The sequence below is a fragment of the Mercenaria mercenaria genome, chromosome 12 (assembly GCF_021730395.1).
Source record: "Mercenaria mercenaria strain notata chromosome 12, MADL_Memer_1, whole genome shotgun sequence".
In the NCBI taxonomy this organism is placed as follows: Eukaryota; Metazoa; Mollusca; class Bivalvia; order Venerida; family Veneridae; genus Mercenaria; species Mercenaria mercenaria.
In genome coordinates, this window is record NC_069372.1 from 20608179 (window position 1) to 20680267 (window position 72089).

The following is a 72089-nucleotide window of genomic DNA, read 5'->3' on the forward strand; positions in this document are numbered from 1 at the left end:
AGATACGCTATGTTACCTTACGGGTAGATAAGGGGAGAAACTCGCAAAACTAATTTGTCTTATCAACGGTAAATACAGGGTATTGTCCCTTGATGAAAGAAGACTTTAGTTTGACATGCGACTTTTCGACCAGACAGATACGCGACAACTTGAAAATTTAAGCATCTTATTTCAACTTGTGCTATAAATTTACCGCGGAAGGTCGAAATCTTGAAGTTTTTAACCTAAGAGTTTTCGTGCGAACATCAACTTGTCGGCCTATATCACTTGAAGCGCGAAAAGTAGAAATTAGAAGAGCTAATTTCAACTTCTTGCTCAGAGATGTCCCGCGAAAAGTTGAAAAGTAGAAGCTTTTAACGCGACAATTGTCGTGCAAACTTTAACTTGTCGACCCATAATCTAGCGCGAGAAGTTGAAATTAAGCGGACTACCTTCGACTTTCCGACCAAGACTTTGGTCGATATTACCGCTTAAATTTCGCTCTGTCGTTCCAGGCCGATTTTTACCGAGGTTCCAAATCTCTACAGTAACACCGGTAATCGGTGTTTTCGTTAAATTGTATATTATGGCCGTTTTTATTTTCGAAATGTCTTTAGACGATGATATTCGTTACACTTATAGCTTTTAGATTTTCATTTTCTTTCGGTGAGGTAATAAGATACACCCCGGATAAACGGTGCTGCTGAGATTTTATCCTACAGCGACAACTTGAAGTTAAGAGTTCTAATATCGCTTTTGTCGCGAAAACAAGAACTGACACGAAAAGTAGAAGTTAAGACATAAATTTCTACTTTTCGCCCTACAAATTCAAGTTGACGTTTGCATGTCAATTGTCACGTTACAAACTTCGACTTTTCAACTTTTCGAAGAAATGTCTTAGCGCGAGAAATTGAAATTAGCTCCCCTGATTTCTATTTTTCGTGGTAAATTTTTGGCCCAGAAGAAGAAAGTTTGAGACAATTGTAATTAAACTTCAAGAAATGACTTTTCGCAGAAACTTTATAGCGCGACAAGTTGAAATTAAATGCTTGATTTTAAGTTGTCGCTTATCTATCTGGTCGAAAAATTGAAGTCGGAAACAGGATTTCGTAGAAAATCGATTCAAGAATTACTCGTCGTAATCCTTAGTTTTATAAACATCATAAATAACCAGATGAATATAAATTCCTTTGAAATACAGTCATATATCTTTAAAAAAAACGTCCCCGGGCCAAAATACGAACGTATACAGGGCTTTCAGTGTCAGATTCAAAACATAGGTAAGCCAAGTAACGGTCAAAATATATAAGAGAAATGCTTAAATAAGATACAATGGATTATCTAGTCATACTAGATAGTCGAAGTCAAGACAGATCGGTCAGAATATGTAAGAGAATTGATTAAAAATTAAAGAAAAGAAAAAGATTATCGCCTCGGTAGCCAGACTACCTTCAATAACAAACAGTAACAGCACTGGGAAACTTGAACGTCAATAATCAGTATTTGAACAAGAAAGGTACAGGAGAACGAAACACAAAAGTACAAGTTTAAACTTCTTTTTTGCACACGTTTCAAATCATTAACCAATACACCATCCAAATGATTGTTAACAACAGTGGCTGATACAAAATGAAAAAAAATGAAACAGTGGTTTATATACCAAAAAATAAAATAGAAACAGTTTTAGCATAGTGGTTTATGTGATTAAAGGTTGTTGTGTGAATTCATACATAAAATGTTAGTCCATTAAGACTTTTGCAAATCTTAACACAAAACCCAACTCAAGAGCCAAAACTCCAGTCCGGCTACGCAAAATCCCAAACAAAACCCAAAACGCACAAATTTCATGCTGAATAACAAGCCTATAATGTTTCATGAAAAAGATGTCAAAAACCTTTTGAGATATCGGCGACACAAACCGTACGTAAGGCCTTTTCTACATAACTGAGCCGCGACATGAGAAAATCAACATAGTGGCTTTGCGACCATCATGGATCCAGACCAGCCTGCGCATCCGCGCAGTCTGGTCAGGATCCATGCTGTTCGCTTTCAAAGCTTATAGTAATTAGAGAAACTGTTAGCGAACAGCATGGATCCTGACCAGACTGCGCGGATGCGCAGGCTGGTCTGGATCCATGCTGGTCGCAAAGCCATTATGTTGGTTTTCTCATGGCACGGCTCATATTTTTTTTTAACTGCGAAGGGATTTAACTCTGGTCTCACTAATAATCCCAAACAAAAAACCAGCTGTATAGCTTCACATGCTGTGTAACAATCCTTTGATGTCTCATGAGTCGGACGAACGTGAGATATATGGACAAGGGCTAATATCTCTCTGCCCCTCCCAACAAAAATAAATAAGAAGTTAAAATGGGAGGCGTGGGCATAAAAAGGTACACGAATAAACTAATCATGCGGTAACGGTACAGACTGCAGCATGTGTCTTGACATTGCTATGCAAAATTTGTGCTATGAAACAGAAAACTTTTATGTAACAAAAACAAGTATTTTAGAAGTAAATAAGTGCTCAGATGAAGTGAAAAAGTAGTTCTTCTGGAAGATTAGGCACAATTCCATACATACCTGTACGTAAAAACCGTGTTATCTTGCAACAAAACTGCACTGTAACCAACACCTGGCGGTGCTAATGGGCATGTGAACGTTGGTACCACTGAAAATATATAAGACTGAAATCATTTTAGTCTCAAACATAGCTTATAAAGAAATTTCTTAAGTTTGACAATATATCGATTAATTGTAACAAAAAAAAAGAAAGAAAAAACAACAACAACAAAATGTTGCATTTTAATATTCATTATATTGTTTCTAGAAAACGTAGTTTATAAGCAGCTTATGGTATAGACTGTTTTGACTTGCGCAAATAGGGAACTTTCTCAGATTCATGTCTATCTAAATGGCAAGTCCAAAATTTACACTATCTCGAAATGTAGGTATACTAGTATGCGTACCCACTTTCAAGCTTTTGCTAAATTGGGACAACATACTGTGGAGGAGTTTTAACCTTGTTCGACATGGGTAATACTTTGTGTCTTCATAATGCACCACGTAGATTAATTACGTGCACGTTATCTACGAAATCCATGGTTAGATTAAGACCTGGAAGTTCACATTGAAGGTGGTTTAGATCTTTTCTCAATACAATAAACAATAAAACTATGCCAAATATAAAACTACCACATTCTTATATATTCCTCATAGTACCATCTTTCATCAACAATTTTGAATTATATTTTACATCACACTTAACACTGAGTATAGTCACAAATCTTCAATCACTTCGGCCTTTATGCTGGCGTATTATACGGAAGATACGGAAATACCCGATGTTTCACGATTTCCTCTTTTTCTCTTAAGTCGATGCTAGGGTTTTTTATAAGTCTTCTGCATTCAACTACCTCTTATTACCAGACTCTGCTATTATTTGCTTCGTTTCTTGTATGCTCCGTGAGGACCTTATAAATTTTATCAAACTTTTGTAAACTTACCTGCGTTCATTTTATAATGGTACGTTTGACTGACGTAAGTTAGATTTGGTCCAATGTCCTCGAACACAATATCGTGAAGCTGGCACAATTTGTCTTGCTTGTTGTAGAAGAATGACTCGCAACCGGTCATCAAGCTGCATTTTCTTGCGCAGGCAGTTACGCCCATTGCGCTAAATTCGCTAAGCGCACCGGAAGTGCTTCTATAGTTGGTGATTCCCGTCATCAATGTTGCGAAACCCGACAAAATCTGGGCTACCGCGATCTTATCTGAAGTTAGAAAACAGATTAAAGATGGAAAATTTCACTGATTTTCAGTATAATAATGAAAGTAAACTTGTTCAAATATAATTCTAGTTTGCTAATTTTGTACAGTCCAGATAATGACTTACATAAAACTGATAGGTTACATACCTTTTGTTAATAACCCGAGTGTTCAAGATACCGTATGTCCGATTCCCGGAAATATCACTAAACACAAACTCAACTTCAAAGTTTGATTTCAAAGTTTCTTCATCTTTATTCCATTATTAAAGATGGCACAATCAGTCAGAGAGAATTTGATCTCCCGTCCGCTCACCTTGCCACGTTTGTAATGTATATATTCCGGTAATATTTCCAAAAGTGGGACAGAGTGACAAAACTGTTCAGCTAAGATCGAAATTAACAACTTACTGTCTCAGTTTCAGCTATTATTCTCATGTAATTTAAAATTAATGCATAACAAATTTTCACAAGCCCTTATCTGACTTTTATACAACCTCATCTAATATTTTTATCATGGTCTTTCAAAATTAGACTCTTTTAAAGACCCTGTTTCTTTCTTGAGAATTATTAAATCGAAGAAATACAATTCTTACCTTTCATTAATACCGTCAACAATATCGTTATTAAGAGAAAAGCAAAGCTTATTGTTAGAAAGTGCTTCGCCATTATTATATATCTGTGTCAAATATATATCTGTCTGCGTGTTCTTAAAAGAAACAAGTTATAGCAAAGTTTCCAATATAGTGGACACTTGACCTTTGTATTATAATACGTAATGAGGCAAAACCTACTACTGAAAAGGCGTGTGCGTAAAACGCTTTTACGGTGACGCTTCTTATATAAACAGTATTTTCGAGCAAATTTTGAGCTGTACGAGAAAATACATAAAAGAACAAAAATCTGTACGCGTATTGGAAAGTTTTAACTGATCCAATGTAAGTACATACTTTAACACACTAATTAGATATACGTCTACACCCCTTATTTCTACAATGAAAAAGTCGATATGAATAATCAGCCAAAAGGCCAACCATCGCGGTCAAGTTGCGACTACTATACAACCCCTCGAAGCTTGCCGGTCAATATTTTGTCACAGTATGACTTCTTTTTATTTCGTTTTATCTATGTTTCCTATTCAAGACATAGAGGATATTACATGAGTGTCTTTTCGTATTGAATTTATTAAACGAGTTGAATAAAATGATAAAATGCGAGGCTCTGCCGAGCATTTTATCAATTTTATTCAACGAGTTTAATAAATTCAATATGGAAAGTCACAAATGTAATACTCATTTTATCACATGTTGATCTTTCCTGTCGAAACATCAAAAATTCTACTTTCTTTTACTATATAAATAAGTCAATTTTACCAACGTTTCCAATACTATAAACGACGTCGACGTCAAACATGTGATAACGGAGTTTACGTATACCGGTTATTTTCTGTCATTGTTCTCTGTCAGTGAAGACCCATTATGTTTTATTTTCTATAATACGGCTCAGACACATTTGTTTTGTTAGGAACACAAAAATATCAATTTCGTGCTAAATACAATTTTCGATGATTGTTTTCTCTAATATGTATCAAAAGTCTGAGTATTGGTTAACACAGCAGAAACTTTTATTGAATCAGTTGATTTATTACCTCCCTTTATGACTGTGTTAACTGTATAAGTTCATGTGCAGTGCTGGAAGAAGTGTTTTTTAATCAAGTAACTGTCTATAAAGTCTAACTCGACAACAGTTTCATATGTTTTAACACGAGATTTAAATCCTTGTGGAACTTTAAGCAAGTTTCATTAAAGTCCCTTTTAAGTAGTTTTAAGGCAAGTATAAAGAACAAACTTAAAATAATTGTTCAAGATAAATTTATGTTCTTGCACTCTGTAGTTATACAGATTGAAAATTAACTTGAGTTATACTAAAATTATGATCTTAACCTTGATATCAACAGAGCCATTATGACCTTGACCTTGATTCGAGGTTGCCTAAATGTCCCATTACGTAAGTAAATTGTATTAGATTAACCCTTACCCTGACATGTTTCTATAATGAACTTGTCCATCTTGCAACTTGGACAGTACTATTAACTGTTAAAATAGTGCTTACCGAAAATATACTGGCTGAATGGCAAATAGTGCAGATCAAAGTCAGACTGCACGGATGTGAAAGCTGATCATGACCTACACTGGTCGCAAAGGCAGAACCAATCGTGTCTAGCATGGTAAGGATAAACATGTTGATCAAACATAAAATACTACAGACAGGCAGACAGACGGACAAACATACATGCGGGCAGTCAAACATACGAATGAACAATATTTCCTTTTCTACCTTCAGGTATTTTTATGTCGTACTTTTACATGTGTCCTTACCGCAAAGCCCAAAAGTCGGTTTTAATAAAATTAAGCAAAGAAAGACATATTTACTCTGTAAACAAGCAGTCCTTAACTGGATAATAAACAGTGACTTTATCATGGCGGGGTGGTCAATGACGTCATTTGCTTTGAAAATTGTAAAATAGACCACAGGCAAAAACTATGGTACAGAAAAAATTAAACAAAAAAGTTTAAGTTATAAATTAAGAGCTTGAAAAAGTTAAATAAACACTTCTTTAAAGATATTATTCTTTATTTAATTAAGGGCAAAGAAATCGATAGAATTTGGTGAACAAATATGTCGAAGTTCTAAATAAATAGAAAGCTACCACACTATTAATCTTTTTCTATTATATCACTAACTTCTTAAAAATTAATATCAGTGTAACAGGATAAGACATGCGAGAAAAAATAGTATATCACACCAATCTGGTTAACATTATTTTTTTACTTCTGATAAGCCTTATGTTGCCCTAAAATATGTTTTTATATAGTGAAGATCAATATCTCTAGCCACTTAAGGTACTTTCTTATTTTTCTAAAAATAATTCGATAACCACCCAAATCGCCCCAGGCAGTCTTGGATTATGGCCCTTGAATTACTTGAAAAACTGCCAATTTTGCCTTGTCCGCTCTCTTAGTTGAACAGTTTTCATCCGATCTTCACCAAACTTGCTAACAATGTTTATAGGCATAATATCTCAGCAAAGTTCGATAACCACCCAAAATGCCCCAGGCACTCTTGGATTATGGCCCTAAGGCCTTTAATTACTCGAAATCTGCGAAATTAGCCTTGTCCATTCAGTTTTGATCTGATTGTCAATTTCATCCGACATAGAACCTCACAAATACCATGATTCCTTTTTACTCTTTTTTGGGGGTTAACAAGGCATACAACCTCAAAAGTATTGCCGTTATGATACTTAACTGAATATATAGACAAGCGTATTTTGTGACAGTCTGGCACTCTTGTTTACTAAATGCCATGCAGTACTGTGACTGCATTTTGCAAATGTATCTGTCCCTTCAAGCTTTTACTTACTTTAGAGAAAAATATAATAACTGAAATACAAAAAAAAATCATACACCTTTGACCAAGGGGTACTAGAATGTGGGCATTTTAAAGTTTCAGCGTGCCCGACATGGTCTGAAGTAAATTTATATTAATATTCTTAAATATAATTTCAACTGCAAATGAATGAAAGAAAATCAAGCCAAGTTTAAATGTAAAATTTTGTTTTAAACTGGGTATTTGTGTGGGTTTAATAATGAGTGAAAATTGTAAAAGTATAGAACAGGCATATTGTGAAGTTAATTGTATTAATATCAAATTGAATATGTAAGAATTAGCAAAATGTTCTGCATGTTACAATATATCTATTTTGGGAATATGTATATTTTTAGACCACAGATGGTGAGAGCAGCATAGGGACAATGATCAGTTTGCCGATGAACTCCGAGTTGACAAAAGGCAGCAAAAATACTCAGACGTCACTTGTCTCACAGGTCCTTAATGCTGCTAAAGTTTTTGGAGAAAGTGTTGAAAATGACACACAGAACGATGAAAACCAATAGATTCAGACTGGTTGTTAAAATATTGAGGAAAGTAGTAAACAGTCTGTTCCTGATCGTGTAGATGCTCTTTCAGGTAAACAAATAGTGGTAGACGGTCCAGGGGCTCTGAGTAGAAAGAAGCTTGGTTTTTCAGGAAATAGTGCTTTTGCGCCAGTAAAATCCTCTAAATCGTTACAAAGTCAATAAGTAGAAAACTGTCTAGCCAGTTGTAATTCGGGAGAAAAGAAAAAAAATACTTTGCATACAAAATCCTTTGAACATGAAGGTTTGAATACTAGAATTTGTCATAAGGTGGAGTCAAAGTTTAAGGGGTTGTATCCTGTTGGTCAAGAGGGAGGTCTGACCAGTCAGATGGCTCGAGTGACAGAATTATTCACAGAGATAACAAGAGTGGCACACCTGATTGAAAAAGCTTTGAGATCGTCACTGAATGATGTCACTTTTGAAAAGTAAGTGTTTGATGAGATCAATCTCTTGTAATTTTTTTTTTAGTAAAGGTTTCTTAGTTAACATTGGAAGTCAATGATATACCCCAGCTAGAATGGATGGGATAACTTATTTCAGGCCGAGCCAGGTGTCGTATATTTTACTTCCCAAGCATTGGGTCTAGGTTGATGTTTGGGAAACAATATCTGTTTTAAGATATCACCAAGCACTGAACACTGGTCATGATATCAGCCCTATCTTGGAATTGAACCAGTCTGTTAGCACCATAGTCTAACCTGCTAACCTGTGTAGTCCAACCTGCTAACTTGTGCAATGTGGAATCCTCATTGTGATTAGAGAGTTATTGAAACACAGCATCTCTCTGATATTAACCTCTTTGTCTCATCTTCTCAACTCATAATTACATTAAAGCTTAATATATAAAAGCTTAAATGTGTACAATTCATACTGAATTCACAAACTATCTGTAAGAGAACATGGAACAACTAATGAAATATCTTAAATTTCAACTGTGAAATTGAATATAAATCACAGGATCGTTTTTTGAGTAAGAAAAATAGTGGTAAAGTAAATTCATACATAAGCTCTGGACTTTACATCCAACTAAATACGTCAATACTTTGCATTGACTATGATGTATGTAAATGTAGAAATTGACAGATCTGCTTTCTGTTGCAGTAAATGCATCATCAAATGTTGTTTATTTCAGTGAGGACTTGAGCAGTCGCATGAGTCAGTGCGAGTATACCGAGCGTCGGCTACAAGCGGAGCTGCAGGTGACACAGAGTGAACTGAAGAAGAGTAAGAACATGGTAGACCAGCTCAATGGTAAACTGCAGGAGATGAGTGTGAAATTTGAGTCTGTGCTCGACCAAGGATTGGAAATTAAGGTCAGAGTTTACATTGAGAATTTCCTTCTTTGAATCAAAATTTTTTGTCAAACATGCTAATTAATTAAGAGTCACACATTTGGGATTTTTTTGCATACATTGTTTTTTGATTCAAAAAGTGTAAAAGATAACATTTGAACTTAAGGGAAAAAAAGAGAAGAGTATAAAGTGTTCACGGTTGGGTATTTGACTGTTGTGTTTCATTTAAGCTTTTTTCCCCCTCACTGCGCCTTCAGGAAGAAATCAGTCGAATGAGAGGGAAGTATAAAGCTTTGGAGGCAGAGAATGAGTTTCTAAATGAGCAGATCACTGAGCTGCTGCAGAGGATGGAGACAGTGGCGGCTTCTGGCGGTCGGCAAGAGTCAGCAGTGGATGTGGAATCACAGAGGCAGGTTATAGCTCTCATGAAAAAGGTAAGTAATTTGTTGATGTAAAATTAAGTGATGTTAAAAAACATGAAAACAGGCCTAGCTATGGGTAATTGTATGGATTCCTATCAATCTTTACAAGTTCTGGAATGTTAATGCTGGGACTGAAATCTGAAATGTATTGGCAAATGATTCTGCCTTGCTATCACATATACAACACATCTTTTTATATGCAGTGGGATGTAGTATGTGAAGGTGCAGTTGTCTGTCTGTCTGTACATTCTGTCTGTTAACAATTTTGTTTTTGCTCTATAACTTAAAGAGTACTTTGACCTATGATCCTCAAACTTGATGTGCACATTGCTCATTGGCAAACCCCAACTGATTCTGAGTCAGTGGTTCAAAGGTTAAGGTCAGTGTCTCAGTGATAAATACAAAAACAGTTTCCACTCACTGGTTAAGTTAGCTGCCTGCTATTACGTAACTGAAGTACTATTAAAAAATGTCGCTAAAACTAACACAAACAAAATGTTATTTTAAGAATGCCTCAACCTACAACCCTCGGACTTGATAGGCTTATGGGTAGTGAACAACACATACTGCTTTTGAGGTTGGTGGGTCCAGGATGTGATAAATTTGCAGTTTTTAAAGACCAAACAGCAGGGACCCCATTTGATTTTAAGGTTTCTTGGTCAGAGGTTAGTGTTACTAGGATTGATTGCTTGGATGGACCTATTATCTGATAGTCTGATATCTGATCTGTCTGTTTGCAATTTAGTTTCTGCACAATCACTCCAGAATTCAGATTCTTCGGTTATACTGCTTCAGGCATACTATACTCTGCACAGCTGTGCTTTTTAGCTTGACTGTACAAAGTATGGAGAGCTGTCCTACTTGACCTGGCGACGGCGTCCTTTCCAATGCACACTTTGGTTTAAGTTTTGATGCACTTTCACAATCTGTAATTACTTGATGGATTTGTTTCAAACTTAAAATGTTTATTCCTCATCATCACCCACATCATATGGCACAAGGACCATAACTCTCACACCAATATTTCATGAATTATCCCCCCTTTTTACTTAGAATTTCAGGTTTAAGTTTTGATGCACTTTCACTCTTATCTCAGATATTACTAAATGAATTTGGTTCAGACTTAAAATTGCTATTCAACATTATCACTCACATCATATGACACAAGGGCCATAACTCTTGCACCAATATTTCATGAATTATCCCCCTTTTTACTTAGAATTTCAGGTTAACGTTTTGATGCACTTTCACTCTATCTCAGTTATTATCCCCCGACAAAAGTCGGAGGGATATAGTTTTGGCGTTGTCCGTCCGTCCGGAGCCATATCTAGGAAATGGTTGGGAATATTTATATAAAACTTCATATACGTGTTCATCACTATGAGTTTTTGCGGCCCGCCAAGTTTCAGTCAGATTGCCCTAGTAACACCAGAGTTATGGCCCTTAGAAGTTTCTAGTGTTAACTATATAGGGTACTATAAATATGGCAATTTCTGCATCATAACTTTTGATATATTTGACCTAGAACTATGAAACTTAAACAGACATTAGATCACCATAATGTGGTTGTGTACACACAATTTCGTTCAGATTTATTTTGTAAATTAAGAGTTATTGCCCTTTAATTGTATAAAAATCCACATATTTGTACATAACAAACTTACCATTTGGTAGATTTTCATTAAATTTCTTTCATTCTTTTCCATGAACATTTATTGTAAACATGTGAAGTTGTGTACCCACACCTGGTCACCCTCTTACCTTGATCACACCCCCCCCCCCCCCGACCCCCCCCCCCCCCCACCCCAAAAAAAAAAAATCAAAAAAAAAATCCTTATTTTAGATTTTTTTCAAACAAACGTCATATACATGTTCACCACTATGAGGTTATGGGGCCCATCAAGTTTGCCCTAGTAACACCAGAGTTATGGCCCTTAGAAGTTTCTAGTGTTAACTATATAGGGTACTATAAATATGGCAATTTTTGCATCATAACATTTGATATATTTGACCTAGAACTATGAAACTTTAACAGAATTTAGAGCACTATAATGTGGTTGTGCACACACAGTTCCGTAGGGATTTCTTTTGTAACTTCAGAGTTATTGCCCTTTAATTGTCTAAAAATCCACATATTTGTACATAACAAACTTACTGTTTGGCAGAATTTCATTAAATTTCTTTCATTTCTTTTCCCTGAACATTTATTATTAACATGTGAAGTTGTTCACCTACACCTGGCCACCAACTTGCTTTGGTCACACCCCCTCCCCCCCCCCCCCCCCCCCCCCCCCCCTAAAAAAAAATTTTTTTTCATGCCTTATTTTAGATTTTTTTCAAACCTTCCTTGAATACTTATCAACATGCAAGTTGTACCACTCCCCCACCTCGCATTTCAATTAACTGCATTTAATTTTAAAAGCTAAGCTTATTACAGTAAGCATATCCCATTCAAAATAAATTCTTTAGTCAGGATCAAAGTATCATACATTTATTATGTACTCTTTAATTAAACATTTGTTTTCTGTTAAATTGATTTTGACTAATGAAATTATTTGCTTCTTATTAACATCCTTAACTTTTTGCTGGATATATTTTTTTGCCATTCCTCACCACAGACCCTTTCGGCGTGGGATACCAATTCATCGAATTTGCTTGTTACTTAATGGATTTAAATCAGACTTAAAATAGTTGTTCCACCTTATCCCCCACATCATATGACAAAAGGTCCATAACTTGGTAGTATTTCATGAAGTATGTCTCCCTTTGACTTTCAGGTTAGTTTTGATGCATTTTCAATATACCTCACGTATTACTAGATGAATTTGGACCAAACTTAGTTGTTTTTTTCACATCTGCACCAACATCATATGACACAAGTTGCAAAACTCACTCTTGCACCAATATTTCATGAATTATCCCCCTTTTTGCTTAGAATTTTATGTTCTTTATCTCTCTTATTACTTAATACTTTTGACACAGACTCAAGCTATGTCCAATGTCTTTATTCTTATTTGAATCAATAAACACTAGTGACAGCTCCAGCTTTCTCAGATGTGCCCAGTTTCACTATCCAGTATTGAAATAGCCGAGTGTGCTGTCTCCTGTGACAACTCTTGTTATACGCCCAATTGTTATGACGCTGGTGTCTGTCTGTTAGCAATTTGAACCCTTGAAGGTTTTCAAAGAAACTTGACACAAATGTTCACCATATTGAGAGGATGTGCATAGCGCATGTTTTGGATGGCTCACTTTAAGGTGAAGGTCACACCTAGGGGTTGAAGGTCATATGACTTTATTTTGTGTCCGCTCTGTAAGTCTTGTAACTGCTTGAAGGATTTTAAAGAAACTTTGCAAAGATTTTCACCACAACAAGGCGATGTGCATAGTGCATGTTTTGGATGGCTCTCTACAAGGTCAAGGTCACATTTAGGGGCCAAATGTCATATTTTGCTCATGTGTTGAATTAATGTATAAAGAAAGAAATATTCATTTCATTCTTGTTTGTTCTAGTGGAAAATTTCAATCTACTTTCTCTGAAATATTTCCAGTTGTAATTGCAAGTATATTCTATTTTTGGCAAGTACCATCTGGTTATTATTAAAACCATATTTCTGATGTTGTATAATGATTTATTTCTTCAGGTTGAGAAGTACAGGGCAATGCTCAATGAAAAAGACGCAATGGTTGAACAGATCAGTGCTAAAGCATCAAGTCGGATACACAAACTGGAAACCAACTGGAAAAAGGCTGATGCTGAAGTGTGTAGATTTGATGAACTTGTAGACACTGTCAGGGCAGTATTGGTTGAAAACAAGACTGCTATGGAGGATAAGCAGTTAGCTAAGTTGATAGAATTGATCGATGGACGTGAGCAATTATCAGCATTTGATAAGGAGAGAAAACAGGCTGCCCTGAAACCAGTAAAAACAGCAAGATGGTTAATCCTGTGTAATCACACAACTGTTTTAAGTGTTTATTTACAGGAAATACTTACACTAAAACATTATTCTAGATTAGCAAGATGGTGATCCATGCAAAGTCATGCAACCTGTTGATTTCAACAAATGTTGATTAACAGGGAATACACCAAAACATTGTTCTAGATTAGAACTACTGTTAAAATTTTATACACATTAAATTTTTGTAGGTGGATGATTGTGAAAATAGAGATATTCAGACATAAGGGATACCTTGTGCTATGAAGGTTTATAGGTACACTATAGCTAGTATAAATGGTACGCCTAGAAAACCCTGAGTAGGTTTTGACCGTATTCATGGTATCAACTTTAATTAACAGTAAAATAAATGTTCTTAGAATGTTACTGAGCAATACAGATTATATTGAATTTTAAAAGTAAAATTGTTCCACTGTTCAAGTTTAGTTTGTGACCTAGTTTTGTTCATCCTAAAGTTATTTCTTTGGAAATGACAGCTGTTAACTGCTGTGACTGGTTTCGGGTTGTAAATTTAAAAGAATGTTACCTCATTTCTTTAGATAGATTTTACCTGATTTTTTTTGAAAATGGTAGATTGAATGTACAGTACAAAATACTGTAATAGTGAGTTAGCTACTATCTTCCTGTTACTGTCTGTCATGTCTGTAGTTACATGGCTTAGACACTATTTACATCACAAGATAGATATCAATACATGTAATTTTGCAACTGCTAAGCAGAGAAAGAGCACAGAAAACTAAGAAATATACATAAAATTAACATGTAAAGCTTCATTAATTAAAGTTCTGGATATTGTCATCAATTCTATATTTGGTCATAATCATAGATGGAAAGAAAGATCATGTCACAGAACCATATCAAAAAGAAATAGAAAACGATTGCCATTCCATTACCTTGATCATGGTTCAATGACTTTATGTGTTTTGTTTGTGGTCCTATTTTCATACTTTCTTCACCAGTTGTAGTGCTTTACAAATATCAGCTTTAAAGTGCTGCATATTTCCCTTTAGTATAGAACTTCAGTCATTTAGGAAAAGGGGCCTACATGGCCGAGTGGTTATGGTCGTTTTCTTCAAATCACTTTCCTCTTATCAATGTGAGTTCAGGCCTCATTTGGGACGTTGAATTCTTCATGTGAGGAAGCTATCCAGCTGGCTTACAGAAGGTCGGTTGTTGTCCCCAGGTGCCTGCTCATGATAAAAAAATGCATGGAGGGTCACTGGGTCTGCTTCCACATCAAAGCTGGAAAAACGCCATATGGCCTATGATCGTGTCGGTGCGACGTTAAACCAAACCAGTAAATTTAGGATAAATATGTACATGTGTGCTTTGCTGTAAGGGAAGAAGAAAGGTTAATATGCCTATGGGATGTTTTGTCCAGTTGGTACACTTACCTTTATGAAAAATTTAAATGTTTTATATGTGAAATTATTGAGCTCTGATTAAATTTAAAGTGAATTTCTCAAAAATAATTATGATACCCTTTGTATTTTATATTGACTTCATGACAAAAATGGTAAATTCATAACTGAAAAGTTTAAAATCTTGATTGATGAAAGGTAACTAAATGCACGCAAGTCAGCTTTTCGTTTGGTCTGCCACCTGATGAAAAGGACTGATGTAAAATTAACAAATTACACAACATTTCACATTGCCTGGCAGTGTTTTCCTGTGCTTTTGCCAGTGCTTGAAAAGCTTGTCTTACAGGCTCAGGGTTCTCCCCAGGATTTTGTTAACGCCGGGCTCTGTGGAATTATAGCCGGGTACACTTTTTAGCGGTTTATCTGTCAGCTCAGAGTGTAAGATGACTCACATGCTGTAATTTATGAATGAATGCATAAATTTATATGTTTCTATAATAAACTAGTGCTTAAAGGAAAAGCATTCATTTTATTTTCAATCTTTTGTTATTTGAAGGATATGATTTGCAAGAAAAAAAATCTATCTGTGGTAGGTGTGGATGGAAATATCTGGCTCTCCGCTAACTGTTTTTACTGTAACTTGGCAAAGACTGTTGTGCCTAAATATTTACCCTCAAGCCAGATTTTTCAGTCCCACCTGCAACCAGTGAAATCTTCCTGTACTCTGCTACTTTAAACTGCTTACAAATACTACTGTTTTATGTTTCTATTTTAAGTCCAGATTGTACTTCTCATGGTTTACATAAAGAGACAGTGTTTAGGTGCATGAGTTCTGCAACACTTTTCTCATGTATTTGATTCATATCTTTAAAAAAAAATAACTTAAACCTCTGAGAGCTTTTCCAGGAACACGGTATAACTTTGTTCCTTTTGAAAATACATAGTAAATTTTACCTTTTGATTTATATTTTTACCGGGAAATAATTCTGGTAATCCTTTTGTAAATTTTTCTTCAAACCATTTCTTTTTGAAAACTAGATTCTGTGGTTCAAAATAGGTACTATTTTCAATAAACACATTAATTTTGAATCTATATATAGTTTACATTTAACTTCTGTTGCTTTTATGCCAATAAACTTGTTTTTGAAAATTTAATATAACCTAATTAATAGGTTAAAATGTCAGAAATTTAATAGAACTTCCCTTGTAAAAATTTTTACATTATTAATCATAGCCCAGATTTGCAGTTTTTCTTGATGAGTTTTAAAATGGTGATATTTAACTTTATCATTTCACAGTGGAAGAAAATTCCATTAAATTTGCTATTTTATATTAATTTCATTTACAGCCTGTTTTCATTATAACGAATTGGTCTGATTTTCATTTTTCAAATGGACTCTATGAAATATGCTGCATTTTTCAGCAATAGTCTGAACAACCATTAATTGATATTTATATAAATTATTACATTGTCTTTATTTAATATAGTCATATTTTTCAACATGGTTTAATTATCCTTATTTAGCCAAATTTTTCAGTTATTTGACTGAGCATGTGCTTCCTAAACACTGAAGCTCGTTTTACACTTTTTATTCAAGATGAATGTTAACTTACTTGTAAACAATAAACTGAATGTCATATACCAGTAGATTGTTGTTGTTAATGGATGTAACAGAAGTCTACATGTGAAGATGTTTGGCAACCAGCGTGGATTATATTCTTATGTACATTGCTTTTAATTAATAGTTAATGACAATCTTCATTATAACCTTTGAAACTTCGTAGAAATATTGGCATCACTTAGACCTGTCTTTTGAATATTTCAGCCAAAATATTGGCATCACAGAGACATGTTCTTGGAACATTTCAGCTATAATATTGGCATCACCTAGACATGTCCTTGCAACATTTCAGCCAAAACATTGGCATCACAGAGACATGTCCTTGAAACATTTCAGCCAAAATATTGGCATCACCTAGACATGTCCTTGGAACATTTCAGCCAAAACATCTAGACATGTCCTTGGAACATTTCAGCCAAAATATTGGCATCACCTAGACATGTCCTTGGAACATTTCAGCCAAAATATTGGCATCACCTAGACATGTCCTTGGAACATTTCAGCCAAAACATTGGCATCACCTAGACATGTCCTTGGAACATTTCAGCCAAAATATTGGCATCACTTTGACATGTCCTTGGAACATTTCAGCCAAAACATTGGCATCACCTAGACATGTCCTTGGAACATTTCAGCCAAAATATTGGCATCACCTAGACATGTCCTTAGAATATTTCAGCCAAAATATTGGCATCACTTTGACCTGGCTTTCGAATATTTCAGCCAAAATATTGGCATCACTTGGACCTGTCTTATGAATATTTCAGCCAAAATATTGGCATCTCATAGTCATGTCCTTGGAATATTTCAGCCAAAATATTGGCACCACTTAGACCTATTACCTAGACTTAGCCTTGGCATATTTAAGCCACAATGTTGGCATCACTTAGGCTTTTCTTGGAATAGTTCAGCCAAATATTAGCATCACTGACACCTGTCCTTGGACTTTTTCAGTGGAAATGTTGGAATCACTTTGGCATGTCCTTTGTATATTTCAGCCAAATATTGGCATCATTTAGACTTGTCCTTGGAATAGTTCAGCCAAATAGCGTCACTAACACCTGTCTTTGGATTGTTGCAGCTAAAATATTGGCATCACTTACACCTGTCATTGGCATCACTTATACCCGTCTTGTCAAAATGTTGGCATCACTTAGACATGTCTTTGGAATAACTGACATCACTTATACCTGTCTTGTCAAAATGTTGGCATCACTTAATAAACATGTCCTTGGAATATTACAGCTGAAAGGCTAAACTGGTCAGAAGTCTGAAAAATACATATACTGGCTGCACCTCCGATCAGCGGTCACCTGGCTTAAGCGGCCAAATTGTCTGCTTCCCCTGGCTGGCTGCTTAAGACAGGTTAGACTGTATTTGTATAAAAGTGCATTTAGCTAGGACTAGATCAGTGTTTAACATGCGTTGTAACCAACGGTCTAAACACTAGGATGAGCACGATCTTGCTCTTGTATTTCTGTTTTATAGCTACGAAATTAACTGCATTGGGACATTTATTGATAAAATCCGTATTATCATATTTAATACCAACCGACATCAATGCTAACTGTTGTGGAAACTGTCCGTGCGCATTTTAAGGTTTTTGACAAAGTGAGAATCGCATCTGATAAAGTTAAGTAAAATGACCGTGTTTGAAAAAAAAATTCGAAAGCAGCTTATAATTTATTTCTTAACTTTTATTTTGTTAGAACATCATTCCGAGTTTCTGAACAATACATGCATCCTCCGCTCTAATGTTTTATTGAATTTGCTTTCCATATGTATTTCAAAGCATGAGAATATGCTTAGCATTTTAAACTTGCACAATTAACATCTCTTCGAAAGTCGCATATAAGTCAGCATAGTCAATGCAGCTTCTAAGACACTTTGAAATATCTAAATTCAGTATACATGAAAAGGAAAAGCGTTTATGTTCGTATAAACAACATTTGTATAATAATATCAAGGACAGCCCTTTCCGCGAGATTGCGCGCGTAATCTGAATTCATTCACAAAAATTAACAAATTGGCGTAGTTCAAAAATTGTTTCAAAACTTGATATAAAATTTCCAAAACTTCATATTATAGCTTAAACCATTTTATTTCTGACGGTAAAGATTAACAGTGAATTTACACAACTGTATGATTTTTCAAATAAAACCCAGGAACTGTATTTTTTGTCGGAAGGCGAATTACAGTTGAACGTGGGCGGGTCCTTTTTTGGCTCTTCGATTTAGATGTTGAAAAGATTGATATTAATTTTTTTTTAATCTTATACTCATGGAATGCAAACAACTTGTTTTTGTAGCAAGCTACCTTAAGGTCAAGCGCTATCTAGCGGGATGGGCTAAAACTTGATTTTTCGACGCCATTTGCGTAAAAAGTGTGCATTTGATCTTTTAAATAATTGTACATCGGGTGAATATCAGCTTTTGCTACTATTTAAACATGTTATCAAGGATGCAACTTGTTTTTGAAATTTCCGCTCATTACGCCTTCTTTACCTTAACAACTGAATGCTATTTTTATGCGTTTAAACGAGTATAAACCACATTGGGACTTTTTGCAAATCATCCAAGAATCGCGCTAGCGTTTATACGGGTATTGGGATTTCATGCAAAGCGCGATTCATTGATTTGCATGAAGTCTCAATGTAGTTTATACCCGTATAAACGCACTAAAATAGCAATTACTTCTTAACCTCAAAGCGCTGAGTAGAAAGAATGGTATGTATACTCGAGTATAACGTATGTACAAAAATTACTCCAAAGATAGCTGAAAATGAGTACCTGTACTGCTGGAAACATTTTGCATATTTTACGATCATGTGTAAAGAATGAGAAAAAAATATACAAATACTAGTACAACATGCAGAGAAAGACATAATACATTTAAAAGACCATAGATAAGATCATGAAATACAATTTTTTTTAGAAAACGGCATTTACATACACGCACACAAGAACAATGTCAAACAGTGTTTTACTTTACATTTTTACACATTTATAAATTGGTACACTTGACAGATTGATGGTATAAAATCTTTGAAAACGTCTTTACAAAAACAACATTTTCACATCATATTTTTGGTATATGCTAGTAATCTTATTTTGTAAGATGTCACAAGCTGTTTCTCATTTTTCACAAATATAGTAATTAAGGTAATAACAAGGAGGGTTAACCCATTTGTAAACCCACCCTCCAACGAAATTTGGCTCTTCGCCGAGATTTGACCAAAGTGCTACACAGTGGTCGTTCGTATACTCTGGCCAGTCCGGAGCCCAGAACTGGTTAGTTGTCGGCAATGGTTCACCATCGGATGTCGTCCACTGTGTAATGTTATACACGTCCGTAGCGTTCATATTACTACCGTCAATCCAGTAGTTACCTGAATGATTGTAACCTGGAAACAAAACCAAAACGTAGTAAGAAGAACAAAATATTTATGTAAACAGATATTCAATACATTTATTGATATTCCCGATCGTGAGGAAATCAAAAATGGCATTGACCCATACGATCAGTTCATCTTCAACGCCAAACGATGTGCTGTATTGTGTTGTAGCAAACAAACTCCTTAGAAGGCCGTTTGCTTGCGGCAGATATGAAGAAAATTAACTGCTTTGTCAGTAACAATACTCGTTTTAGCTCGACTATTCGAAGAATAAGTAGATCTATCCTACTCACCACGGCGTCGGCGTTGGCGTCGTCGTCGGCGTCACACCTTGGTTAAGTGTTTCGTACCAGTCCACATTTTGACAAAGTCTTTTGAGATAAAGCTTTGAAACTTCCAACAGGTGTGTACCATGTCCAGTTTTAGGCAACGGTGCATAACTCCATTAAGGATTTTGGCTGAATTATGGCCCCTTTTAACTTAGAAATCTTGGTAAAGTTTTTCGAACCAGTTCACATTTTGTGTAAAGTGTTTGACATAATTATAACTTTTATCACTTGTTTATTATAACAGTCTTTATCTGTAGGCAAGAGTACATAACTCTGTCAACTATTTTGACTGAATTAAGGCCCTTTTTGGACTTGGAAATTGGTACAATTTTTGTACAAGTCCATGTTTTGTCAAAACTATTTGACATGTGTCTTTGAAACTTTGAAAAATTGTTTTATATAGGCAAGAGTACATAACTCTGTCAACTATTATGACTGAATTATGGCCCTTCTTGAACTTGGAAATTGGTTCAGTTTTCGTACAAGTCAACGTTTTGTCAAGACTATTTGACATGTGGCTTTGAAACTTTAAACACTTGTTTATCATCATGATTTCTATCTGTAGGCAGGAGTACATAACTCTGTCAACTATTTTGGCTGAATTATGGCCCTTTTCGGATTTGGAAATCAGTTAAGTTTTTCATACCAGTCCATATTTTGCCTAACCTGTTTGTCATATGGATTTGAAACTTTGACCGCTTGTTTACCATCATAATCTACATATATAGGCAAGACTACATAACTAGGACACGGACTTTAGTTTCGCGTACCATTCCATATTTTGTCTAAACTGTTTGATATATAGCTTTGAAACTTTGGACACTTGCTTACCATCATGGTCACACATTGCCATGTAGTGCAAGACTTAACCATATCCACAATTTGTTATGCAAGAACATTGTTTATTAGTCCCCTACTGGTTGAAAACCAGTTTCGGGGACTATAGGAATGCGCTTTTCCGTCATTCTGTCCGCAATTCCGTGTCCGGTCCATAACTCTGTCGTCCATGAAGGGATTTTTATATTATGTTCCCCATGATGAGACGACATGTCATGCACAGAACCCGGACCTCTAGCTCAAAGGTCAATGTCACAATTGGAGGTCAAATGTCAACAGGGCTTTTTCCTTGTCCGGTCCATAACTCTCCCATCCATGAAGGGATTTTAATATTACTTGGCACAAATGTACCTCATAATAAGACGATGTGTCATGCACAATTTTTAGACCCCTAGCTCGCTCAAAGATCAAGGTAACACTTAGCAAATGTTAACATGGCATAAACAGTCCGGTCCATAATTCTTGTCATTCATTAAGGGATTTTAATATCACTTGACACAAATGTTCCTCATGATGAGACGACGTGTCATGCGCAAAATCCGGACCCAGGCTCAAAGGTCAAGGTCACAACTGGAGGTCAAACGTCAATAGGGGTTTTTCTTGTCCGGTCCAGAAGCCTGTCATCCATCAAAGGATTACAATAATACTTAGCATATATGTTTCCCATGATGAGACGACGTGTCATGTACAAACCCAGAACCGTAACTTAAAGGTCCAGGTCACACTTTGAGATCAAACGTCAATAGGATTTTTTTTCCTGTCCGGTCTATAACTTTGTCATGCAAGACAGGATTTAAATATCAGTTGGCACAAATATTCCTCTGGATGAGACAACATGTCATGCGCAAAACCCGGGCCCTAGATCTAAGGTCAAGGTCACGCTTAGAGGTCAAAGATCAGATACAAAAATGACTTTGTCCGGAGCATTTCTTCTTCATGCATGTAGGGATTTAGATGTAACTTGGCACAAATGTGCACCATCATGAGACGGATTGTCATGCGAGAGAACTAGGACCCTAGGTTTATGGTCAAGGTCATACTTACAGGTCAAAGGTTACATTTAACAATGACTTTGTCCGGAGCATTTCTTCTTCATGCTTGGAGGGATTTAGATGGAACTTGGCACAAATGTTCACCACTATGAGGCACCCTTGTTTTTAGAATTACGTTCCTTTGTTTTACTATAAATAGATTGTATCGTTATTTTTTTATTACTGGCCGTAGGGAAAAATCGAGACCACTTTTCTGTGGTACAACATGCATGTTACATCGATTTGTTAGGTGTATTTTGACCTATATCTACCTGGTAAAGAGTTTTGTGTGGACTTATAATAGATTTTACTAGGATTAATTTCCCTTTGCTGTTACTATAAATAAATTACATGATAACTTTTTTATACAGGCTAATTGTCCAAAAAAATCCATATGAAAACAACTAGGTAATTTTATATGTATGCAAATTTTAATCCAAGTATTTTGTTATAACATTTTGTATATATAGTACTATATTGTTTATACATCATTGACAGATATCAGTTCATTATGTTATACTGTAGTAGAGAAAATTAGGTGCCTTCCAGTAGGGGACTTTGTATTGCATGGAAATACTTCATTAACTTGTTTTATCTATTCTTTTCCTTTTGTCTGAAAATCTCTGGTAATATTTTGACCCCATACTTCCATCAGTTCTTATAGTCGAGCGCGCTCTTGTTTGAGATACGGAATATCAGAGTTAACGTAACGCAATCAACACCTATTTACCGGAAAACTAACGTAGTAATTGAAATATTTTCAGTTTTATTTCATGAACACTTTTAGACATTCTATAACTTTCGGAAAATTATTAAAATTTACCAAATGTTTGATTATCACACACTCGTTAAATAACTGAAATGGGAACATCAATACAAACAATTAATGTATTTACCATACTGACATCTGAATTTCATACAAAGTTAATGACTTACATAATATAATTATATATAAATAATGATGCTTTCACATACGTATTTTCAATCACTGTTTTTACTTACAGTTGGTACTGATATTTTTCCATATTTACGTTCATATTTTTCATATCGAGTGCGTGACGTCATTATAATGTGTGTCGGCAGTTCATTAACTGTTGCTTTGTTTATACCAGAAATTTTTACCGTTTATGTAATATAAATGAGAGTCGATGCGCAAGAAATAAAATATTAGCATTGCATTAACCAATAATGCACTATTTTTTAGCGGAATAACAATATTGGCCTCCTTAAGCCGCGCGATATTTCCTCCGAAGAACTCGTCCATATTTCTCGACCTATAACCACGTTTTCATTTTTAAAAAAATCTTGTATTCTTTACTATGTGTCTAAACACCATTTTGGAGTGAATAATACACAGGAAAAATAAGACATTTACGAACTTTACAATTAAGACCACGTGACATTTAAAAAAAAAAAACAAAAAAAAAAACAACATATATTACTGCATAGCATTATCATATTTGGAAAGAGTTGAGAACACGTCCACCTTGTCCAATCGTTACTTTGAAAAACCGGATCAGTCACTATGATCTCAGATCAAATGGAGCGGTTTTGGTAAGAAATTATTGTCAGAGACGGCATACAGCGCAAGATGTGCTCTGAACATTATGGAATACTCGTTGCTATTTGTTTTCTAGCAAATCTAAGCATTTTTCTCAATTACTTCGGAAAATCATGCCAAAATAGCAGGTAAACAATGCCATGACTCAGAAAAAGCGTTATTTCCAGTACGTTCTCTGATAAACATACAAAATTTACCAATTCCGAGTTGTCCCTGATACATTCATGAATCATGTTAGTGCTACAAAAGATGAATTAAATGTCTTGAAAGGCCGATATAAGGCGATTCATGACTGAACAGATCAGTAACGCAGGAGCCAAAGGATCAGCGACTGCAAAATGCAGTAACGCAGGAGCTTTGGATTTTTCTTCTTTGTTCGTTTTCATCAATTTCTAAGGGAAACGGTACCATTATTCATTTAATTTATATTTTAGACACAGCAATAAGTATTTTCTCCTGATAACGTTCTAGTCTAAACAGCAATGTATTGTTTTTATATAGTTAATCATTCTTCTGAAACCCCGTGAAATACTATTTCTTTAAGGGCAGGAATTCGGTCGCACTTGTTCAAAATGATTTAGACAGAAAAAGGCATGCATGTACTAAATTCTGTTGTCTATATTTTCTATATAAAATAAAAAAGGTATGCAGATATGCACGATGGCGAAAAAGCCATTTTCGAGAGATTTTTCCCGATATCAAAATTAAAATGCTGTTACTTGGAACTACTTTTCATACTACAATTTAATTTTATTGATGCGTTTCTACCAAAATGTCAAAAACATTCGCAATAAACACGCACGTATACCTTTAAGTATTCCTCAAGTAAGAACTGGCCCCCAGTTACGTGACTATTCTTAGATGGTTCTTACCCTTGTGATTTTACCTTCTTTAGACTAGTATGTAAATTTTCCTTTTTCAGACTAAAAGTAAGGCAAAGTCTTTTGGGACCTTGACGACAATCACAGACTATCGCTACGAACTTTATTCAGTAGTAAAAATCGACAATATCTTAACTGAAGAATAACAGGATTAGCAATTCTTTAGCAGAAATAATTTAGTTTGTCAAAAAATATAAATTATCATACCACTGCTTTGCAAGTTACTCAAAAATCACGGCATGCAAACACTAGCTCCACCTCTTTTTGGAGGTGAATTGAAAAAAAAAGAGTGATACCTCCATGGCAGGGTTATAATTACCGGAACTATAGGAGTTCTAAATGTAAGCAAAGAAATAGGATGAGTCGTTGCATTATCCTTTCATTATTATGGCTTCATGCTACATAATATGCTATCAAACATGCTCTACAAAATTAAACCTGAACAGACATATGAAAAGACACAAAGACAAGATTCTCCAGTGTAACCGACGTAATAAATCATTCTACTGTGCTGACGAGCTGATGTAAACCTTCATGGAGCACGGAACCCTATGATATGTCCACAGTGTGCAACGCTTTTTTTATTACAACCAGTATAATTGTATACGTTAAGAAACAGTACTAATTCCAAGGTAACGATTGGACACGGTGACCTCGTAGCCGCTAACTGTTTGTTTCTTGAAACGAGTTTTCAGCGAAAAAAACGAGACAATGCTTTAAATCTTAAAAAGTAGATTAACAGTAAACATTTCAAAAAATTAAAACATTATTTAGTCTTTTTAAAGCAATTTACTTTTTTCCCGAGAATTCTAAATCTATTAATGAATCATTCAATACGCCACAGTTTAAAGTATTCATTCTCACCTGGGCATGTAGTGAAGAGAGTCACTAGTGCTTGCATTTTCGCTAATGTCAGGACTTTAACCAGTCTCGCACCATCAGCCACACAGGCAGCATCCGCAGCGAATCTTTCCACATAATCCCACACTACTCTGAATAAAAGTCAATTTCAGATTATGAAAAATGAAGAACAATCAAATGATTTAGACCTCTGAAAGCAGTAAAATTTGTCAGATTTTGTGCCTCACAATTTCAGCTACATATCATTTCTTCAAATATATCAAAATGGTTGATAGACTTGACCCTGTTTATACATAGAGAGATATACAGACCAAGTAGATAGGGGTTGCAGTGTAGTTTAAAACCAGTCAGATTCAAAACATGGGAAAGCCAAGACGGATAGGTTAGAAAATTATTAGAAAATAAAAAAAGATTTATCTAGTCGGCAGCCAGACTAGATGGTCAAAGCCAAGACAGATCGGTCAAAATATGCAAGAGCAATGATTAAGAAATAAAAAAAAAGATTATCTTAGACTAGTCGGTAGCCAGACTACCTTCAATAAAAAAACAGTAACAGCTATGGAAAACTTGGACGTTAATAATCATTATTTGAACAAGAAAACTGCGTGAGAACAAAACACAGCAGTGAATTTGTCTTGACAAAAGGATCTTATGCATGGTTATACAGACAAATATTCTATAGCAGCTGGTTACCTGTGTTTCTGTATCGAAACATAAACACTAAACAAATATAAACTACTTTTTGCACACGTTTCAGATCAATCAGCCAATACTCCCATCAAATGATTGTTAACAACAGTGCTTAACCGTGGCTAATACAAAATAACAGTTGTTAATATACAAAGAAACTTAAATAGTTTTAGCATAGTGATTTATGTGATTTAAGGTTGTTGTGTGTATAAAATGTTATTCCATTTAGGCTTCTGCAAATCTTACCGCAAAACCCAACTCCAGTCCGGCTACGCAAAATCCCAAACAAAACCCAAAACGCACAAATTTGCATGCTGAATAACAGGCCTTTAATGTGGTCAAAGACTTTTGAGTTATCTGCGACAGAAACTTTTAGGCCCTTCCTACATATTGGGATTTAACTCTGGTCTCACTAATAATCTCAAAAGGCCAGCTGTACAACTTCACATGCCGAGTAACATGTTTCATGATTCGGACGGACAAATGTATGGGCAAGGGCTAATATCTAAGTGCCCTTCCCAACAAATACATATATATATATATAAAGTTAAATGGGGAGGCGGAGGGGGGTGGGGGCATAAAAAAGGTATACGAGTAACTAATGTAATGGTACAAAATACAGCGCGTGACTGAAGATTGCTTTGCAAAATGTTTGCTACGAAACAGACAAAAACAAGTATTTAAGAAGTAAATAAGTGCTCAGATGAAGTGAAAAAAGTAGTTCTTGAGGACGAATAGACATAAATCCATACATACCTGTACGTATAAACCGTCTTGTCTTGCAACAAAACTACATTGTAACTAACACCAGGCGGTGCTAATGGGCAGGTGAACGTTGGTACCACTGAAAATATATAAGACAACTCATTTTAGACTCAAACATAGCTTAAAAAGAAATTATTTCTTAAGTTTGACAATATAGTCTGCCAATATCTGCGGAAAATGTGACTTCTGATGGCATTTTTTGTTAATGCTCGGATATTATTATAAAAGTGTTCCTTAGGGTCAAAGATGAAATTTAAAAGGGGCTGTCGCCTTCTAAGGTTCCTCCTTACAGTATAATGGGGTCAAAGGTCAAATGAGTGCATTTACAAATAAACTATACTGCTGTGCACTCGTTTTGTTTTCATATAAACATCTAAATTGGTTTAAATATTGTTTTTCAACGCCCCCTTAGTATTTTGTAAATAAAACTGATGATAATATTAAAAATATATATCATATATATTATATTATATAGAATAATATATATCTGTGAAGAGTGACATACGATGGCAAAGTATGTTATACTTGACATATTTGCCAATCTATTATATATGGACCAACTGCAAAAATATTCTGTATTGTTGTATCCAAAGGTTCTTTTAATGTAATTTCAAGGTCACAGACATGTCAAGGTCAAAAATAAACTTTTAAAAATAAAATAACTTCTAAGGTACTAATGGAATCAAAATGGTGCGTCTATTAATAATATACTCAACAACTTTTCTAACTCCACACCTTTTTTTCTGTTATCGCCAAATTTTGACAGATTTGAGTGAATGTTCTACACAATGTTTAATGATTATTTTACTATAACAAAACATAAAAACGATCATAGCCTGAATAATATTCATTTAACCGTAACGGTAACAATAAGGTAACCCTTAAATTAAAAGTCACATAATTAGTAAATTCATCACAGCAGAAATTCAAAGTATTATATTCTGAATGTTCAATTATGTATAGTTGTAATGGAACATCCGTCAATATTTTCAATATGAATGTGTTAATTTTATATCAAGTTTGTGACGTCATTAATGACACCAATTAATGGCAAAATTGTTTAATACTGCAGATGGCAGTACTTGCCACATAGAGACCAGCACCAAGTTGCATCCATTCTGTGACGTTTTATTTTTAGGTTACCTTATTTGAACTGTCATGACTCAATGAATGTACGCACAGTTGATATCGCTGTTACGTTTATTTAATTGAACTGGTCATTAAACAATGTGTCCAATTTTCATTCAAATCTGTCAAAATTTGGCAGAGATAAAAACAAAAGTAAGGTAGCAATAGAATTTGATTTTAAGCTTTGAACTGACTATCAAAAGATTATTTACATATTGTACACCTTAAGATAAATGTGTGCGAAAGAGAAAATATGGTTGGTTTTGAGGAGGAAGACTATAACGAAAATGAATTACATATAGATATATAAAAATTTTCACATAAACAGTTAAAATCACTTTACTGTCATGTATACAACCAAGTATTTTAGCTCAATAAGGAGAGCGCAGATCTAAGGATCGCGGCATCGTGAGTTTGATCCCCGGGAGAGGTGTATGTTCTCCATGATGATTTGATAATGGACATTGTCAGGAGTAATTTTGTCCTTAAGGGGAGCGGTGGTCTAGTGGATAATGTGTCGGCCGCTCAATCCAGGGGTCGTTGGTTCGAGCCCCATAGGGGTCATGACCATGTCTTCTCATATGACACCAGTACTAGTTTTTCCAGGAAGCGGACTCGAGACATTAGATTCCTTCATGATACATTGGTACATTTGTTCTACCCGGTTCTATCACCAACAAAATACTCGGACATCTAATGGCGTTTTAACAGGAAAACAAGCATGCTTACCCCTATATTCACAGTAATAAAGATAATACTAATAATATTCGATATACTTTCAAAGTCACTGATAATTATAAAGCCTTTTTGAAGTTATGACATTTATAGAACAAACATAAACAAATACCGGTAATTTCAAAATTGTAGATATTGAAAACACTTGAAGAGCGCTTACCAGTCCTTATGATAACCTGACGGTAATGTGCAAAGAAATACTTTTTAGCTAATTCAAAAGTATGAAGAGTACCATTTTCATGCTAATGGAATGAAAATAAAAAACAACATAACATTTGCGGTTATCTAAAATCTATATTTAAACTTTGATATTGCACAATTTTTTGTACATAGATGGTATTTCTAAACACACACACATTCCTTAAATTACTACAGCACATGCGTAAATCACTGGAATAGATTTTTAATTGACATCATAGACCATTTTAGATAATGCTTGAGAGAATTTGCACATTTCATACTATCTCACAAACAGACTTAACTAAACCGAGTTTGCTATTTTATGTCCTTGAGTTCTATGCTTCCGAACTAATCTTTAGACCTGTCAACAGTTATTACAGTCAAACTATGTTCGCTAGAGCTCGACGGGACAAGCAAAATGTGTTCGAGATACCAGTAGGGCAAGCCAACGTAAAGTTCACATTATATAGACCTGGCAATGAGTTCGATTCAGTAGTAAGCGAATAATCCGAATTCGAGCAAACGAAGTTCAACTATACCAGTCTTATAATACGCGCCATAGACTTTTTTCTACCTGTACTGTTCATACAGACAATCATACAGGCAATCAACTGGTCTTTTTAAAAAGTGTTAGCCTGAAAACGGAAGTTTTAGAATATCAAACATGAAAAAGATAGCTTTTATAAATGAAAAGAATATCAGAGCGTACGAAAAATTAAGCTCATTCTATAGAAATAACTTTAGTCATTTTGAATTTTGCCAGTCTCAAATGCAATAAATCTACATGAAGTAATTTATTTTACTTCTCAAATTCATAATTATCACCGAAAAATTACAAGTTTATATTAAAAGGTAGCAAAAATGGCGAAAATCTGACGTTTATAACAAAAATGCACTTATTGACCTTTGACCTTGTGCTGTGACCTTACTATGACCCTTAAAAGGCGACAGCCCCCCCTGAAACTTTTCCATTTTTTATAAAGTTAACAATAAACATGGCTGTCGGGCATTAACAAAAAAATGCCATCTAGGCCACTTTTCTGGATATATAGGCAGACTAATATATCATATTAAGATTGAGGATTAATTGTAAAATACAACAGAACTTTGTATTTTAATATTCGTTATATTGTTTTATAAGACGTAGTTTATAAGTAGCTTATAGTATAGACTGTTTTGACTAACACTAATAAAGAACTTCCCAGATCCATGACTATCTAAATGGCAAAGTCCAAGATTTATCTCGAGCCGTATACCTATATACGTACCCACTTTCAAGCTTTTGCTAAATTTGGACTTGTTTTCAAGGATAAAGAACTCCGCATATTCAGAACAATAAAACCAAGAGATTTAATTTTATTTTGGGTTTCGTAGATAACCTGCATGTTATTAATTTACCTGATGCATTAAGAAAACTCCCAAAGGTGTGTTTGCCACTGACTGTTACAGGTTGAGTACATTTATTTGTTTGTTTTGTCCTTTTTGACTCCTTATTTTGCTTTTCTTGTTTTTATGCCCTCTTAAGTTTTCTTGCCGCACCTTGATATACCCTTATCCGTACGTCTCTCCGTCCGTCCTGATGTCCGTCCGTCCGTCCGTCCAAATTTGTGTCGTGTAAATTTCAAAAAGTATTTGACCTGGAGTCTTCAGACATCAGAATAGGGGAATTTTTTTTAGTAGTTCACTCAGCCAGGCCTGCCTTTGTAAGGAATATTGTTCAACACGCGAAGTTGTGCACCGGTGGTTTTCTTTCAGATTTGGAATCCCCTTCCCTTTCCCCATGAAAAAAAAATCCCCCACCGAATGTAGTATGAAAGGTTACCTAGTCCTGAATTGTCATCATGTAACACATGACCGTACTGTGACAGGAAGTTGGTGCACCGTTGTCCATAGACACACATTTAGTTGCCTAAATGTCAATTATTAACACATCCATGCATACAGTGCTGTAGAGTTTTGTTACGGGAAGCGTGCGGTCTTGTAACATGACTATTTCTATTGAATCGTTGCCCTTGTTTTTGCCTTCTCTAAATCCATAGTTATTTTTAGCGTTTAAAAGCTCATTTAAGTTAAGAACGGGTCATCTGCACACTTACCTGGCCTCAGAATTTTTAGTTTAGAAGTAATTTATAATCCTCTGGAATCGGAGAGCCCAATAAATATTTCTGTATGTGATCACCTTGGCCTTTATGCTACGCAATAGCGTATTACATGTATACGGAAGATACGAAATACCCGATGTTTCATGATTTCCTCTTTTCTCTTAAGTCGGTGCTAGAGGGCATGAAGAGGCTTTTGCATTTCATTACCTCTTATTACCAGACTAGGTCTAACCAAATCTGCTATTATTTGCTTCGTTGCTTATATGTTCCCAGAGGATCTTATAAATTTTATTAAACTTTTATAAACTTACGTGCGTTCATTCTGTAATGGTACGTTTGACTGACGTAAGTTAGATTTGGTCCATTGTTCTCGAAGACAATATCGTGAAGCTGGCACAATTTGTCTTGCGTGTTGTAGAAAAAAGACTCGCAATCGGACGTCAAGCTGCACTCCCTTGCGCATACAGTAACGCCCATTGTGGTAAATTCGCTAAACGCACCGGAAGTGCTTCTATAGTTGGTAATCCCCGTCATCAATGTTGCGAACCCTGACAAAATCTGGGCTACCGCGATCTTGTCTGTAGTCAGAATATAATGTAATTTCAAAAAGGGGGCTAGGCTATTGTTTTAAAAGACTAAATTATTCAATGTCTTGGAGAGTATATATTCATTCAAAATTAGTTAAAGGCTTTCACCGGAAACTCTTGACCTTTTAAAATTGTTGAAATATATAACTGACAAGTTAGCGTAGCTCTGGGCAGGTTAAGACATAACATCAGGAAAACTATATCTTAATTTAGTAATCAACAGTCTGGCCGGTGCATATAAAAGGTCTATGTACTAGACAATCAGGGAGGCGAGGCGGCATAGCCACCAACCGTGGTTCTGCCAACGTTAGTCAAAAATACCATTATGCCTCGTTAGGTTAATTTCCAAATATGTTATGTAGATTTCATGAAAGACAACTTCTGAATATACATAATTAGTTCTTTACATTTTATAGTAGCTAAATATTATTTGAAAGATGGACACTGAGATAATAAAATTATTTGTACTAAAAGACTTTCTTTAAATACTTGAAATTAAATAAACATCAGAAACGAACTATTGTGTCTTCGATCTTATATATGTGTGTGAAAGTTCTACCACAGGTTTTACAAGTCTGGTAACACTGGTGCCATGTGGCTTTTAAAGGCCATTACGCTACAAGAAAACAGATTAAAGATGGAAAATTTCGCTGATTTTCGGTATATCAATGAAGGTAAACTTGTTCAAATATAATTCTAGTTTGCCAATTTTGTACAGTCCAGATAATGACTTTGTCTTAAATAAAACTAATAGGCTACATAACTTTTGTTAATAACTCGAGTGTTCAAGATACCGTATGTCCATTCCTGGAAATATCACTAAACACAAACTCAGCTTCAAAGTTTGATTTCAAAGTTTCTTCGTCTTTATTCCATTATAAACGATGGCATAAAACATCAGAGAGTTTGATATCCCGTCCGCTCCCCTTGCCACGTCTGTAACTATATACTGGTAATATTTCCAAAGTGGCACAGAGTGACAAAACTGTTCAGCTAAGATTGAAATTTACAATTTACTGACACAATTTCAGGTATTATTCTCATGTAATTTAAAGTTAATGCATAACAAATATTCACAAGCCCTTACCTGACTTTTATACAGAGATATAATATTAACAGAAGCCCCCATCTAATATTTTTATCATGGTCTTTCAAAATTAGACTCTTTAAAACCCTATTTCTTTCTTCAGATTTATTATATCAAAGAAATACAATTCTTACCTTTCATTAATACCGTCAACAATACCGATATTACGAGAAAAGCAAAACTTTTCGTTAGAAAACGCTTCGCCATTTTTATATAGCTGTGTCAAACATATATCTGTTTGCGTGTTCTTAAACGAAACAAGTTATACCAAAGTTTCCCATACACCCCCTCGAAGCTTTCCGGTCAATATATTGTCACAGTATGACTTCTTTTTATTTCATTTTATCTATGTCTCCTAGATAGCAAGACAGGGGTCTGCGTATTGGTTTTTTTTGTCATTGTTTTCTATTATTAAAGACCCATAATGTTTTTTTTCTATAATACGGCTCAGACACATTTGTTTTGTTAGGAACACAAACTATTTCAATTTCTTGCTAAATCTTATTTTCGATGATTGTTTTCTCTAATATATATAAAAAGTCTGAGTATTGATATTAACCTAGCAGAAAGTTTTACTGAATCAATTGTTTTATTACCTCCCTTTATGTCTCTGTTATCTGTATAAGTTTATGTGCGATATTGAATGAACTGTACAAGCAATTAAGAAATGATTATTTTTCGGTGTACATGCGAAATGAACAACAGAATACGATCGGCAAATCCAGTCCTATTCTGTCGCATGAACACAAAAAAATAAGTTTCATTTCTTATATTTACATTATATTTCCTTTCCATTTGGAAATAAGATTATCTTATAAATTGCACACATTTTGTTGCATTTAACATTAGAATCAGCTACCCGACCATTCTGTTCACCAGACGGAACACACTGCGGCGTCATCTAAGGAACGTTCTCCCTGACTATACGCTGACGTCGTCAAAAACAGCGGCCCGTTATCACTAAGCAGCGTTGACGTATCTTTCGCGCTTTTCCTGTATATATTTATATATAACATCTAACTGGACAACAGTGTTTTAACATGAAATTTAAAGCCTAACGGAACTTTAAACAAGTTTCATTAAATTCCCTTAGTAGTTTCCATGCAAGTTTAAAGAACAAAATTTAATTAATTGTTCAAGAATTTATGTTCTTGCACTCTCTACCTACTCATACGGAAAACTAAGTTACGTTATACCAAAATTATGATCTTCACTTTAATATTAATACAGCCATTATAACCCTGACCTTGGTATGTTTTATTACGTAAATTGTTTCAAACACAACATGGGAGACTAAAACATGTTGAGCAAACATAAAATATTGAAAGCGCGCAGTCAGACAGACAGACAGGCAAACAGACGGATGAACAATATTTCCTTTCTACCTTCGCAGTAATAGGGACACGAATATGTATTCAATACAGCCAAAAGAAACTTAAGGTTTTTTTTCCAGAGAGAGGGAAAAGTTTGTGAAAAGTGAGACAATTTCTTTATTTAAGTTTGGAACTTCGCTGAATTATGACGTGTAGTTAGTTACTGAGAAACTAATTTGCTGTCAATCGATAAAAATGTCTAAGTACAAGAAATGAGATAATTTAATCAAATATACAACATATACAATCTGTGCTATGGATAATGGATGGATTCATGATTTAGTGTTTAAATTCAAAACAGCATAATTCTTTGGCGCTTTTTTGCACGTATGGCATGCTGTTTTTACTATGATGGATGAGAGACAGGCATAATGAAGTTTCATTTAGGTGAGGTGTATTGTTGATGCGATACTTAATCTTTCAATCGCTGACAGAATGTTGACTTTCAATACAATCATGTAATTTATAATTTCTTTTACAGTAGACAATACATTTTCAAATGATGACAATACACTTTCAAAATTATATGAGCTAACCAGGCATCAATCATGATTTGATATATGAAAAGCACTGTTTTATAAACTTGCTTATTTGTGGATCGATTACTTTAAGGTATTTATATGTCATATTTACAGGTGTCCTTACTACAAAGCTCAAACGTCGATTTTAATAAAAATTAAGCAAAGCAAAGAAAGACGTATTTACTCTGCCATCAAGCAGTCCTCGAGTATATTATAAATAGTCTCTGTATCATGGTGGGGTGGGCGATGACGTCGTTTGCATTGAAAATTGTATAATAGACCACAGGTAAAGAGTTATAAATTAACAGTTTGAAAAAGTTAATAAACACTTCTGTAGAGATAATTATTCTTCATTAAATTACAGGCAAAGAAAATCGAACAAAAAACAAATATCAAAATATGTTGAAGTACAAAATAAATAGAAAGCTATGGTTGATTTCACCCAAAATATCATACATGCTTCTGAGCAGGCACATTACATGGTATCGGCAGATGAGAGCTCTTTTTGAAACAGGTATATTCCGGTTTTTAACTTGGATATTTAAGCCTGCTGGACAAGAATGCCGTTTACCGTTTTGGAATGATTTCCTGGCAACAACTAGCCCCCAACCATATCATTGCAGTAAAATTGTTCAATGTTTTATCATTATGACCTGACGTAATAATAAAATTTAATAATGTGCATTTACTCACATGCCGTATCAGTATTTATGCATATGTATTTAATTCAAATGTATTTACAGGAAGACACAGTTACTGTTCCTTTTTACGATAGATTCACTCTAGACTTGAACCACATTTTTGTAAAAAGGTATCTTTTTCAATTATAATACTAACTTCTTAAAATATCAAACGGCATATTGAATGTAACCGGATAAGGCATACAAGAAAAATAGTATATCACAAGTTGAAGCTGTGGATGAAAATATCTTTCTCTCGGGTAACTGTTTTGCGGTAACACTCTGCCTAAACAGTTAACCTTGAGCCGGATATTTCCTCATTGTGAAACCAGCCCTGGATCAGACTGTGAAATCTTCCCCGTTATAAAGTAGTCCTTGTTTTTCCGTCATTACGGAAAATATTGTTATCTGCTAGCCTCTGGGTTGCAGGGGCTTTGTCGATACAAATTGCTTATGTGATTGTAGTGCAGTATGAAACCTGTCAAAGATCAAACTGAGCAATCTTTCCTGTCTAGATCAAATTAAACCATTTTTCTGACGGTAAAGATCAAAACAGAATCGACACAGTTGTATGTTACTGGATTTAATGTTATTTTAAAGAAAAACCAGGAACTGTATTTTTGTCGGAAGGAGAATTACAACTGAACGTTGGCAGGTCGTTTTTGGCTGTTCAATTTAGATGTTGAAAAGATCGATATCCTGACATTAATTTTGATTCTGTCACGGGGTGAGAAAAATGTGCAGTCAGTCCGGGGCACGAACCCGGGACCCCTCGCGTACAGGGCGAGTGCTCTACCAACTGGGCTTACCGACTGAGCTAACCGGCAGCCTGACACATATTCTCCCGTCACGTGACCAAGTCCGTACCGTGACATACACCCCCACAAATTGGAAATTCGTCCTCGAAATCAGGAGGTACATAATATTGCAAGCATAGACTCAGCAACCGACTGAGCTAACCGGCTGCCTGATACATATTCTCCCCTCACGTGACCATGTCCGTATCGTGACAATTCTCTTATGGAATAAGAACTGAATTCTATTTTGCGTCCGTTTAAAAGAGTATAAACCACATTGGGACTTCATTCAAAGCGCGATTCGTGGACTTGCATGAAGTTTCCATGGTTTATACCCGTATAAACGCACTAAAGCAGCAATTAATTATTAAACGCAAAGCGCTGAGTAGGGTGAAAGGTACGTATATTAATGTATCCATAACGAATGAACAGAAATGACTCCAAAAGACAACGGAAAATGTACTACTGAAAACATTTTGCATATTTTACGAACAGTTGTACAACATGCAGAGAAAGACATAATACATTTAAAAGACCATAGAGAAGGTCATGAAATACAAAATGTTTAAAAAACAGCTTTTACACACTTTACTTTACATTTTACACATTTATAAATTGATACACTTGATAGATATCACTTTCATGACTTTATGGTATAAATAAATTCTATTTTTACAAAAACAACATTTTCACATCATATATTTGGTAAATGCATACTAGTTATGTTATTTTATAAAATGTCATAGTCTTTTTCTCATTTTTCACAAATATAGTAATTAAGGTAATCACAAGGAGGGTTAACCCACTGGTAAACCCACCCTCCAACGAAATCTTCCAAAAGATTTGACCAAAGTGCCACACAGTGGCGAAAGTGCGTATTCCGCGGCCAGTCCGGTGCCCAGAACTGGTTATTTGTCGGCAATGGTTTACCGTCGGATGTCGTCCACTGTGTAATGTCATACACGTCCGTAGCGTTCATATTACTACCGTCAATCCAGTAGTTACCTGAATGATTGTAACCTGGAAACAAAAACAAACGAAGTAAGAAGAACAACATATTTATGTAGCGTGTGAGGCAATCAAAAATGCCATTGCCCCATACGATCAATTCATCTTCAACGCCAAACGATGTGCTGTACTGTGTTGCAGCAAAGAAAACCCTTAGAAGGCCGTTTGCATGCGGAAAATATGGAGAAAATTTACTGCTTTATTAGTTATAATACTCTTTTGAGCTCGACTATCCGAAGAATAAGTAGAGCTATCCTACTCACCGCGGCGTCGGTGTCGGTGTCGGCGTCGGCGTCCCACCTTGGTTAAGTTTTTCGTACCAGTCCACATTTTGACAAAGTCTGTTGAGATAAAGCTTGAAGACTTCCAATACGTGTGTACCATGTCCAGTTTTAGGCAACAGTACATAACTCCATCAAGGATTTTGGCCGAGTTATGGTCCCTTTTAACTTTCCAATCTTTGTTAAGTTTTTCGTACCAGTTCACATTTTGTGTAAAGTGTTTGACGTATGGCTTTGAAACTTTTATCTTTTGTTTATTATAACAGTCTCTATCTGTTGGCAAGAAAACAGAACTCTGTCAACTGTTTTGGCTAAATTAAGGCCCTTTTGGACTTGGAAATTGGTACAGTTTTTGTACAAGTCCATGTTTTGTCAGAACTATTTGACATATATGTGTCTTTGAAACTTTGAACAATTATTCTATGTAGACAAGAGTACATAACTCTGTCAACTATTTTGGCTGAATTATGGTCTTTTTTGGACTTGGAAATTGGTTCAGTTTTCGAACAAGTCCACGTTTTGTCAAAACTATTTGACATGTAGCTTTGAAACTTTGAACACTTGTTTATCGTCATGATTTCTATCTGTAGGCAGGAGTACATAACTATGTCAACTATTTTGGCTGAATTATGGACCTTTTCGGATTTGGAAATCAGTTAAGTTTTTCATACCATTCCTTATTTTTGCCTAACCTGTTTGTCATATGGCTTTGAAACTTTGACCACTTGTTTACCATCATAATCTACATATGTAGGCAATACTACATAACTAGAACAAGGACTTTAGTTCAGCTTTTGGCCCTTTTTGACATAGAAATTAGTTTAGTTTCGCATACCATTCCATATTTTGTCTAAACTGTTTGATATATGACTTTGAAACTTTGGGCACTTGCTTACCATTATGGTCACACATTTTCAATTTTACTTTCTTTATACCAGAAATTTGTACCGTTTATGTAATATAAATGAGAGTCGATGCGCAAGAAATAAAATATTAGCATTGCATTAACCAATAATGGACTAGTTTTTAGCGGAATAACAATATTGCCCTCCTGAAGTCGCGCGATATTTTCTCCGAAGAACTCGTCCATATTTCTCGACCTATAACCACGTTTTCATTTTTTTTTAAATCTTGTATTCTTTACTATGTGTCTAAACACCATTTTGGAGTGAATAATACACAGGAAAATAAGACATTTACGAACTTTACAATTAAGACCACGTGACATTTTCAAAAAAACAACAACAAAAAACAGATATATTACTGCATAGCATTATCATATTTGGAAAGAGTTGAGAACACGTCCACCTTGTCCAATCGTTACTTTGAAAATCCGGATCAGTCACGTAGTTACCAGTGGCCCCCAGTTACGTGACTATTCTTAGATGGTTCTCACCCTTGTGATTTTACCTCCTTTAGACTAGTATGTAAATTTTCCTTTTTCAGACTAAAAGTAAGGCAAAGGCTTTTGGGTCCTTGACGACAATCACAGACTTTTCGCTACGAACTTTATTCAGTAGTAAAAATCGACAATATCTAAACTGAAGAATAACAGGATTAGCAATTCTTTAGCAGAAATAATTTAATTTGTCAAAAAAATATAAATTATTATACCACTGCTTTGCAAGTCATTCTCTCAAAAATCACGGCATGCAAACACTAGCTCCACCTCTTTTTGGAGGTGAATTGAAAAAATGAGTGATACCTCCATGGCAGGGTTATAATTACCGGAACTATAGGAGTTCTAAATGTAAGCAAAGAAAAAGGATGAGTCGTTGCATTATCCTTTCATTATTATGGCTTCGTGCTACATATGTTATCAAACATGCTCTACAAAATCAAACCTGAAGAGACATATGAAAAGACACAAAGACAAGATTCTCCAGTGTAACAGACGTAATAAATCATTCTACTGTGCTGACGAGCTGATGTAAACCTTCATTGAGCACGGAACCCTATGGTATGTCCACAGTGTGCAACGCTTTTTTTATTACAACCAGTATAATTGTATACGTTAAGAATCAGTACTAATTCCAAGGTAACGATTGGACACGGTGACCTCGTAGCCGCTAACTGTTTGTTTCTTGAAACGAGTTTTCAGCGAAAAAACGAGACAATGCTTTAAATCTTAAAAAGTAGATTAACAGTAAACATTTCGAAAATTAAAACATTATTTAGTCTTTTTAAAGCAATTTACTTTTTTCCCGAGAATTCTAAATCTATTAATGAATCATTCAATACGCCACAGTTTAAAGTATTCATTCCCACCTGGGCATGTAGTGAAGAGAGTCACTAGTGCTTGCATTTTCGCTAATGTCAGGACTTTAACTAGTCTCGCACCATCAGCCATACAGGCAGCATCTGCAGCAAATCTTTCCACATAATCCCACACTACTCTGAATAAAAGTCAATTTCAGATTATGAAAAATGAAGAACAATCAGATGATTTAGACCTCTGAAAGCAGTAAAATTTGTCAGATTTTGTGCCTCACAATTTCAGCTACATATCATTTCTTCAAATATATCAAAATGGTTGATAGACTTGACCCTGTTTATACATAGAGAGATATACAGACCAAGTAGATAGGGGTTGCAGTGTAGTTTAAAACCAGTCAGATTCAAAACATGGGAAAGCCAAGACGGATAGGTTAGAAAATTATTAGAAAATAAAAAAAGATTTATCTAGTCGGCAGCCAGACTAGATGGTCAAAGCCAAGACAGATCGGTCAAAATATGCAAGAGCAATGATTAAAAAATAAAAAAAAAGATTATCTTAGACTAGTCGGTAGCCAGACTACCTTCAATAAAAAAAACAGTAACAGCTATGGAAAACTTGGACGTTAATAATCATTATTTGAACAAGAAAACTGCGTGAGAACAAAACACAGCAGTGAATTTGTCTTGACAAAAGGATCTTATGCATGGTTATACAGACAAATATTCTATAGCAGCTGGTTACTTGTGTTTCTGTATCGAAACATAAACATTAAACAAATATAAACTACATTTTGCACACGTTTCAGATCAATTAGCCAATACTCCCATCAAATGATTGTTAACAACAGTGCTTAACCGTGGCTAATACAAAATGAAACAGTGGTTAATATACAAAGAAACTTAAATAGTTTTAGCATGTGATTTATGTGATTTAAGGTTGTTGTGTGTATAAAATGTTATTCCATTTGGCTTCTGCAAATCTTATCGCAAAACCCAAGTCAAGAGCCTAACTCCAGTCCGGCTACGCAAAATCCCAAACAAAACCCAAAACGCATGCTGAATAACAGGCCTTTAATGTGGTCAAAGACTTTTGAGATATCTGCGACAGAAACTTTTAGGCCTTTCCTACATATTTTTACTGCGAAGGGATTTAACTCTGGTCTCACTAATAATCTCAAAAGGCCAGCTGTACAACTTCACATGCCGAGTAACATGTTTCATGATTCGGACGGACAGATGTATGGACAAGGGCTAATATCTAAGTGCCCTTCCCAACAAATATATATATATAAAGTAAAATGGGGAGGCGTGTGACATAAAAAAGGTATACGAGTAACTAATGTAATGGTACAGAATACAGCGCGTGACTGAAGATTGCTTTGCAAAATGTTTGCTACGAAACAGACAAAAACAAATATTTTAGAAGTAAATAGGTGCTCAGATGAAGTGAAAAAAAGTAGATCGTGTGGACGAATAGACATAATTCCATAAATACCTGTACGTAAAAACCGTGTTATCTTGCAACAAAACTACATTGTAATTAACACCAGGCGGTGCTAATGGGCAGGTGAACGTTGGTACCACTGAAAATATATAAGACTGAAATCATTTTAGATTCAAACATAACTTAAAAAGACATTATTTCTTAAGTTTGACAATATGTCATATTAAGATTGAGGATTAATTGTAAAAGAACAACTGAAATTTGTATTTTAATATTCATTATATTGTTTTTATAAGACGTAGTTTATAAGTAGCTTATGGAATAGACTGTTTTGACTAACACAAATAGAGAACTTACTTCCCAGATCCATGTCTATCTAAATGGAAAAGTCCAAGATTTAGACTATCTCGAGCCGTATACCTATATGTGTACCCACTTTCAAGCTTTTGCTAAATTTGGACTTGTCTGAATTTGAAGTTTTCAAGGATAAAGAACTCCGCATATTCAGAACAATAAAACCAAGAGATTTAATTTTATTTTGGGTTTCGTAGATAACCTGCACGTTATTAATTTACCTGATGCATTCTGAAGACTTCCCAAAGGTGTGTTTGCCACTGACTGTTACAGGTTGAGTACATTTATTTGTTTGTTTTGTCCTTTTTGTCTCCTTATTTTGCTTTTCTTTGTGTTTTATGCCCTCTAAAGTTTTCTTGCCGCACGTTGATATACCCTTATCCGTACGTCTGTCCGTCCGTCCTGATGTCCGTCCGTCCGTCCAAATTTGTGTCGTGTAAATTTCAAAAAGTATTTGACCTGGAGTCTTCAGACATCAGAATAGGGGATTTTTTTTTTGGTAGTTCACTCAGCAAGACCTGCCTTTGTAAGGAATATTGTTCAACACGTGAAGTTGTGCACCGGTGGTTTTCTTTCAGATTTGGAACCCCCTTCCCTTTCCTCATGAAAAAAATTCTCTTTCATTTTATTTTATCTTGTTATCTTGTATTTCTTGATAATGTTATATTGTTATATAGCATTCATACCCCCCCCCCCCCCCCCACACACACACTTCCACCCCACCGAATGTAGTATGAAAGGTTACCTAGTCCTGAATTGTCATCATGTAACACATGGCCGTACTGTGACAGGAAGTTGAGGCACCGTTGTCCATAGACACACATTTAGTTGCCTAAATGTCAATTATTTACACATCCATGCATACAGTGCTATAGAGTTTTGTTTTGGGAAGCGTGCGGTCTTGTAACATGACTATTTCTATTGAATCGTTGCCCTTGTTTTTGCCTTCTCTAAATCCATAGTTATTTTTAGCGTTTAAAAGCTCACTTAAGTTAAGAACGGGTCATCTGCACACTTACCTGGGCTCAGAATTTTTAGTTTAGAAGTAATTTATAATCCTCTGGGATCGGAAAGCCCAATAAATATTTCTGTATGTGATGACCTTGGCCTTTATGCTACGCAATAGCGCATTATACGGAAGATACGGAAATACCCGATGTTTCACGATTTCCTCTTTTCTCTTAAGTCGGTGCTAGAGGGCATGAAGAGGCTTTTGCATTTCATTACCTCTTATTACCAGACTAGGTCTAACCAAATCTGCTATTATTTGCTTCGTTGCTTATATGCTTCCAGAGGATCTTATAAATTTTATTAAACTTTTATAAACTTACGTGCGTTCATTCTGTAATAGTACGTTTGACTTACGTAAGTTAGATTTGGTCCATTGTTCCCGAACACAATATCGTGAAGCTGGCACAATTTGTCTTGCGTGTTGTAGAAAAAAGACTCGCAGTCGGACGTCAAGCTGCACTCCCTTGCGCATACAGTAACGCCCATTGCGGTAAATTCGCTAAGCGCACCGGAAGTGCTTCTATAGTTGGTAATCCCCGTCATCAATGTTGCGAAACCTGACAAAATCTGGGCTACCGCGATTTTGTCTGAAGTCAAAAAACAGATTAAAGATGGAAAATTTCACTGATTTTCGGTATATTAATGAAGGTAAACTTGTTCAAATAAAATTCTAGTTTGCCAATTTTGTACAGTCCAGATAATGACTTTGTCTTAAATAAAACTGATAGGCTACATAACTTTTGTTAATAACCCAAGTGTTCAAGATACCGATAGTCCGATTCCTGGAAATATCACTGAACACAAACTCAACTTCAAAGTTTGACTTCAAAGTTTCTTCATCTTTATTCCATTATAAAAGATGGCATAAAAAATCAGACAGTTTGATCTCCCGTCCGCTCACCTTGCCACGTCTGTAACTATATACTGGTAATATTTCCAAAGTGGCACAGAGTGACAAAACTGTTCAGCTAAGATTAAAAGTAACAACTTTCTGACACAATTTCAGCTATTATTCTCATGTAATTTAAAGGTGATGCGTAACAAATACTCATAAGCCCTTACCTGACTTTTATACAGAGATATAATACTAACAGAAGCCCCATCTAATATTTTTATTATGGTCTTTCAAAATTAGACTCTTTAAAACCCTGTTTCTTTCTTCGGATTTATTATATCAAAGAAATACAATTCTTACCTTTCATTAATACCGTCAACAATACCATTATTACGAGAAAAGCAAAACTTATCGTTAGAAAACGCTTCGCCATTTTTATATAGCTGTGTCAAATATATATCTGTTTGCGTGTTCTTAAACGAAACAAGTTATACCAAAGTTTCCCATACACCCCCTCGAAGCTTTCCGGTCAATATTTTGTCACAGTATGACTTCTTTTTATTTCATTTTATCTATGTTTCCTATTCAAGACAGGGGTTTGCGTATTGGTTTTTTTTGTCATTGTTTTCTGTCATTAAAGACCCATAATGTTTTTTTCTCTATAATACGGCTCAGACACATTTGTTTTGTTAGGAACACAAACTATTTCAATTTCTTGCTTAATCTTATTTTCGATAATTGTTTTCTCTAATATATATAAAAAGTCTGAGTATTGATAATAACCTAGCAGAAAGTTTTACTGAATCAATTGTTTTATTACCTCCCTTTATGTCTCTGTTATCTGTATAAGTCCATGTGCACTGAATGAACTGTACAAGCAATTAAGAAAAGATTTTTTTTTTCGGTGTACATGCGAAATGAACAACAGAATACGATCGGCAAATCCAATTCTATTCAGTCGCATGAACACAAAAAAATAAGTTTCATTTCTTATATTTACATTATATTTCCTTTCCATTTGGAAATAAGATTATCTTATAAATTGCACACATTTTGTTGCATTTAACATTAGAATCAGCTACCCGACCATTCTGTTCACCAGACGGAACACACTGCGACGTCATCTAAGGAACGTTCTCCCTGACTATACGCGGACGTCGTCAAATACAGCGGCCCGTCATCACTAAGCAGCGTTGACGTATCTATATATTTATATATAACATCTAACTGGACAACAGTTTCATGTGTTTTAACATGAAATTTAAAGCCTTATGGAACTTTAAACAAGTTTCATTAAATTCCCTTAAGTAGTTTCCATACAAGTTTAAAGAACAAAATTTAATTAATTGTCCAAGAATTTATGTTCTTGCACTCTCTACTTACTCATACGGAAAACTAAGTTACGTTATACCAAAATTATGATCGTCACTTTAATATTAATACAGCCATTATAATCCTGACCTTGATATGTTTTATTACGTAAATTGTTTCAAACACAACATGGAAGATTAAAACATGTTGAGCAAACATAAAATATTGAAAGCGCGCAGTCAGACAGACAGACAGACAGACAAACAGACGGATGAACAATATTTCCTTTCTACCTTACTGAGAAACTAATTTGCTGCCAATCGATAAAAATGTCTTAGTACAAGAAGGGAGATAACTTAATCAAATCGTAACAAGAATTACATATACAATCTGTGCTATGGATAATGGATGGAGTCATGATTTAGTGTTTAAATTCAAAAACAGCATAATTCTTTGGCTTTTTTTTGCACGTATGGCATGCTATTTTTACTATGATGGATGAGAGACAGGCATGATGAAGTTTTATTTAGGTGAGGTATATTGTTGATGCTGACAGAATGTTGACTTTCAAAACAATCATGTAATTTGTAATTTCTTTTACAGTAGACAATACACTTTCAAATGATACCAAAATTATATGAGCTAACCAGGCATCAATCATAATTTGATATATGAGTAGCACTGTTTTATAAACTTGCTTATTTGTGGATCGGATATTTTTATGTCATATTTACAGGTGTCCTTACTACAAAGCTCAAACGTCGATTTTAATAAGATTAAGCAAAGAAAGACGTATTTACTCTGCCATGAAGCAGTCCTCAAGTATATTATAAATAGTCTCTGTATCATGGTGGGGTGGGCGATGACGTCATTTGCTTTGAAAATTGTATAATAGAACACAGGTAAAGATTTATAAATTAACAGTTTGAAAAAGTTAATAAACACTTCTGTAGAGATAATTATTCTTCATTAAATTACAGGCAAAGAAAATCGAACAAAAAACAAATATCAAAATATGTTGAAGTACTAAATAAATAGAAAACTATGGTTGATTTCCACCAAAATGTCATACAAGCTTCTGAGCAGGAACATTACATGGCATCGGCAGATGAGAGCTCTTTTTGAAACAGGTATATTCCGGTTTTTAACTTGGATATTTAAGCCTGCTGGACAAGAATGCCGTTTACCGTTTTGGCATGATTTCAACAACTAGCCCCCAACCATATCATTGCAGTAAAATTGCAGTAAAATTGTTCAATGTTTCTGATGTAATAATAAAATTTAATAATGTGCATTTACTCACATGCCATATCAGTATTTATGCATATGTATTTAATTGAAATGTATTTACAGGAAGACACAGTTACTGTTCTTTTTTACGATAGATTCCCTCTAGACTTGAACCAAATTTATGTAAAAAGGTATCTTTTTCTATTATAATACTAACTTCTTAAAATATCAAACGGCATATTGAATGTTACAGGATAAGGCATACAAGAAAAAATAGTATATCACAAGTTGAAGCTGTGGATGAAAATATCTTGCTCTCAGATAACTGTTTTGCGGTAACACTCTGCTTAAACAGTTAACCTTGAGCCGGATATTTCCTCATTGTGAAACCAGCCCTGGACCAGACTGTGAAATCGCTTGGCGCTCAGCATTAAGGGGATAGTGCTAGGACTGGTCAGCCCGGTGTCAGTATAATGTGACTGGGTGGGGTATCATGCCACGTGTCTACGGCTTGCTATTCCAGTGAGGCAGCACTATAAAGTTGGGCATTGTGCTCACTGCTACAAGTAGACACCGTCGTTTATATGACTGAAAAATTGTTGAAAAAGACGTTAAACCCGAACACACACACACACACACACACACACACACACACACACACACACACACACTTCCCCGTTATAAAACCAGTTGATCGACTGTGCAATCTTTTCCGTTATAAAACCTGTCAACGATCAAACTGAGCAATCTTTCCTGTTACGAAACCAGTCCTAGATCAAATTAAACCATTTTTCTGACGGTAAAGATCAAAACAGAATCGACACATCTGTATGTTACTTGATTTGATGATATTTTGAATAAAAACCAGGAACTGTATTATTGTCGGAAGGAGAATTACAATTGAACGTTGGCAGGTCGTTTTTGGTTGTTCAATTTAGATGCTGAAAAGATCGATATCCCGACATTAATTTTGATTCTGTCACAGGGTGACACAAATGTGCAGTCAGTCCGTGGCTCGAACCAGGAACCCCTCGCTTACAGGGCGAGTGCTCTACCAACTGAGCTTACCGACTGAGCTAACCGGCTGCCTGACACATATTCTCCCGTCACGTGACCAAGTCCGTACCGTGACATACAACCCCACAAATTGGAAATTCGTCCTCGAATTCCGGATGTACATAATATTGCAAGCGTCGTAAGACTGACCAAGCAAGCATGCCATGGTCCCATGTTGGGCGCCAAATGTCACGGGGTGAGAAAAATGTGCAATCGGTCCGGGGATCGAACCCGGGACCCCTCGCTTACAGGGCGAGTGCTCTACCGACTGAGCTAACCGGCTGCCTGACACATATTCTCCCCTCACGTGACCAAGTCCGTACCGTGAAAATTCTCTTATACTCATGGAATGCAAATAACTTGTTTTTGTAGCAAGCTACCTTAACAATGTAATTACAAGAACTGAATACTATTTCTGTGCGTTTAAACGGGTAAAAACGACATTGGGACTTCATGCAAATCATCCAAGAATCGCGCTTGCGTTTTTACGGGTATAACCACATTGGGACTTCATGCAAAGTGCGATTCGTGGATTTTCATGAAGTTTCCATGTAGTTAATACCCGTATAAAGCACTAAAATAGCAATTAATTATTAAACGCAAAGCGCTGAGTAGGGTGAATGGTACGTATATTAATGTATCCTTAACAAATGCACAGAAATGACTCCACAGACAACGGAAAATGTACTGCTTAAAAACATTTTGCATATTTTACGAACATGTGTAAAGAATGAGAAAAAATATGCAACATGCAGAGAAACACAATTCATTTAAAAGACCGTAGAGAAGGTCATGAAATACATTTTTTTTAGAAAACGGCATTTACACACACGCACAATAGAACAATGTCAAACAGTGTTTTATTTTATAAATTGATCGATGGTATAAAATCTATGAAAACGTCTTTACAAAAACAACATTTCCCATCATATGCTAGTAATCTTATTTTGTAAAACGTCACAGGCTGTTTCTCATTTTTCACAAATATAGTAACAAGGGTGAAAACAAGGAGGGTTAACCCATTGGTAAACCCACCCGTCGCCGCTATCTGACCAAAGGGCCACACAGTGATGTATCTCCGTATCCAGCGGCCAGTCAGGAGCCCAGAATTGGTTAGTTGTCGGCAATGGTTCACCATCAGATGTCGTCCACTGTGTAATGTCATACACGTCCGTAGCGTTAATATTACTACCGTCAATCCAGTAGTTACCTGAATGATTGTAACCTAAAGAAAGCAATACAAAGTTAAAACAAAACGAAGTAAGAAGAACAATTGTACTGCCCCCATAAATTGCTTGTCTATACTGGGGCCTCCGTGGCCGAGAGATTACGTTTGCTAATAAAATTGAACAAAAATTATTAAAGATTAGAACCTACCATATGCCTAACGATTACATACTCGTATTTGTTCTTCGTTATTCTAACACGACTCGATTCATTTTCCTATGAAACAAAGAAGACTGAAATTTGTGTGTTAATTTTCAACAATTCATTTTTATGACGTCACAATTATTATGTCATAGCGTCAAACAGCATAAGATGTTTCTCATTACAGATCTGGTGCAGCCGTTCTGCGCATGCCCGGAAGTGATTATCAATTGGAGCGCACGGCAGAAATACGCAAATGTTTGCATGTCCGCACGCATTTAGTGTATAATATGAATAACATACTGACTAAAGGTTAGGGTTAGTATCACCATGGTTACAAAATACATGTATATACATTTAAGATACTTTTCGTTCAAATCCGGTATATACCGGAGTCGGTAACAACCCACGGCATAGCGTTGCGCAGGAAAAGATACCGAAAGAAAACAGGCAAATATTTGATGGATGTCGTCAAGGATGTAAATCCTTGGTAACGTGTTAGAATTGAAATAATATATCTCATTTAGTGATTTGCTCTTGAATAAAATCATTGTTTGTCATTCAGATGTGTATTATTACATCACTTGGGCTGTGGGTTCGTATATTCGTGAACCGTTGGCAATTAGTGAACACGATATGTCTCATTTAAGGGGACGCATATTGCTACATTCACAGTTCATACAGAAATACGGAAGGGGTGCATATTCAAGAAATCGATGGTGGGAAAATAAAAAACATATTCCTAAACTGATATAATACTGATGGACACCTGTAATATTCAGTATTTTGTGGATAAGGATGTGGTACTATGAATGTAAAAGGAAAACAGAGGTCTTTGTGAAAGTACATTCAACACAAAATATTAAGCTTTTGTATAAGGAAAAAACAGGTTTTTTACAATAACAGTGTTCCAAATAATGTTGAAGGGATGAGATTTTCTTTCTAACACACCAGGTTTGCTTAAACATGTAAAAATTTAACGCCACGTCATTTCAGCTCGGGATGGACGCCATATTTCTCATTGATAAAAATGTAAACAAAAAAAATCAGAGTGGGATTAGCATTGCAAGGGCATAACATGACATTCTACACAATGAATACCTTAGAACAGATATCTAAGATGCTACACAGGTCAGGCGGGTTAAATGCATAATGGCGATCACTTGAAATTCATCTTGAAAAGGTGGTTAATTTTAGTTTATTTACATGGTTTTTAATTTTCCCACGACTTCTCGGCGATTCACTGCAAATGTATTACTGCACCGGACGATAGGTAACTCTAATAAACAACGGGAGACAACTTAGGTGTCAGCACGTGTACGATTTTTAAAAAAACATGTCGATGATTATAATTTCACATCAAAAAATGAATCCTATTCAGATATTCGTCTTTAATATTAGAAAATTATTAATTTCTGTGGACATTTGTCAAAAAATATTACTTACATTGGACTACTTTGCGCATCAAACTGGTTTCCGCTTCAGTTGTGAGGCACTTCCGTTATACTTTTTGACAACAATAACAAAACACAAAATGAATCAATAAAGTCACTTATAAACCGACTGCTACTTAAATCAGTGTAAGTAAAGTTGTTGTTACAACATTATACATGTTCGTTACGTTATGAGATAAAGTTTATCTTGAACTGCATAATCCATTAATTACGTTCAGATGATATTGCATTTACAACTTATTTGACCCCATTTTTTTACGTGAATGACAGCATTCTCGTGCAACTCGTGCAAACAGAGTTATGAAAAGTATGGTGGAGAATTCAAGGACAAATTATAAATGACATTAAAGTGAGGATAACTGTATATTCGTCCAGTTTTGATCATTGACATGCCTGCTGTGTATTAGTAACTTTTGTGAACAAGATTAGAATGCTACTTTTGCACATATACACATTGATTGGACCTCTCAACCAAATTTCATACCTTATTTTAGGGATTTTTAAGACAATACATTTTCAAAAGTTTGTTGAATGTGTTTTGATATTTAAGTGCATTGTAGTTCATGAATACCAAGTTAAAAATTAATAATGGCAACATTTCTAGGCTCTTATTGTAAGCCACTAGACTTCTGTAACGATAAATGTTTAATGTATTAAGGGGAATATATTCTTTTAGTTTTGGAATGTGGCATTCCTTGACCACCGTATCTTTTCTTATGCACTACTTTGTAAACAAACTAAATAATGTGTTTTAGCTTACATATGCGAAATGAAAAGCAAGACAGTGACCATATTTCACATTCTTTCTTTAAATTAGAATCTGTAGGACACTGATAAATGTTTGGACAAGGTGAAGCACTATTATTTTCGCACCAAAAAGTCTTAATTGTTGACTTTGAATGTACACAATAAGTCTTATGTAATTCAACAATAACTTTCTTCTTTCAGTTTTCTCATTTTATTTTTGTGAGCAATCCTTTGTGTACTTATAACAGTTGAAACAGTATCCATTTCATGTACCAAAACCTTGTACTTTTTTGCAGGTAAATTTTATCATACCCCACCCACTTTTTCTAATTTCAAAGTATGCGTCCCCTTAAATATTTGTTTAATTCCTTCTTATTCCTGCACTAAAAGATAACCAAACAGTCTTTGCACTTTTATGGAAAAAATAGAACGTCTACTGTAAAAAATGTTTAGTTTATTTTACAAAATATTCTTTCCAAATTAAATAAGTACTACAGCTAAGAAATCATGAGCGGTGGTGTAAGTTTTGTCATTGCCAATTTTCTCTAAAAATCGGGGATTATATAGAATCTACCACAAACAAGAGGGCCATGAAGGCCCTGTATCGCTCACCTGACCTATTGACCTAAAGATCATCAAGATTAACATTATGACCAAGTTTCATAAGATATGGTCATAAATGTGGCCTCTAAAGTGTTAAATAGCTATTCCTTTGATTTGAACCCGTGACCTAGTTTTTGACCCGACATGACCCAGATTCGAAACTGACCTAAAGATCATCAAGTTTAACATTCTGACTAAGTTTCATGAAGCCACAGTCATAAATGTGGCATCTAGAGTGTTAACAAAGCTTTTCCTCTGATATGACCTAGTGACCTAGTTTTTGACCCCACCTGACCCCGATTTAAACTAGACCTAAAGATCATCAAGATTAACATTCTGACCAAGTTTCAATTTGATATGGTCATAAATGTGGTCTCTTAAGTGTTAACTATCTTTTCCTTTGATTTGACCTGGTGACCTAGTTTTTGACCCGACATAACCAAATTCGAACTTACTTTAAAGATCATCAAGTTTAACATTCTGACTAAGTTTCATGAAGATACAGTCATAAATGTGGCCTCTAGAGTGTTAATAAGCTTTTCCTTTAATCTGACATGGTGACCTAGTTTTTGACCCCACCTAACCCAGGTTCAAATTTAAGCTATAGATCATCAAGATTAACATTTTGATCAAGTTTCATTAAAATATGGTCATAAATGTGGCCTCTACAGTGTAAACTAGCTTTTCATTTGATTTAACCTGGTGACCTAGTTTTTGAGCCTACATGACCCAGATTCAAACTGGACCTTACGATCATCAATATTAACATTCTGACTAAGATTCATGAAGATACAGTCATAAATGCGGCCTCTACAGTGTTAAAAAGCTTTTCATTTGATTTGACCTGGTGACCTAGTTTTTGACCCCAGATGACCCAATATCGAACTCGTCCAAGACTTTATTGAGGATAATACTCTGGTCAAGTTTCATTAAGATTGGGCCAAATTGCGACCTCTAGAGTGTTAACAAGCTTTTCCTTTAATTTGACCTGGTGACCTAGTTTTTGAACCCAGAATACCCAATATCGAACTCGTCCAAGACATTATTAAGAGTAACACTAAGTTTCATTAAGATTGGGCCAAAAAATGTGACCTCTAGAGTGTTAACAAGCTTTTCCTTTGACTTGACCTGGTGACCTAGTTTTTGACCCCAGATGACCCAATATCGAACTCGTCCAAGACTTATTGAGGGTAACATTCTGACCAAGTTTAATTAAGATTGGGCCAAACATGTGACCTCTAGAATGTTAACAGTCAAATTATTGACGACGGACGGACGGACGACGGACGACGGACACAGGGCGATCACTAAAGCTCACCTTTGAGCACTTCGTGCTCATGTGAGCTAAAAATAGACACATTATCCGTACGTTTTGAAACATATTCACGAGAAATCTGCAGCCGTGTTCTAACTGTGAATGATTCACTACTACCCGACAACATTTTTGATGTGTCGGGTATTAGTGAAATGATAACAAGAAACGAAATGGAAAATATGCATTCGAATCGTGATACATGTGTGATCTTTTCATACTTGAGTATTTTTATGAACAATGTAAGTTAGATTTACAGAAACTGGTTTAAATGAAATATATTAAACCAATTGTAAGCTTCAAACAGAAAACTTTTTCTCTGAGGCTGTGGAAATTCACCCAGAAGTATTCACTCAGAACTAGCAAGTAGAACTGCTCATTGCTTTAAGTTTTAGCTTTATCGTCAGCACGTAAACACTACATTGCAACATGCTACTGATACAACCAATAGGTCCATGTCTCTGCAGCAGGCGTCATACCAAAGAGTTTACTGTCAACAAGGTGAATAATGAAACAGGTGTGATCTCCTGTACTTTAAACGTTTATGGTCTTTTAACGCCGTGTCTGTGAAAACTATTGCTTATCGTTTTATAATATTGCCCAAAATATTCCTCTAAAGGACTTGTAAGCAGTTGGTTACTCGTATAACAGTCATGGTTATGGAGGTTGAATGCATTGCTTAAAGAATGTAACATTGCTAAGAAGTATACAATGCTCATTTAATTTGTAGGGATTTTTTGTTCTTATTGGGTATGACATGTAGCCATACAGTTAATGTGGATATGTTACTTTATCAGTTGACTCTGGTCGTGAGGTTTTGAGTAACTTAAGATGTTTGATATTCACAGATGACAATTATCTCAAAGAAGAGAAAGGGTATATTCAGATACCAATTCGAAAACATCCGGAAACGGCGTCATTTACAGAGAAATATATTTATTTCATTTATTTTTAATTTGAGGGATGGTACCTTTTTTCGCATTTTTGATCTATTGTATACGATCGAATTGAATTGTATGCGTTAGTCTAACAATTACTTTTTGCAGTTTAAAGGGTTATTTATGTTGTTTTAAATCCAAAAGTATTCATTAATACCCTCCAAGGTGTCCATTAACAGCCTACCTGTTCACTAAATGCCTCCAATATTATGACCTACGTTTCATCTAAGTTAGATTCTAACATATTGATAACGGTTGTGCTTTCAGCGTTGCTGTCCACTAAATACCGACGGCAGGGGTGTATACTTGTCTATAACGCACTTCAATTTCGTTGAGAAGGAAACATAAGAATAGCCTTAAGTGTCCATTAATACCCGAACCTGCTCTAATTCCTTCGCATCTGAACTCCAAACAAAGATTTTATTCAGGCGGAGCGACAAATCATTCAATACGTCACAGTTTAAACTATTCATTCCCACCTGGACATGTAGTAAAGAGAGTCACCAGCGCTTGCATTTTCGCTAATGTCAGAACTCGAACCAGTCTTGCACCATCAGCCATACAGGCAGCATCCGCAGCGATTCTGTCCACAAAATTCCACACTACTCTGAATAAAAGTCAATTTCAAATGATAAAAAATGAAGAACAATCAAATGATTTAAAACCTCTGAATGCAGTAAAATTGTCAGATTTTGATTCTGTGTCTCACCATTTCAGCTACATATCATTTCTTCAAATATCAGAAATCTTCTCGTCAAGCTTGTTCAGCTGTGAAAATTTGAAGCAAATCAGGCTAATAGTGTGGGAGGAGATGAACACACAAGATGTTTCTCCTTATTTCCTATAGTAAAAACTATCAATGAGCCATAACTGTGGTAAAATAGTCACAGATAAAAGTCCTTCCTTAATGATCAACTACATATCATATTTGTAAATCTGTAAAAGTTTGTTCAGCTGTGAAAGTTTGAAGCAAATTAGGCTAATAGTGTTGGACGAGTTGGATACACAAGATTTTTCTCTGTATTCCATATAGCAAAAACTATCAAAGGACCATAACTGTGATAAAAATAGTCACAGAAAAAACTTCCTTTTTGGTCAACTACACATCTAGCTTGTTGATCTGTTAAAGTTTAAAGAAAATCAGAATAATAATGTGGTATGAGGTAAACACACAAGAATTCTGGACGTACGGACGGACGGGCATAAAAAAAATCACAAATCTGCGTTAATACCAGTGAAGTGTAGAGCAGATGTATTGCATATGCTTAGCACTTCATCATATGATATTTTCAGCCTGCAATTCTGTTGTTTCTATGATAAAAACGAGTAAAACTGTGGTTTTTGAGGCAAAATGACCCAAAACGCACACCGGTTACCTTCCCTGGCTTTCATGTAATTTACCGTAAGGGGAAGTAATCGCTAAGGGTAGTTTGAATGCACACCTTGCGCGATCTGTACCATATTATTTGCAAATGACTGGCCTAAAACTTATGTATATTTTTAAAGCGTGTGACCAGACAAAATTAATTGTGAGAAGAGAAGTGTCTCATAACCGTTTACTTTTTCCGCAAATTTAAGCTGAACCTTTCCATTTCGTCTGACTTCCGTTACCTCATGTAAAATTTTAGACCCGCCCGTCTACACGGAGCTAGGAAAATCAATTAAAGCATTCATTTATTTTACACAATAATAAATCGTCCGCAGGAACCCTTAATTCTATAAACATCATAAATAACCAAATGAATACGAATGACTAAGGTATCCGATCCACAAATAGATAATTTTTGGATGCCTGGCGACCCCATGTTTCTTGGTATCGTTTGAAAGAGCTGTGTCAGCTGAACAAGAATTAGAGCTAGCAAATGAGATGACCATGAATAAAATGCACGAATGACTACAGTCATGTTTTTTGTTTGTTTGTTTTTTACTGCAAAATGTTAAAACTTACACTGTAATAACTGAATTTCTGTTGAAGTATCATTAAAAACTATAAAGTAAAAAATTAAATATTCTAAAATATTTTTGTCATGTTTATTTGTTCAGTAGACAATACACTTTCAAATGATACCAATATCATATGAGCTTACCAGGTATCAATATTTGATATATTTCAATAGTACCGTTATATAGAACTTTCTTATTTGCGGATCGGATACCTTAAAACGCATTTACCTATTTTATTTAAAAATGTACCGGGCCACAATACGAAACTGGCCCCTGCCTCTTTATGATAGAGACATATACAGACCGAGTAGATAGCGGCTTTCATTGTCAAATTCAAAACATCGCAGATCGAACAGAATATATAAGAAAAATGCTTGAATTAAATAAAAAGGACCATCTAGTCGACAGTCAGACTAGACAGTGTGAAAGTCAAGACAGATCGGTCAGAATTTGTAAGAGGAATGATTAAAAAGAAAGATTTCGCTATTCGGTAGCCAGACTACCTTTAATAACAAACAGTTACAGCTGTGGAAAACTTGGACGTCAATAATCATTATTTGACCAAGAAAACTGCGTGAGAACAAACCACTGTAGTGAATTTTTCTTGACAAAAGGATCTTATGCATGGTTATTAAGACAAATATTCTAAAACAGCTGGTTACTTGTGTTTCAGTATCGAAACATATCATTAAACAAATACTTATAAACTACTTTTGCACACGTTTCAGATCAATCAACCAATATTCCCTCCAAATGATTGTTAACAACAGTGCTTAACCGTGGCCAATACTAAATGAAACTGTGGTTAATATACAAGGAAATTTAAATAGATCTAGTTTTAGCATAGTGATTTAAGGTTGTTGTGTGCATTCATAATATATAAAATTTTAGTCCATTAAGGCTTTTGCAAATCTTAACACAAAACCGAAGTCAAGAGCCATAACTCCAGTCTGGCTACACGAAATCCAAAACAAAACGCACAAATAAGCATGCTGAATAACAGACCTGTAATGTTTCATGAAAAAGAGGTCAATGTCAAAGACGTTTGAGATATCTGCGGTACAAACTTTTAGGCCCTTTTTACATATTTTTACTGCGAAGGGATTTAACTTTGGTCTCACTAATAATCTCAAACAAAAGGCCAGCTGTACAACTTCACGTGCCGAGTAACATGTTTCATGAGTCGAACGGAAAAATGTATGGACAAGGGCTAATATCTAAGTGCCCCTCCCAATAAAAATATATAAAAAGGTAAATGGGGAGGCGGGGGCATAAAAAGAGTATACGAGTAACTAATGTAACGGTACGTGTGACTGAAGATTGCTTTGCAAAATTTTTGCTACGAATCAGACAAAACAAATATTTTAGAAGTAAATAAGTGAAAAAGTAGTTCTTGTGGAAGAACAGACATAATTCCATACATACCTGTACGTAAAAACCGTGTTATCTTGCAACAAAGCTACATTATAACTAACACCTGGCGGTGCTAATGGGCAGGGGAACGTTGGTACCACTGAAAATATATTAAACTGAAATCATTTTAGACTCAAACAGCTTAAAATGAAATAATTTCTTAAGTTTGACAATATATCATATTATAAGAATGAGGATTAATTGTAAAATACAACAGAACTTTGTATATTAGTATTTATTATATTGTTTTTATAAGACGTAGTTTATAAGCAGCTTATGGTATAGACTGTTTTGACTAACTCATATACAGATCTTCCCAGATCCATGTCTATCTAATTGGCAAAGTCAAAGATTTAGACTATCTCGAGCCGTATATACCCACTTTCAATCTTTTGCTAAATTTAGACTTGTCTGAATTTGAAGTTTTACTCGCATAAAGAACTCTGCATATTCAGACCAATAAAACTAAGAGATTTAATTTTATTTCGGGTTTCGTAGATAACCTGCATATTACCGGTATTAATTTACATGATGCATTATAAAGACTTCCCAATGGTCTGTTTGTCACTGACTGTTCCAGGGCGATGCCCAATTGAGTAAATTTATTTGTTTGTTTTGTCCTTTTTGTCTCCTTATTTTTCTTTTCTGCGTGTTTTGTGTCCTCTTAAGTTTTCTTTGGGCTGCACCTTGATATACCCTTATCCGTTCGTCTGTCCGTCCGTCCTGATTTCCGTCCGACCGTCCGTCCGAATTTGTGTCGTGTAAATTTCAAAAAGGATTTGACCTGGAGTCTTCAGACATCAGAATAGTGGATTTTGTTTTTTGTAGTTCACTCAGCCAAACCTTACATTGTGACACGTGAAGTTGTGCGCCGGTGATTTTCTTTCAGATTTACAATTCTCTTTCCTATTCACATGAAAAAGTTCTCTGTTATTTTGTTTTATCTTGTTTTATTGTATTTCTTGATAATGTTATATAGCATTCACACACCCGCCGCCCCGCTCATACCCACCTCACCAGAGGTAATATGAAAGATTAACTAGTCTTGAATTGTCAACATGTAACGTATGACCGTACTGTGACAGGAAGTAGGGGCACCAGTGTCCATAGACAAACATTTAGTTGCTTTTAAAAGCTCACTTATGTTAAGAACGGGTCATATGCACACTTATCTGGGCTCAGAATTTTTCTGATCCTCTTGGATCGGAGAGCCCAATAGACATTTCTGTATGTGATCACCTTGGCCTTTATGCTACGCAATAGCGTATTATACGGAATATACAGAAATACCCGATGTTTCACGATTTCCTCTTTTGAGTGTTTTGAGTTCCTCATAAGTCGATGCTAGTGGTAGGAAGAGGCTTCTGCATTTCATTTACCTCTTATTACCAGACTCGGTCTAACCAAATCTGCTATTATTTGCTTCGTTGCTTAGGGGTATGCTACGAGAGAATCTTATAAATTTTATTAAACTTTTATAAACTTACGTGCGTTCATTCTGTAATGGTACGTTTGACTGACGTAAGTAAGATTTGGTCCATTGTTCTTGAACACAATATCGTGAAGCTGGCACAATTTGTCTTGCGTGTTGTAGAAGAATGACTCGCAATCGGTCGTCAAGCTGCACTCCCTTGCGCATACAGTAACGCCCATTGCGCTAAATTCGCTTAGCGCACCGGAAGTGCTCCTATAATTGGTAATCCCCGTCATCAATGTTGCAAACCCTGACAAAATCTTGGCTACCGCGATCTTGTCTGTAGTCAAAAAAAAAGAAAGATTAAAGATGGAAAATTTCATTGCTTTTTTTAATATTAATGAAGGTAAACCTGTTCAAACATAATTTAAGTTTGCCAATTTTGTACAGTCAAGATAATGATCGACTTTGTCTAGGTTACAGCCCGTTTGTTGATAACCACAGAGTTCAAGATACCGTATCTCCGATTCCTGGAAATATCACTGAACACAAAGTCAATGGTTTCTTAATCTTTATTCCATTGTAAACGATGGAATTATAAATCAGAGAGGGAGAGAGAGAGAGAGTTTGTTCTCCCGTGCGATCGCCTTGCCGCGTCTCTGTAACTAAATACCGGCAATATTTTCAAAGTGCACAAAGTGACAAAACTGAAGACACAATTTCAGCAATTAATTTCATGTTATTTAAAGCTGATGCATAACAAACTTTTTTTCACATGCCCTTTTCTGGCTTATGTACAGAGATATAATATTGACAGAAGCCGCATCTTGTAATATTTTTATCAGGGTCTTTCAAAAATAGACTCTTTAAAGACCCTGCTTCTATTCAGAGTTATTTTATCAAAGAAATACAATTCTTACCTTTCAGTAATACCGTTATTGCGAGAAAAGCAAAACTTGTCATTAGAAAACGCTTCGCCATTATCATATATCTATGTCAGACATATGTCTGTCTGCATGTTCTTAAACGAAACAATTTATACCAAAGTTTCCCATACAACTCCTCGAAGCTTGCCGGTCGATATTTTGTCACAGTGTGACTTCTTTTATATCATTTTATCTATGTCTCCTATTTAAGACAGGGTTTTGCGCATTGGTTTTTTTTTTCGTCATTCGTCTCTATCATTAAAGGTACTTATTACATGAGTACCTATAAATAGTAACAAATTTGTGCTGAAATTTCTCCCATTATCGCATTGCGTCATGCATTATCACATTATCATAATAAGCCCCGGGGCCATTATCGATAATGGCCCTGGCGTTAGCGCGGGAAATTAACGTCCGTAAACAGAAATGACGTCATGGCGTTTCATGGAGGTAAAACAGCGAATATTTACGTTTTATTTTATCATCTTGAGCGTAACATCGTGTATTCTTCGTGAAATAACGTATTTATCCCTAAATTATGCAATAAGCAAGAAAGTACAACTATCCAGGTATTTGATTTTATACAGTAAATAGACTTATACAAATAATATATAAACTGAAAAACTGAAATTTATTGTGCCAGAAGATGCAAGTACCCATAAAAATGACACAAAAACCATTTCTTACTATATTATAGGTAAACATGTAATAAACAGGTAAATACATGGGAGAGCGGTGCCTTTGAGTGATAATGGCCCTGGAAAAAGATAATAGCCCTCGGGCTAAAGCCCTCGGGCTATTATCACCTTGCCAGGGCCATTATCACTCAAAGGCACCGCTCTCCCATTTATTAACCTATACTTAATGCCTTTTTCTATAATAAGGCTTAGTTACAATTGTTTTTTTATGAACACAAACTATATAAATTTATTGCTAAATCATATTTTCGATAATTGTTTTCTCTAATATGTATTAAAAGTCTGTGTATTGATTAACGCAGCTGAAAGTTTTATTGAATGAATTGTTTTTATTACCTCCCTTTATGGCTCTGTTTACTGTATAAGTTCATGTGCAGAACTGAAAGAAGTGTTTTCTGAACAAGTAATTCTATATAACATTTAATTAGACAACCGTTTCATCTGTTCAATATGAAATTTAAAGACTTACGGAACTTTAAACAAGTAGTTTCCATTCAAGTTTAGAAACAAAATTTAAATATACTTGTAATGGATGGATTCATGATTTAGTGTCTAAATTGATAAAAATAACAGCATAATTCTATCGGACGATAGTGTATGTCATGCTGTTTTAACTATGTTGAGAGACAGGCATGATGAAGTTTCATTTAGGTGAAGCGTATTGTTAATGCGATACTTACTCTTTCAATCGAAGACAGAACATTGACTTTTTAAACAATCAAAAAGAAATAGATGTACAAAATAATGAACACAATAACATTATATTAAGAAGACAGCACTTCAGTATGCACGACATAGTAACTCAGCCGATTTCACAATAGCGGTTCTGTTATAGGGCACATCAGTTAACATAATTATGAACCTTTCATTTGTAAAGACAGTATTTTACCCGAATAGGATAACGCTTAAATAAACACGATGCTTTTCTTCATGTATTATTATGTCATTCTTATACAGGTGTCCTTAATTACTAAAAAGCTCTAAAGTCGATTTTAATAAAATTAAGCAAAGAAAGACGTATTTACTCTGTCAACAAGCAGTCCTCAAGTAGATTATAAATAGTCTATCATGGCGGGGCCCCAGGGTGATGGCGTCGATTGCTTTGAAAATTGTAAAATAGACCACAGGTAAAGACTATGGTACAGAAAGAAATTGTACAAAAAATAATTCAAGTTATAAATTAACAGCTTGAATTTATTAACTCTTCTATAGAAATATAATTCCTCATTAAATTACGGGCAAAGAAAATCAACAAAAAACAAATATCAAAATAATGTTGAAGTTCTAAATAAACAGAAAGCTGTGTTACACCTCAAAATGGAAGCAACGTATTTTGGTAGTCGCTGCCAAAATTCGGCCGAGTTTTGGTAGCTACAAAATTCGTTGCAAGGGTATATATGATGTGTTAAAGATCATGGAATGGAACATATTTTGGTTTTTTTTTCTACATCAGATGCTGTCTTCATTTTTACATTACGTACGAAAAGAGAGATATAAAAGTGTGTGTGTGTGTGTGTGTGTGTGTGTGTGTGTGTGTGAGGGGTGTGTATGTGGAGGGGGGGGGGGTATGTGGAGGTGGGCCGGGTTCGGAGTTCCCCTCCCGACATATCGTTTTCGTATAAAAACAACCAAACTGTAGATTCCTGAGTGTGTGAAAGGGGCCTCAAACGACGCTTCCTTTGCAATAGCATTGTATTGTTTTGTTGTTTTAATGTGCTAATGTGTTGCTGGAGGGATAGTCCACCGAGATTTTTCAAAGCATGAAAATGTTGAATTCTGTAAAACGATGTATAAATGTGAGGATGGCACGTGGGTCCTCCACCTAGATACTTCTTAAACATCCAACATAAACATAAATGGTGAATTCTGTGCGTGTTTTAGGGGTCTTAGATAAATATTTCCGGCATTTTTTTTTCTCGTTAACGATGAGGGGTTTCGAGAGTCCGTCACAGATGTATTTGAAACACAGCGTAAAAGAATGGTAAAATGTGGGTGTGGGCTAACTCGAATAATTTTCCAAAAACTTAATTCTACATCGTTAGATTTAGATTTTTATTTTGGTGTATAAATATGCGAGTGGTATTGTGGGGGTCCTCCCCAGACAACGCATGAAAATGGTGGGTTCTGTGTGTTTGGATGGGTAAGAAATACTGTAGTATATCATTTACCCAGAAATGAAGTTTCCTCCGCATTAGGGTATACCATGCCATGTATCTTATTATGTATCTATATATATAAATGCGAATGATTTTCTCTAGATATTTATCGCAGTTTTGGCTTTCTTCTTCATTTGGAGTTACGCCCATTTAATTGCTCAACACTGCATGTATATTGACAGCGTCCGTTCTTTAATTTGGGTAGTTCTTATCCAATATCCACAAAACTTGGTCAGTATGCTGATTTGCATTATATCGCGACCAAGATCGATAACCAGTCGGTTCACCTAAGTAGCTCTGTGTTGTGCCCCTCGAATAACTCAAAATTTTGAAGGTTGACAGCTTCCGCTCTCTTACTTGAGCAGTTTTTGTCCAATGTTCACCAAACTGGATCAAAATATTTATGGACATAATATCTCGCGCAAGTTTGATAACCAGCTACACACGGGCGTTTATGTACCAGGGTCATGCGACCCTAACGCATCAAATAATTGCGGTGAACACTTGTGCCAAGTTCCTTCATTATCTCTCGATGTATGTCAAAGTTGGAGTTGCATTGACCTTTCTATCGTATGTTCCAATGGTCTTACTTGACTGAATCTAGGTCCGTTATATTTTCAAGGTCAAAAGGTCAAGGTCGGGTGGGCGACTTAGTTCCATCATGACTCTCTTTGAAATGATATTGTCCATTCTTCACAAAATTTTCTTTTTGTAAATCATGAGATTATTATTAATACCGTTTTGCGTTGGATGTGTACATATCCAACGCATTTTTGTACTTCATTTCTATTTTCTACCAAATTGCGTCGAGTGTAACGCATTTTGGTATTGGCCGAAATTTGGTAGTGACTACCAAAATACGTTGCAACCATTTTGAGGTGCAACAAAGCTGCCATTCTATTAATTGGCTGACTTTTCCAAAAACGGCATACACGCTACTGAGCAGGGACATTACATGGAATCGGCAGACAAGAGCTCTTTTTGAAACAGTATTCGGTTTTACTTCGATATTTTGGCCTGCTTGGCATGATGTTAAATGTCGCATTGAATGCCTTGCAGTGATGATCAATTCAAATGTATTTTGCATGATCTCCTGGCCTCCACAATCCCCAAACATATCATTGAAGTAAAATTGTTCAGTCTTCTTGCATTATGAACTGATGTAATAGTAAATAATGTGCATGTATTTAACTCACATGCGGTGTCAGTATTTATGCACATGCATTTAATTCAAATGTATTTACAGGAAGACATAGTTACTTTTCTTTGTTTTTTCTACGTACTTGAACCAAATTTATGTAAGAACGTGTCTTTTTCTATTATATTACCAACGGTAACTGATATACAAAATTTGATGCTTCGATAAGGCTAGTGTAGTAACAGAGTATCTACGAAATAAAAAGATGAAAGAAATACTTTAATTGTAATCGGTTTATGTTAATACATTTTATAACTGTCCGATACTTTGTTTCAGAAACCTGTCGCGGAAAAAAAAGATTCTTGCACACTTGAAAAAGCGTCGAAAACAAAAAATAGAGTGCTGTCCTCGGCACAAAACGTCTTACACGCCATACAAATCATTGCTGTGTTCAAACAATTTGCTCAAAATCCAGTGTGCATTAGGTCCGTGAACAATAAAAATTGGGCGAAGTGTTTGAGAAAAGTATCAAGAATTTCTGGCGTTCGTTTTGTATGACATTTTCCTGTCTTCGACGCTATCGATTTTATTAAATTCTGTCAAATACTAAGGTAATCATAAGAAAAAATGTAACCTGAATTGAGCGATTTCCCCATGTGTATGATACCTTAAAGTCGCGCGGTTTAGCAAGAAATTGTTGGTACAACTGGCAGAACTCGGCAGAGCCCCGTTACCTCCCCGAGCTGGATATTCCAATCTGCATCAACAACCAATGACAAATTATGATAAAAAATGTAATCTTTTCCGTTATGAAATCAGTCTTAGATCAGACTGGGCATTCTTTCATGCCGGACAGATGGAAAACTTGGATTCTCCTGGCTGTAATTATCTTGCAAGCTGCCCACTGCGTCTTTTTTCCATCATGAAGCGGAACGTGCCCGGAAGCAGTTCAATCTCTGTTCCTTTTCCCTTTTTCTTTCCCCATTTTCTTAACAGATTTCCAGCGGAGAAAAACTTTCTTGGTCAGCGTTTCTTTTCTAGCTCATCTGTCGTTATTTCTTGCTCGGACTCCGTCAATTTAGTTTGAAAATATTGAAACTCAAGAAGGACTGTAAATGAATATAATTCATAACCTCTCCTACAATCATACCTCACCATTATTCTTCTATCTGTTGTATTATGTAAGTTCTATAATGTACAGTTTTTTTTTACTGTCATGAAAAGACATTCATAGGCATTACTTAAGTATTACCCAATTACCTCTAACCTTTCGGCTAACAATTGCTATAATGCATCGTACGAACTTATATTAATTCATGGTCGTAAATTACAAAGAAACCTCTATATGTTGACATAGTGACCTAGTCATTGGCATAAACGAACAAACCAAGTTTAAGAAGTAAACAAATGAGCCGCGCCATGAGAAAACCAACATAGTGGCTTTGCGACCAGCATGGATCCAGACCAGCCTGCGCATCCGGGCAGTCTGGTCAGGATCCATGCTGTTCGCTAACGGTTTCTCATATTGCAATAGGCTTTGAAAGCGAACAGCATGGATCCTGACCAGACTGCGCGGATGCGCAGGCTGGTCTGGATCCATGCTGGTCGCAAAGGCACTATGTTGGTTTTCTCATGGCGCGGCTCAAATTATGCTGTTTAAGCTCTTTTGACCATGCAACATTGCTTATTTTATTCAACTGATTGGCCTATTTCATACTTAGCTGTATTTCAGAAATGTATTTTATAAAATTCGTTGAAGAAACAGCGTCTTCTTGTGTTTCAATTAACCAAGTATTTATGTATTCACGGATATGCATATCTTACAATCGACAAGCACAAACATCTATGAGGAATTTTGACTACATTAATGATAGTTACCTTTCTGTTTGGCATTAAAGCATTCTATACTCCTATCTGAAACTTATTCCTAGAACTTCTTTCACTGTCGTCCTAGGCTCGCACGTTATTGTCGATGTTAGTCGCGCTAGCGTTTATACGGGTATAAACCACATTGGGACTTCATACAAATTATCAGAATCGCGCTAGCGTTTATACGGGTATGAACCACATTGGGACCTTATATAAATTATCCAAGAATCGCGCTAGCGTTTATACGGGTATGAACTACATTGGGACTTCATATAAATTATCCAAGAATCGCGCTAGCGTTTATACGGGTATGAACCACATTGGGACTTCTTGTAAATTATCCAAGAATCGCGCTAGCGTTTATACGGGTATGAGCCACATTGGGACTTCATACAAAGTATCCAAGAATCGCGCTAGCGTTTATACGGGTATGAACCACATTGGGACTTCATGAAAATTATCCAAGAATCGCGCTAGCGTTTATACGGGTATAAACCACATTGGGACTTCATGCAAATTATCCAAGAATCGCGCTAGTGTTTATACGGTTATAAACCACATTGGGATATCTTGCGAATTATCCAAGAATCGCGCTAGCGTTTATACGGGTATAAACCACATTGGGACTTCATGCAAATTATCCAAGAATCGCGCTAGCGTTTATACGGGTATAAACCACATTGGACTTCATGCAAAGCGCCATTCACGGATTTGCATGAAGACCCAATGTAGTTTATACCCGTATAAACGCACTAAAATAGCAATTACTTCTTAACCTCAAAGCGCTGAGTAGGAAGAATAGTATGTATACTAAAGTATAACGTATGCACTGTAATGACTCCAAACATAACTGAAACTGATAAATCTACCTGTACTGCTGGAAACATTTTGCATATTTTACGAACATGTGTAAAGAATGAGAACAGATATACAAATACAACAAGCAGAGAAAGACAATATATTTAAAAGACCATAGATAAGATCATGAAATACATTTTTTTAGAAAACGGCATTTACATACACGCCCACAAGAACAATGTCAAACACTGTTTTACTAAACATTTTACATATTTTAAACTGATACACTTGATAGATCGATGGTATAAAATCTATAAAAACGTCTTTACAAAGACAACATTTTCACATATCATTGGTATATGCTAGTAATTCTATTTTGTAAAATGTCACAGGCTGTTTCTCATTTTTCACAAATATAGTAACAAGGGTGAAAACATTGAGGGTTAATCCATTGGTAAGCCCACCCTCCACCGAAAATTGGCTGTTCCACAAGATTTGACCAAAGGGCCACACAGTGGCGTATGTCCGTACTCGACGGCCAGTTCGGACCCCAGAATTGGTTACTTGTCGGCAATGGTTCACCATCGGATGTCGTCCACTGTGTAATGTTATACACGTCCGTAGCGTTGATATTACTACCGTCAATCCAGTAGTTACCTGAATGAACGTAACCTGGAAACAAAAACGTAGTAAGAAGAAAAATATATTTATGTAGCCTGTTCACTGTACAGACATTCAATACATTTATTGATATTCCCGATCGTGAGGCAATCAAAAATGGCATTGATCCATACGATCAGTTCATCTTAACGCCAAACGATGTGTTGTACTGTGTTACAGCAAACAAACCCCTTAGAAGGCCGTTTGCATGCGGAAAATATGGAGAAAATTTACTGCTTTGACAGTAAACATACTCTTTTCAGCTTAACTATTCGAATAATAAGTAGAGGTATCCTACTCACCACGGCCTCACACCCTGGTTAAGTTTTTCGAATCAGTCCACATTTTATCAAAGACTTTTGAGATAAAGCTTTGAAACTTTCAACACTTGTGTACCATCAATATGTCCAATTTTTGACAAGAGCACATAACTCCATCAAGGATTTTGGCTGAATTATGGTCCTTTTAACTTAAAAATCTTGGTTAAGATTTTCGTACCAGTTCATATTTTGTGTAAAGTGTTTGATATATGGCTTTGAGACTTTTATCACTTGTTTATTATAACAGTTTCTATCTGTAGACAAGAGTACATAACTCTGCAAACTATTTTGCCTGAATTATGTCCTTTTTGGACTAGGAAATTGATTCAGAATTCGTACAAGTCCACGTTTTGTCAAAATTGTTTGACACGTGACTTGGAAACTTTGAACACTTGCTTATCATCATGAGTTACAACTGTAAGCAAGAGTATATAACTCTGTCAACTATTTTGGCTGAATTATGGCCCATTTTGGACTTGGAAATTGGTTCAGTTTTCGTACTAGTCAATGTTTTGTCAAAACAATTTGACATGTGACTTTGAAACTTTGAACACTTGTTTATCGTCATGGTTTCTATCTAAAGGCAAGAGTACATAACTTTGTTAACTATGATAGCTGAATTATTGCCCTTTCTGGACTTGGAAATCAGTTAAGTTTTTCATACGAGTCCATATTTTGCCTTACCCGTTTGTCATATAGCTTTGAAACTTTGACCACTTGTTTACCATCATAATCATCATCTTTGATTATCACACACTCGTTCAATAACAACTGGAATGGGAACATCAATATTTACCATACCGACGTTTGAATTTCATACATAGTTAATGACCTACATGTATAATTGCATGGATTTGCCGATCCTATTCTGTCGTTCATTTCGCATGAACACCGAAAAAATAATTTCATTTCTTAATTACAAAGTTCATTAACGGAGATTTTACTTTAATACCATAAATTTGTACCGTTTATGTAATATAAATGAGAATCGATGCGCAAGTAATAAACTATTAGCATTTTATTAACAAATAATGCACTATTTTTTAGCGGAATAAAAATATTGCTCTCCTGAAGTCGCGCTATATTTCCGCCGAAGAACTCGTCTATATTTCCTATAACCACGTTTTCATTTATTTTTTAATCTTGTATTTACTACGTGTCTAATCACCATTTTGGAGTAAATAATACACAGGAAAAAGACATTTACGAACTTCACAATTAAAACCACGTAACTTTTCCTACAAATCAGACATATTACTGCATAGCATTTTCATATTTGGAAAGAGTTGAGAACACTTCATAGTCGCTAGCTCTAACTGTTCGTTTCTTGTAACGAGTTTTCAGAGAGAAAAGAGATAAAGCTTTAAGTCTTAAAAGGCAGATTAACAGTAAACATTTCGAAAATTAAAACATTATTTAGTATTTTTACAGTAATCTACTTTTTTCCGAGAATTCTAAATCTATCAACGAATCATTTAATACGCCACAGTTTAAAGTATTCATTCCAACCTGGGCATGTAGTGAAGAGAGTCACCAGTGCTTGCATTTTCGCTAATGTCAGGACTTTAACCAGTCTCGCACCATCAGCAATACAGGCAGCATCTGCAGCAAATCTTTCCACATAATCCCACACTACTCTGAATAAAAGTCAATTTCAGATTATGAAAAATGAAGAACAATCTCTGAAAGCAGTAAAATTTGTCAGATTTTGATTTTGTGTCTCACCATTTCAGCTACATATCATTTCTTCAAATATATAAAAATGGTTGATAGACTTGATCTTGTTTATACACAGAGAGATAAACAGACCAAGTAGATAGGGGATTGCAGTGTAGTGTAAAACCAGTCAGATTCAAAACATGGGAAAGCCAAGACAGATCGGTCATAAAATTATTAGAAAATAAGAAAAGGATTTATCTATAGTCAAAGTCAAGACAGATTGGTCAGAATATGTAAGAGGAATGATTAAAAAGTAAATAAAAAAAAAGATTATCTAGCCGGTAGTCAGACTACCTTCAATAAAAACAGTTACAGCTGTAGAAAACTTGGACGTCAATAATCATTATTTGAACGCGAAAACTGCGTGAGAACAAAAGACAGCAGTGCTTTTATCTTAAAAGGATTTTATGCATGGTTATTCAGACAAATATTCTAAAGCAGCTGTTACTTGTGTTTCTGCATTAGGCAAATATAAACTACTTTTTGCACACGTTTCGGATCAATCAACCAATACTCCCTCGAAATGATTGTTAAACAGTGCTTAACCATGGCTAATACAAAATAACAGTTGTTAATATACAAAGAAACTTAAATAGATTTTGCATAGTGATTTATGTGATTTAAAGTTGTTGTGTGTATTCATATATAAAATGTTACGTCCATTAAGGCTTCTGCAAATTTTAACAAAAAAGTCAAGAGCCATAACTCCAGTCTGGCTAAGTGAAATACCAAACAAAGTCCCAAGCGCAAAAAGATTGAATGCTGAATAACAGGCCTGTCATGCTTCATGAAAAAGAGGTCAAAAAACTTTTGATACATCAGCGGCACAAAACCGTTAGGCCCTTAAAATTTCTGCATATTTTTTAACTGCGAAGGGAATTAACTCCAGTCTCACTGATAATCCCAAACAAAAAGCCAGCTGTATAATTTTACATGCCGAGTAACAATCCGTTGATGTTTCATGAGTCGGACGGGCAGGTGTTTAGACATGGGCTAATATCTAAGTGCCCCATCCCAACAAAAATATATAAAAAGTTAAACTGGGAGGCGGCGTGTGTGTGGGGGGGGGGGGGGGGCATAAAAAGGTACACGAATAACTAATGTAACGGTATAGACTGCACCGTGTGACTGAACATTGCTATGCAATATTTTTGCTATGAAACAGAAAACTTTTATGAAACAAAAACAAGTATTTTAGAAGTAAATAAGTGCTCAGATGAAGTGAAAAAGTAGTTCTTGTGGAAGAATAAACATAATTCCATACATACCTGTACGTAAAGGTCGTGTTATCTTGCAACAAAGCTACATTGTAACCAACACCTGGCGGTGCTAATGGGCAGATAAACCTTGGTGCCACTGAAAATATATAATAAAACTGAAATCATTTAGATTCAAACATAGATTAAAATGTAGGCCTGTCATAATAAGATTGACGATTAATTGAAAAAAAAATGTAAAACAAAAAACAACAAACAAACAAAAAACAACAGAATTTTGTGTATAAATATTCATTATATTGTTTTAAAAGAAGTCGTTTATAAGTAGCTTATGGTATAGACTGTTTTGACTTACGTAAATAGAGAAATAGCGTATTATATTGAAGATACGGAAATACCGGATATTTTACGAGTTCCGGTTTTGGGTGTTTTTTAGTTCCACTTAAGTCGATGCTAAGGGGCATGAATAGTCTTCTGCATTTCGTTACCTCTTATTACCAAACTTAGCTATTATTTTCTGCGTTGCCTAAATGCCCCCAAAGGAACTTATAATTTTTTATCCTACCCTTATACAAGATACAGCATAAAATCGGCCTGCCTAATAAACTTTGCTTTATTCAGTCAGTGTCAAAAACATACTTATCAAAATTTTAAATTAAAACCGATACCACGATACCATTGTATTGGAAATGTTTGAATTTAGAAAATGAGTGGTCAAATTATAGGTTTTTATCCAGAAACAAAAAAGTTATTGCTATTTTTCACTTTTACGGCACTTCAGCCGGAAATTTTGAAAACATATTTTTTTCCGAATTTTTCATTGAAACCGTTATCATTGTATTGGAAATGTTCTAACTAAGAAAATAAGTGGTAATGTCAAAAGTTTTTATCCAGAAACGAAAAAGTTATTGCAATTTTTCAATTTTATCCGCAAATTTTATTGCACTTGCAAACGTTAGGCGTCAAGTCTGCATGCTGTTCCTCTTTCCAACGACTTTTTCCCCAATATTCTGAGCACGTAGGATAAGTAGAATATTAGATTACTGTCTGAAAATTTTTAATTTATTCGGCTCGCCTAATATATTTTCTTCAACTCGCCTAATAAATTTAAATTTATCCGACAGTAACCTAATATTCTCTATTTATCAAACTTTTATAAACTTACCTGCGTTCATTTTGTAATGGTACGTTTGACTGACGTAAGTTAGATTTGGTCCATTGTTCTCGAACACAATATCGTGAAGCTGGCACAATTTGTCTTGCGAATTGTAGAAGAATGACTCGCAATCGGTCGTCAAGCTACACCCCCTTGCGCACACAGTCACGCCCTTTGCGCTAAATTCGCTAAGCGCACCGGAAGTGCTTCTATAGTTGGTAATTCCCGTCATCAATGTTGCAAAACCTGACAAAATCTGGGCTACCGCGATTTTGTCTGTAGTCAGAAAGATGGAAAATTTCATTGAATTTTGGAATATTAATGGATGTAAGTTTTTTGTTTGTTTTTTTTTTTTTTGTGCAAGCCAGAAAATGACTAAAATGTCTTACAAAAGACTGATAGTCAATAACACGAGTGTATAAGGTACCGTATGTCCGATTCCTGGAAATATTACTGCACTCAAAATCATCTTCATTCCATTATAAGCGATGGCATAACAAATCAGAGAGAATTTGTTCTCCCGTGCGATCACCTTGCCGCGTCTGTAACTAACCATATACTGGTAATATTTCCAAAGTGGCACAAAGTGACAAAACTGTTTAGCTAAGATTGAAGACACAGTTTCAGCAATTATTTTCATGTAGTTTAAATTTGATGCATAACAAATATTCACATGCCTTAACCTGACTTTTAAACAGAGATATAATAATGATATAGAAGCCGCATCTTCTAATATTTTTATCAGGGTCTTTCAAAATTAGACACTTAAAAGAGCCTATTTTTATTCAGCGTTATTACATCAAAGAAATACAATCCTTACCTTTCAGTAGTAACGTTATTGCGAGAAAACCAAAACTTGTCGTTAGAAAACGCTTCGCCATCATTATATAATATCTGTCTGCGTGTTCTTAAAACGAAACAAGTTATACCAAAATTTCCCATACAACCCCTCGAAGCTTGCCGGTCAATATTTTGTCACAATAATTTTAATGAGTTCTTTTTATTTCATTTTATCTATGTTTCCTATTCAAGACACATTTGAGCCGCGCCATGAGAAAACCAACATAGTGGGTATGCGACCAGCATGGATCCAGACCAGCCTGCGCATCCACGCAGTCTGGTCAGGATCCATGCTGTTCGCTAACAGTTTCTCTTATTCCACTAGGCTTTGAATGCGAACAGCATGGATCCTGACCAGACTGCGCGGATGCTGGTCGCAAACCCACTATGTTGGTTTTCTCATGGCGCGGCTCATTTGTTTTGTTATGAAATTTATTGCTTACTCCTATTATCTAATAGTATCTATTCTAAGTATGAGTATGGATTAACATAGCAGGCAGTTTTATGGAATCACTTGTTTTGTTACCTCCCTCTTTGGCTCTATTAACTGTTTTATAAGTTCGTGTGCAGTATTGAAGAAGTGTTTTCTAACCAAGTAATTATATATATATTGCATCTAATTGGACAACAGTTTCTTCTGTTTTAGCATGAAATTTAAAGCCTTATCACACTGGCCTCCGGATCGTTCGACAACAAAAAAGATCCCTTTTTAGATATCTGGAAATTAATGC

The 72089-nt window shown here is 35.4% G+C and overlaps 4 protein-coding genes and 1 non-coding gene across 5 annotated transcripts; 1 reads left to right on the forward strand and 4 right to left on the reverse strand.

The window, feature by feature from the left end:
* Positions 1–9271: 9271 nt before the first annotated feature.
* Positions 9272–13572, forward strand: LOC128547262 (uncharacterized). The gene is made up of 2 exons (XM_053519378.1): positions 9272–9452; positions 13085–13572. Exons 1-2 carry the CDS (start codon positions 9291–9293, stop codon positions 13469–13471), a joined length of 549 nt encoding a protein of 182 aa, XP_053375353.1. The 5' UTR covers positions 9272–9290; the 3' UTR covers positions 13472–13572.
* Positions 13573–18237: 4665 nt separating this feature from the next.
* On the reverse strand, positions 18238–32803 carry LOC123533170 (uncharacterized). The gene is made up of 5 exons (XM_053519377.1): positions 32685–32803; positions 31188–31454; positions 26723–26810; positions 25280–25407; positions 18238–19785 (listed from the first exon to the last, which is right to left on the reverse strand). Exons 1-5 carry the CDS (start codon positions 32755–32757, stop codon positions 19517–19519), a joined length of 825 nt encoding a protein of 274 aa, XP_053375352.1. The 5' UTR covers positions 32758–32803; the 3' UTR covers positions 18238–19516.
* Positions 32804–39440: 6637 nt separating this feature from the next.
* Positions 39441–59543, reverse strand: LOC123535122 (uncharacterized). Its single transcript, XM_053520467.1, has 8 exons — positions 58782–59543; positions 57935–58201; positions 56460–56547; positions 53570–53697; positions 47700–47893; positions 41447–41489; positions 40923–41010; positions 39441–39606 (listed from the first exon to the last, which is right to left on the reverse strand). Exons 1-8 carry the CDS (start codon positions 58846–58848, stop codon positions 39441–39443), a joined length of 1041 nt encoding a protein of 346 aa, XP_053376442.1. The 5' UTR covers positions 58849–59543.
* Positions 46879–46951, reverse strand: Trnat-ugu (transfer RNA threonine (anticodon UGU)). Its single transcript has one exon. It is a non-coding gene; the product is annotated as a tRNA-Thr (tRNA).
* A 6049-nt stretch (positions 59544–65592) lies between the features above and the next one.
* LOC123535391 (uncharacterized) lies at positions 65593–70700 on the reverse strand. The gene is made up of 4 exons (XM_045318046.2): positions 70528–70700; positions 69414–69501; positions 67936–68063; positions 65593–66118 (listed from the first exon to the last, which is right to left on the reverse strand). Exons 1-4 carry the CDS (start codon positions 70535–70537, stop codon positions 65847–65849), a joined length of 498 nt encoding a protein of 165 aa, XP_045173981.1. The 5' UTR covers positions 70538–70700; the 3' UTR covers positions 65593–65846.
* Positions 70701–72089: the final 1389 nt, after the last annotated feature.

Bases quoted from the DNA above. Each gene is read 5' to 3' on its own strand.
- LOC128547262 (XM_053519378.1), top strand. From the start codon at position 9,291: ATGAGAGGGAAGTATAAAGCTTTGGAGGCAGAGAATGAGTTTCTAAAT. The intron at 9,453-13,084 runs GTAAGTAATTTG...TTATTTCTTCAG, and splicing joins TTATAGCTCTCATGAAAAAG to GTTGAGAAGTACAGGGCAAT.
- LOC123535122 (XM_053520467.1), bottom strand. From the start codon at position 58,848: ATGATAATGGCGAAGCGTTTTCTAATGACAAGTTTTGCTTTTCTCGCA. The intron at 41,490-47,699 runs GTTTACCAATGG...AACCTGTAACAG, and splicing joins CAGATAGCGGCGACGGGTGG to TCAGTGGCAAACACACCTTT. The intron at 41,011-41,446 runs GTAAATTAATAA...ATATATTTTCAG, and splicing joins AAGTCTTCAGAATGCATCAG to TGGTACCAACGTTCACCTGC.
- LOC123533170 (XM_053519377.1), bottom strand. From the start codon at position 32,757: ATGGCGAAGCGTTTTCTAACGAAAAGTTTTGCTTTTCTCGTAATATCG. The intron at 26,811-31,187 runs GTAAGTTTATAA...ATATATTTTCAG, and splicing joins CCATTACAGAATGAACGCAC to TGGTACCAACGTTCACCTGC. The intron at 25,408-26,722 runs GTATGTATGGAT...ACTTTTATTCAG, and splicing joins AAGACGGTTTATACGTACAG to AGTAGTGTGGGATTATGTGG.
- LOC123535391 (XM_045318046.2), bottom strand. The intron at 68,064-69,413 runs GTATGTATGGAA...ACTTTTATTCAG, and splicing joins AACACGACCTTTACGTACAG to AGTAGTGTGGGATTATGTGG. The intron at 66,119-67,935 runs GTTGGAATGAAT...TTTTGTTTCCAG, and splicing joins TCTCTTCACTACATGCCCAG to GTTACGTTCATTCAGGTAAC.